We start from the raw sequence: 71,170 nt of genomic DNA on the forward strand, positions 1-71,170 counted from the left end.
TATTTCAAAATCTCCCTAAACAGAATACCTGGGGCACCAGCAAACAAAGCAAGGAGCAAAGTAGTAAACACATCTTTTTGTTTCTTTTCTTAAACATTTAAAAACCAATTACATCTCTTCATCTGTACAGTCACACGAGATCAATGCCAGGGCTCTATATATTAAAGAGACAATATAAATTACATCCATTGACACAATTTTGCATTTCTCTGCTGCTTTACAAATGGAGCTCTAGAGCTGTTAGGACACAATGAATAGTCACGTTGAGTATTTACACCAGGCTGCCTCTTGGCACCAGTTCAGACTGCCAAACGTAGCCTGTTCCCACCTCTTTTGGTGCTAGCTTGTCTCATCGTGCCCAGAGACCTCCCTGGAGAGCAGGAGGTGCCCCCAAGAGTGACACGTGTTTTGGGGCTTGTTTCTGGGAACTTCCCCCTGAGGAACGGAGGGGAAACCCATCAGGAGGTCTCCAAGTTGCAGACCAAAAGTGGTCTTGCTGTTTGTTCAGTGAGCGATGAGGTGAACCAGAGGAACATGGAGAGGAGGAGATGGGCAGCACTACGTGGTGGGGGGAGGAGAGTATCGATGGTTTTGAGGCAGGGAACAGACCTTTCGAGGCAGCTGAGGGGGGGGTTCTCTGCTGCGTCCCATCTCCTGGCTGGATTTCTAACATTGCCCCATTTCCGATTCAAGCCCAGAAGGGCTTAAGGTGCAACTGGTCTGCAATGGGGTTGCAAGTCGCGGCCCCAGGACGAGGAGCGGAGCAGAGACCTAGCAGCAAACAAATAGAGCGCGACGCTCCTGCTCCATCCCAGGGCCTGGCCGAGCCATGGGCAGGCGAGTGGGTGCAGGGCTGGAGGGAGGTGCGGATCAGGTCTCCCACTGAGCAGCCTCCCCGCTGCCAGTTTTAGGGGACCAGAGAGCAAATGGTGCGAGGAACTCATCCAACGCTGGGCAGAAGTTGCAGAAACTGCTTGAATACTGGCCAGGTTTGTCCCATTGCCATCAAGAGTCCTCGGTGGGTCCGGGCAGAGACAAGGGAGCCAGGAATAAAGCTACCAAGTGAATCAGCCCAATGAACTGGCTAAAATAGGAGATGCCCTTTGAACCACAGCAAAAGTAAGCTGAGGCTTGAGGAACGTATCCTCCTTCCACCCAGAAGATGTCTGGCACTGGTGGCTGGGCAAGCATGGGACCACTCCCCACCATTTTGGCCCCTTGCACCATCTTCTGCAACAACGGGGCTGCAGGCAGAGCGGGACATGCCTGAAAAGCGGAGCACAGCCCCAGGCAGCAGAAAGCCCAGCCCTGTTGTGCTGGCCAGGCTTGGCCCCGTCTCGCTGCTCTGCGCCCTCCTCACGGGCTCTGCTCTCCGAAGACAAAGCCGCGTTCGTGCACACCAATGTCACAGTCACCACGTGCGTTTTCGGGACCTGGGGGAGTGCTACAAGGAGGTGGGGGCTCCTCGGCACCCACGCTACTGGGAGGAGGAGGAGGAGAGGGGAAGGTGAGGAAGGTCCAGACAAGGTACAGTCCAGCAAAAACTCCTGACTGGTCCTATTGGCAGCACGCTCCTCCCAGGCAAGAGCTGGGAAGGTGGAGGACCTGGTGCCAAAGAGAGGGGCTGAGATTTGAGGACAACCCACACAGCTCTGATCTCCAACCTCCCGTTGTCCAGCACTGCCATCTCATCCCTGCTTCCCTCCTGCTCCCCTTTCCCCGCTCTCCATGGTGCAGAGGAGCAAACCTCTATAACAACCACAACCAACACTGACTCAAACACAGCAGTGCTACCCAGAGGGCGGGGGCGGTCCCCGAGGGAGCCGTGTTGCCCGGGGCCAGGTTCTGTGTCCTTTCATAGAGGTGCAGCTTGTCTTTGTTGGAGTGAAGCATCTTCACGTCCTCAAAGGCATAGTAAGCAGCCAGCATGAAGTTGACGTCTCCCGTGGTGAGGAGGTCGAAGACGCAGGACTGAAAGTAGAGGTCCTCCACGGGCAGCTTTTCCCTGCACTTGGCCGTGGCCGTTTCGTACGTGAAGGCCTCGGGAGGGGCCGGCATGCTGGGCCCCTTCCTACGAGCACGACCCTCTGTGGCCTGAGCCGAGCGGATGGTCTGGAAGTCAATCTGTTGGTTGAGCGGACAACCACGGAGGCACAGGTAGAGGCCCTGACTGTCCCGGTCCTCCACGGCGTTGACCACCTCCTCTGGCATGCGCACGGCGAAGGTGAGGTACCGGCCCACCTGCCTCACCACGATGGTGGTGCCAATGTATTTTGCCTGGATCTCGATGTGTTGGCCCGACACCTTCTCAGTGATCTTCAGGCTGTTGGCTCCGTGCTTGTCCCCACCGTTCTTGGAGCCGTCGGCAAAGGCAGCGGGGAGCTCGTCCATCTCTGCCTGGTACACTTTCTGGTCCACACACTCCTGGAAGCTCTTGAAGATGATGGTGAGCTGTGGGGGAGGAAAGAAAAGAATGGATTACAACCAGTGATGACCACCTGAGAGCATATGGCCACCACCAGGAGTGGTGTGGGAGGTGGAGGAGCTGTCTGCTCAGCCTGGCTGGGAGCGTGGCCTTCAGCTCATGGGCAGATGCTTCATCCTAGAGAATTCGCCCCAACTTCTAGGCAGCCAGACACAGGGATGAGGACACCATATACGGAGTCAAAACCTAGATGCTGGACTGAACATACCACCTGGATCTGCACTGTTATCTCCAGGCCCAGCACAGGAGCTCCCTTGTAGTGAGAGCTGGTTGGAGTATCACTACTCACAGACTTGTGGCGGCATGCCCACGCACATAGCACTGTGTTGCCTCCAGGGCCTGGCAGATGGCAGAGGAGGACGAGCCCTGACTCTCCCAGAGGTGGTGAAGCTTCTCCTCTGGCTCCCATGGCATTTACATCCCAAGGGATGGACCTCTTCCTTTCCCTGGCTGCTCCCAGACCAACAGAGTCTTCTCCTCTGAGCCCCAGAACAAGTCATGTTCCATCTCAACCACACAGACACACACGTGTTCAGCATGTTCGAGGGGGCAGGCACTTCTAGGCGTGATGTGGGTGTAGACTGAGCCCAACACAGCTCCCCACCCTTGGCTGGGCTCAAACACGGGTCCCTTGCTGAAGGAAAGACCTCATAGTGCTTGCTCTTCCCTTCCTGACCTGGCTTTGGGGGGAAGGCTTGAGGAAGAAGAGGAAGAGTAGAGTTTGCATGGTAGGAAGAGCAACTTGCTCTTCTTCCCATGCAAACTCTATGCTTCCTCTTTCACCTCTTGCAAACTCGCTCTTCCTCTTGCACCTCCTTCCATGAGGGAGAAGCAGTAAGGGGGCCACTCACCCCACATAGCCCCCATGAAAGGGCAGACTGAGACCTGGCCAGAGCAGGGCAGGGCTGGACGAGAGATGGCTCCAGCAGCTACGTGGCAGATACATCTGAGGGCTGAGTATGAAGGGAAAAACTGAGGCTCCGCAAGGATTGGGCTGAGCACAGTGGTGGCTCCCAGCACCTCTGCTCCCAGTGGTGCTGGTGAGGAGCCCAGAGCTGTCCAGAGCCCTGGCAATGTCCCCCTCTCCCACCCACTCTGCTGAGTGCCCAGATGCTCCCAGCCCCATGGCAGCCCTGCTATACCCTTCTCAACCACGTCATGAGGCACCACCGTGCCCTAGGCTTCAGGCTGTGCCACCCCTCACATGGACCTCCTGCTACCTCCTCTGGGTCCAGCGCTGCCTCTGGCTGAAGGAAGAAGGGTAGACCAGAGAACATCATGCAAAACCACGAAGAGCCCCATGGACCGAGAGGCTCCCATCCTTTCCAACAGCACATGGTCCTCTAGGAATGACCCAGTAATGCTTTCCACAGCTTGTGCTGCAGAACTCATGACTAATCCCTCCTAACCACAAGCCCGTGAGGCAGATAACAGGTGAAAAGGCTCAATTAAGATGGTGATCCTGGGATCCAGCCTAGAAATTGCAGGTCCCTGGGTCCTTAGGGATCACTTTCCTCAAGCAAGACTTCCTTCAGCAGGTTTTGATGTCTTTTGGTAGGTAAGGAGTTGAGAGCATCATTAAGTATCTTTAAGGAGGTTTATTAGGGACAGGCCAAACCCAAACTGCCAGCTCCAGCTCAGGCTAAAAAGGTCACATCCAGAGCCGAGAAGCAGTCCCCGTCCTACATGTGCTCTTCTCCTCTCGCCACATGCAGGGAGAAGCAGATCTCCCACACGTGGCAGGACAGGGCATCTTCCAAAAGCAAGAGGATGCCTCCTGCTAAGCCTCCCTTTTTTTGGCACAAAAAGTGGCCTGTTTGTTAGCTTTAGAGCTTGCGCACCACGGAACAACATGACAGTTCCTCAGCTCCAGGTCTCTCCTGAAGCTGAGGCCATGTCACACAAGTCCTGCTGTATCATGGCAGCACATTTTCACTTGGCTTTTCTCAGTGTTTGCCCTGTACATTCAGGATGTTTATTTAGGCTGTCAAAGCACCACCAGAACATACTGTGCCCCACAAAATGCCTTGACTTGGCTGCAAACCAGAGAGACAATCACGAGCCTGGGCAGAGGAGAAGGCAGTGCAAGGAGCTCAGCTCCCTCCAGGATTTTCCCTGCAAGCTGGAGCCTCCCTGGAGGGCAGTCCCAGGTTTGCTTGGACCTCGGGTGTCCCCCAAAAGGTGCCACCATCATTCCTGGTCTGGCTATTCACAGCAACCTGGAGTCCCCCAGCTGGGAGCCCTCTTAATTTGCCATCCCCGACTTTGGCCATGATTGCCCTCTGAGCTGCAGCACCTCTGCCTGCTAACCATGATGAGGCTGGACATGCTCAGGAAGAAACCCCAGGCCATTTAAGTGAAGGTGAGGACAGAGGAAGGACGGGCATCTGGTATTTAGGGCTAAAGGCTCAAATTCAGAGGAGCTCCCACCCAGTCTTACCCTCCCCAAGGAGAAGTGCAAATGGTGGAGGAGAGAGATGGTGGAAAGAAAGGCTGTTGAGAAGCACCTCTGCCCTTGCCCACCTCTGCTCACGGGGATGTCCCCAAGGCTCACCTTGCTGGTGGCGGTGGCTGTGGAGCCAGGCAGCACTGGCGTGTTGGTGACCTGGACGTTCAGGTAGTTATTGTCTATGAGCGGCCAAGCCCCTTGCACCTTGCAGGTTTGGAAAGTGTCTGTGAAAGTCCTGAGGTGGGGGTCCCCGAAGAGCCCGCAGTGGGTATAGTTGGGGGCAGCTGAGTGTTTGTGAAAGCTCTTCTCATAGTGGCAGATTTCGGGGCTGTCGGAGCGCTCCTGGCTATCCCCAGGGGGTAATGTCCGGAGGCGGGGCTGGGACGTGGGGCCATCCTTGGAGCAGTTGTGTTGCACCATGAGATCGTCTATGCCATGCACGGCGGAGTGGTAGGCCAGGTCGCCCCTGCAGGTGCGGGCGGTGCGGCGGGTGCAGTGCGCGTAGGCGCGCAGCGCCGTGCAAAATTCGGGCGCCTCCTCTGTGCCCAGGTGGTGGGAGCCCGACGTGGCCGCCCAGAACTCAGAGTTGCACTTGAGGATCTTGCATGGAGACGTCACTGTGGGAGGGGAGGAAAACACATGGCGGTCAATGCTTGCAATGCCTGTGTGTGGGACATCCCACTCTGCCCCCACCAAGAGGCTGGTGTCCTCCTCCAGCAGCCCAAACTCATGACATTGACTCTACCGCGTGATGGGGCCTGGCTCACCAGACATGACCCTCTCACATGACCCAACTCTCATGCATCAAAGCCAAAGAAACCAACAGGATCTGCCCCAATTTAAGCCAAGCACGGGAAGAGCATCCAGCCTTTAGATGAATGCTCCTGGAGGGGAAAACCAGACTGGGGAAGAATGGGATGTATTTATTAGCGGGGATAAGGCAGGATCATTAATGTGGGGGGAGATGCAATGACGTTTTTAAAGTCTTTTTAGGGTTTGATATTCAAAGTTCTGTGCTGCACGAATTACTATGAATTGTGTTCAGACCGGGCTCTACCAGGGCAAAAATCTGTCTGCCTTCCTTTTCCTCTTTCATGGGCACAGGGAAACCTAGCCCCGGCATGATCGCTGTGCCCCAGACCCATGTTGACATGCAGAGGTTAGAGCAGGATCTGTGCCATGACCAACTATGCACAGCAGAGCCAGCAGCCACCCCACCATCCTCGGGGCTGCAGCGGTGCCGGGAGCAGTGCTTGCCCGTGTCCCCGTGTCCCCAGAAAGAAGCAGGAGCCAAAAAAGCTCTTTCTTGCCTGCTGCGCACCTCTGCCCAGCCCCAAGAGCCCATTCCCCGCCACGGCTCGCTGAGAGAGAACAAGAGGTGGAGGAGAAAAACCGGCGCGGCAGGGTGCAGGGATGCCAGCCGAGCCCCGGCCTCCCCTTCGCACCCACCTTCCACTGCCCACGCGGAGGCGAAGCCAAAGGCAGCAGGGCCTTCGCCGGGCTCAGCCTGGTGCTTGCTGGCAAGGCAGAGGAAGGCAAAAAAAATTCAGATCCTGTTTTTTCCCCCTCAACATCTGCTCCCTGGGGCAGCGTGGCTTCCCTGGAGCAGACTTGAAAGCAGCTTTGCAAAAAGCACATGGCCATCACTGAACATCGCACAGACACTGCTCTGCCCGTGCCAATTTGGAGTCTTGCTGGGTGAACCCAGGCTCACACCACTTAAAATTCATGGTGTTTTCCTTCCTCTCCTCTTAATCAACCCCCTCGGAAGGCCTGGAGACAGGGTGGGCTCAGGCACAAAGGCAGCAGAAGGATGAGAAGAAAAGCCCCACCATTTCCAGATGCTTTCGTGGTGCCTCTCGCAGGCGTACACTTATATTCCTGTCTCAGGGTTTGTTTAGAAGGAGGCTGGCAAGGCATCTGTGCCAAAACCATTTCAGATTTGTTTAAAAAGAAAGTTACAAAACCCAGTATTGTTTCAGGGAAAACAGTATGTTTTAGTTTTAAACATCACAGTGCTGGAAACCTAAACATTGTTGGTGCTGGAAAATCAGAAAGGGAGACCAAGGCTATGAAACACTAAGCAGTCCAGCTTTAAGAAACAAGCCTGTCTCCTCTCCCTTTCCAAGAAGAGTGAAGTGCAAATAGGAAACGGTGACAGGCTCCTCACAGTTTTAAAATTCATGTTTAATAAACTCAGACGCTAGCAACAGCACCAAGAACCCAGGAGGTGTTTCATCTTGGCAGCATCCCATTTAAACCTGCAAGAAGCACTGTGGAAAGCCTTTAACTCATCATTGACCAGAGGTGACTTGATAACAAGCTTTTGACCTGGGACATGGGCTCACATTTCTGCTAAGCCTTCTGCATTTACAGGTCGAATTTAAAAACATTTATTATTTCATGTCCCTTTGTTTTCTGCCCCAAGAGTTTGGTTTTCCACCAAAGATACTTTGCTTATCAGTGGGCTTCTCATCACAGCCACTGGCTTGCAATGGAGCGTATTGCTCAGCGTTTCTCCTAGGTGAGAGACACGATGCAAATAATGTCTTGTTACCAGCAGCTCCCCAACGCTGCCCGCCTCGGCTCTGGAGGCTACACGTTCAAACATGGCTGTTGCAATATACAGCTAGCACAGTGCCTAAACCCAGAGGGAGCAGTAAGGGATGGTATTTAATGCAGGCAATCGCACATGGTAGCACAGTCGCAGTGACAGGAGCAAGCGAGTTTGCTGGCACGGGGAGGGAGTGCAAGCCTGAGCATTTCGGAGTGAGATGCTCGCGGTACGGGTGTGGGTTTATCAGGGTGGAAAATAAGGAAAATGCATCTCACTCCCTCTGACGAGTGACTGTGAGCATAGCTTTGCAGATCCCCCAGGAGCCTCCCAGTGGAAAGTAGTGTCAAAAAAGCATGCAGGAGGGTGAGCGGTGCCACCGTTGCCAGTTATCCCAAACAGTTGTGGCATCAGGCAATTAAAATCATTGCTCTCCTAGTAGTTATGCTAATGTACAGCTTGGGAATGCCTTGAGGTTGCACGTGGCCGAACGCACTGTCACTGCAGAGAGACTTGCCAGCACAGCCCCGGGAGGAGCTGGAGGACACGTCCCTCCCTGGCCATGCAGGACCCACACACCCCACTTCACCTGACAGCTCCTAAGGCAACGGGATGCACTGTGCAAAGCATCCCATCCAGCGAGCAGCTTGCAGAGCCCAGGCTGCTCCAGCTCTTCGGCCGCTGTGTAGATTGGAATTTTTGTTTAGTAGGAATAAAGCCGTAGCCTGTTGCTCTTTAAGGATGTGCTTCATTTGCTTGGATCAAGAGATGCAGGCGTCAGCTGTGGCAGCCTATGGACAGGGCGGGCTGCTGCAAAACAGCCCCCAGACACTCAGTGCTACACACATCCCCATGCCGAGCATCCCTTGTCGCCGCACCACCCCAGCGTCACGCGTGACTTTATAAGGTACTGAGTTAAAAAACAAAAAACCAACAAAACCAAGGACAGGGAAGCCCATCTCCTTCCTCCCTGGGCCTGAAGGGGGAGCGTTCTTCTTTAAGATGTTATCGCTCGGGTTTTGGCACCCGTCCCCTTTTCACTGTTTCGCTCAGGGCCCCATATAAGGCCAGATTTCCAAAGCCAGGTGCTGCAGAGGCAGAGGCGGTGTGCGAGCGGGGCCGCGCGCCCTCCCCGGCTGCTCACGCCTGGGCTTTCCCATAGATGCCTCCCCAACCCCACCGGTGGCCAGCGGCTTTGGCAAACCCCTCGTGCTGCTGGGGAGGGACCATGGCCGATAAAGGCCGCAGAGGCGAGCAGACACAATGCTCTCCCCCTCCCGGCAAGCACGCCTTGCCTCGTCCCCTCTGGCAGAAGCTTTGGCACAGCGGTGCAGGCTCATTTGTACCCAGGCCAAGAAACGATGTTTATTCAATTTCACATAATCTATTTTCCATCGACTCACAATGGATCTGTTTTTCAACCACAGATGACTTAGCACGGAAACAAACCCCTCTCAAGCAGGAACCCAGCACGGCTCTCCTGGGATCTGTGAGACACTCCCAGGTCTGGGTGATGCCACCACCCTTGTCCATCGCAAAGGGTCCTTCATCCTGGGGATGGGTGACTTCAACCCGTGGTAGCCCAGCCACCTCCCAACCTCCCCATCATCTTCGTCTTTCAAGGGCTTGGTGCCACTCAAACCAGGGACAAAATTTCCTTTGGGATGTTGAAACCAACAGTTTCGGAAAGTTTAAAGCCAGAAGAAATCATTAAATCACCTGGACTAAGACAGCCCCCACCACGCGCAGCCCAGTGCCCCACGTTTGTTGAGGTGTACCTCCCATGAGGACTTCTGTGGTCTGCGCGGTCTGAAAAGCCACCCCTTCCCTCAGCGGGCCATTTCAGGAGTTTATCACCTTTACAAAACCTGGGTCTTGGTTCTAAGCGGATTTTATCTGACTCCATTGTAAGAACATAAAAAGAACCAGTGATTTTCTCCAAAGCAGTAAAAGGTCCGTTAGCAACCAGTATGTTTCCCACAAGGATATTTACACACCGCAATCAAGTCACTTGTCAATCGTCTAGATAAGCTAAACGGTTTGCACTTTTAAGTTCTCACTGGAAGGTGTTTGCCCAGCACCACCATCAGACCTCCCCCCCCGCAGGCTCTTTTCCTCCAAAACCTACCAACGCGGGACACATGCTCGCCGCTCTCCCAAGGTCACCCCTTTTGCCAGGGCGTTGCACCAAGACCTGTTGTTTGGCCGTGACCTTTTCCAGAGCTCCCGGTTTGCAAAGCACCGGTCCTCCACCCTGCAAGCATCCCGTGGTCCACCTGCCCCGGCGAGCTCCCACACGCTCGGGAGCCTGGAGCATCGCACGACCCGGGTCCCACTGCTCTGCCCTCATCATTGGTACATTACATTACATGCTGTTAAATTAAGCGTTCAAACGTATTATATGCACACATCTAACTTTAACAGCCTTTTAATTATCAGTCCCCCCATTTTCCCTTCAGCTGGTGTCAGGTTACCTGGATTTCATTTACCCAAATCATGCTTTTTCAGAAAACTAGCACAAAATCAACAATTCATCTAGCAAAGAGAATTACTGGAAATTAATTTCAGTAAGCAAAAGCCAATTCTTTTAAGACTCTTCGGTGCATGTTAACCTGACCTGTTAATTTTAAAGCATTCACTGCTACGAGATGTTGTTTAATATCCTCTTGGTTACTAACAGGCTGGAAAGTATTTCATCACCCACATGTGATGCAAATACATCATCCCGCGTCTTTCCAAATATATGGACTGAAGTGTAGATGTGCAAGCCTCACACATGCAGTAAAAGGCTTTTTCGGAGAACACAGTAAAATGTAATTACCTTTGGCCTCAGATCTGAGCACCTAGACTTAGGCTCCTAAACACATATTTATTTAAGTAATCTAAATAAACATATTTATGCTGACACCTCAATAGGAAAGGCACGATTCTCAGAGGTGCTAAATACCAGCAACTTCTACCAGCTTCAAGGAGATGTGGGCTGCTAAGCTCCTGGATGGACAGCAGTGACCACCAGCACCAAAATGACCCCAAGAGTTAAAAAAAAAAAAAAAAAAATCAGATTGCTCCTCAAAAACCTGGCTGACAGGACCCCTTCCAGCAAGATTCTGGGAGTCCAAAGCAAAACCAGAGGGGATGAACGACATCAGCCTTTTGCATCCAGCCCCTCACACTGTCCCCATCCCAGTGGCGAAGTCTACGCGAGCCACCCCACGTGTCGACCATGCCGGACCCACGGCTCGGTGCCCGCCTGGGCTGCGAGGCCGACACGCATCAGCCGGTGCCTCGTCATGCCGGGGAGAGAAACGAGCCCATCGGTGCCATCCGCAGCCCTGATGGATGGGGTGGCCCGGGCAGGGGCAGCCCTCCTGCAGCCCCAAAGGGCACCGAGGGGCGAGGAAGACCCAAGGGCCGCATGACCCAAGCTTCGCATGACCCAAGCTTCACGAAAGGATTTGTGCACCATGGCAGTGCTGGGCTCTTCCAGCGACCTCCTTTGAACTGTTAATCAAGCACAATCTTGCAGAATAATAGCCTGGTTATTATTGCCTTGTTTGCATAACAAAGAGGCCCAATAAAACTGATTTGACTGTGCTCAGAGGGGGTGTGAAAGATCAGCCCTGAGAAAAGAGCTGCAGGAATGCAGCAAACTGCTCCAAAGCCTCAACCCAGGAAGAAAGACAATGCAATTTGCCATCAAGAAAAGCCCAATAGACCAATAAATTACCCATGTGCAAAGGGATTAGATCAGGTTTCAGCTGCACTGAAGTGGGGGGAGGAGGACCAGGAGGAGGGAACTGAAGGAGAAAAATAAACCTGACTCTCTTAAAGAGCTGGAGCTCATATTTTGCAAGGGCTTGCATGGGGAAGCTGGCTCGGAGGGGCCACCTTCCACGCTGGGGCCTGGGTTTTGTGCTTTCTTCCACTGGCAAAAGCAGCAGATGCATTAAATCCAGGCAAAGGACGTGCTGATAGAGTGACTCTAGATATATCTGAGAGCACACCTCAATCCATGCAGCTCCTTTAGTCCTTGTCTTGCTCAAGAGGATGCTGGGGAAAGGCTTTCTCCACTTTCTTTAAGTCAAAAGAGGGACACGGAAGGAGGTTTCTCGTTTCAACCTGTGTCAGTCACTAAAGCATCTGGAGGACCTGCCACGGCCAACTCCCTTTTGTCCTCAGCACCGAGTTCATGGTCCCCCATCTCTCCTCTCCTGGCGTCGCAGAGACACGGGGCAAGCACGGGCAGGAAAAAAGCAGAGTCATTGTCTTCACCGGCTACGGCACGAACCATTGGATGCTGCCGAAGGAGCCCTTGATCGTTCCTGTCACTTAGTCAGCTCTTTTGGCTCAGAGAGTCAGCTTACCGCTGACCCGGCATGCTTAGCAGGGATGAAAGTGTCTCTCCCCAGCCCCCCGGCCAGCGTTGCTCCTCCACGCTGACCTCGACATCCCCATGCAGGGAGAAGGGTGAGCAGACACCATCGGAGAGGGCATCAACCATGCAGCTCGTAGCCAGGGCCGTGAGCAGCTGACGATGCTGCTCTGAGAATTACTGGCAGATCTTGGGAAGTTCGGGAAGCACGATGGGCTGAAAGGAGGAACCAGCGTTTACAGCCAAAGCAGCAACAGAGTCACAGACTTTGCTCTTAAAACTTCATCCTGGATTCAGGCTTCAGCATTGCCTTTGCCACAACCGTTGAGCTTTCACCAGGTCAGAGGAAGCAGCGCCTGGTGGATGTTTCGGAGGATGCGGATTTTGCTCCGCGGACGCATAACACGAGCATGGAGGATGAGGAGGGAGGGAGGGAAGCGATCTCCTTTGCTTCTCCATCTGCAGAAGGGCGCTAACGAAGCTGGCTCCCTGCCACGGCATGCCGCAGGCTGGAAAGCGGTGCTGGAGCTGCACACCTGGGCTTTCCCAGCTGGGGAGCACCCAGCCGCTTTCACCAACAGTTCTCAAGTGCTGGTAAACCTCCTTGAGGGGAGTGGTCCATTTTACAGATGAGGATGCCGAGGATGTGAAGGGTTTCACCCAAGATGAGCCCGGTGGGAAGAGAGGTGGATTCACTCTCTCATCCTCTGCATGAAGCATCACCCTCATCTTCCTCCCCCAGCCAACACCACCCATGTCCCCATCCCTCTGAAGCAGCGGTACCCGGACAAGGCCACCTCCGCCAGCCACCCCCATCGCCGTGTGTTTCGCGTTTCCAGCAGACATCGCTCTCCCCATACTGAAGCTGTTTTCCCAGGGTGCCTTTGAAGGCACGGCTGCCACCCACCAGCGCCCGGGGGCCCCCCAGGTGTGGCAGCGGGTCCCTCGCCCTCCTCCCCCTCGCCCAGGCCGCGGCGGGGCTGGCAGGGAAACGCTTTCTGCTCACAGGTGTGGATTCCCTCTAGGAATAATCATCCCCACCGTGCTCTTGTGAAATTTCAACCCTTCAAACGCAGAGGTAAATGAGACACGAAACGAGATGGAGAAAAGCCCGGAGCACATAAATCTGGATGAGGCAAATTTATACAACTAAATGCCTGCCAAAAAATTGCGGCATCTCAATCGGAGGCGTTGGTTTGCACAGAGGGTGTGGGGTGGCAGCTGCCCGGTTGGCAGGCATCAGCCCCACGAGCCCACCAAAAACCCACGCGGGCACCCAACTGATGCTGGAGCCGCACCCGGGGACACGCAGGGATCTAGCGGATCCCTCCCGCGGGCTGGGCTCCCACCCAGCACCAGACTCGCTCCCCATCACTCACGCCCTATGGAAGCCCAATATCTGCTCCTCCTTCACAGCCACAGACCTTCAGAGGTTTATTTATTTTTAAATCCATCTGATTGCTGGCCCCCCTGGCCTCAGGTTTTAATTTTAAGAGAAAAAGTAACTTTCTAACTGGAACCCACCACCCCCAGTCGTGCTGCCCTGCACCCTCCCATCCCCAGCACAGCGATGCTCTCACAAAGAGTAAAGCCCAGAGCCAGGATCCATCCCCAAACCGTCCCGCCACATGTCCTCGTCATCTCAGAAAGGGCCGGCTGGAGTGTGTCATACAGCAAGAAAAAAAGGTAGCTTGTCTGAAAACCAAAATGCCATAGATCATTACTAGGGCTTTGGGGACCAAAGTCAACAGCTGTCCAGGAAGGAGAGGAAACCGAGGGAGGAGAAAATACTTTGGGCTCAAGCGAAGCTTGCTCCCTGCCTGACCCATAAAAACCCCATATGTGCAGGGATAGCTCTGCTTGCTGGGAATTAAATGGCCAAACTCCCCTGGATGCTCAGGCAGCGGAAAGCGGGACTCGACACCCTTCTGGTGCTCCACCCTGAAGGACTTACTGTTCTCGCATCTGCAGGGACACCAGCCTCCGGCTGCCCCGCACACCATGGCCGGGCCGTCAGACAGAGCGGCTCAGTCCGTGCCTACGAGGGCTGCGTGTGTGTAGGAGCCAGCTTGTTCTCCGCAGTAAGAGCCCGATGACTTCATCAAGGGGATGGCATCTGGTTTTGCAGTTGGCCATAATTCAATTCTCCCCCTTGCTGCAGGAATTTCAGCTGGTGAAGCAGTGATTTACTCAGCCGGGCTGCACTTGAGTGCAAAGCAATCTTGAGGCTACAATCGAACGCCCTGTTATTTTGAGAGCTCATGAACAAGGAAATAAATATCCTCTTCTTTTCATCCCAGTAGTTGCCAAGTGCAGGGTACAAAGCTTTTTAAAGGCATTTAGGGGCACTCCTCTTACAAGTGCGCTCCAGGTGCCGTGCACGGCCAGGCAGGGCCCTGCTCGCTCCTGATCTGTAGCATCAAGACAGGATTTGCCAGGACAGCCAGAAAAAGGCCAGGGCACCCCTTCGCCTGCTCCACCACAGCTGCATCTCCAAGCATCCCCCATCCTCCCTGAAAACCCTTCCCCATCACCCCAGCACACATCACTCCTGGCTTGCAGCAGCCCTGAGTTCACCCTGGCCCCCTTCAAACCACCTGGGACCCTGATGCTTTTTTGGTCCTGGGTTCCCACACTCCCCCTTATTCCAAGTTTGGTGTCTGCTCCAATGGGAACAGCAAATCAAGCCCAATCAAACTCATCCAGCTGGGCCAAACCCCCTCGTCTTTGACCTTCTTTGCTGTCCCACTAATGCTCATCCCTTGGGAGCTGTAGGACTCGGCTGGGGGGGTCCCCTGAAAGGACCGATGGGCTGAGGAGGGGCTCGCTCGGGCTGTGCACCGCCCCGCCAGAGCCTACGGTTGCTTTATGGGATGTGCCCACCAGGGAGCCAAAGGAGAGACCGCAAAACTCATTGTCAGTAGGGCCTGATCCAGGGCGGCAGCCCGGCTCCCCGGGGACAGCGGGCTGGTGCAGAGGCCGAGCACAGCCTCCAGGTTAGGAAGTTTTTCTGGCTGCCCAGCCCTGTGAGCACTTTCACGTGCACATCTGACTCGGTGCGGCTGTTTGGGCCACAAAGAAGGAAACCTCAGCTGCTGCCATTATAAACCCAAAGTCACTCAATATCCCCCCCGTTCTCAGTAACCAGGGGCCGGGAATTTCAGGATTTTTTTTGTGGAAAAAAGCAACATATCCACCCCATCTGCGTTAAAAACAAGGCGCCTCCTTCCAGACCCACAACGAGCCTTGCTGGCAATCGCAGAGAACTCCCTGTTCCAAGTACAAGACCGGCTCCGAGCGAGCAACAAAACAGGGAAGCCAAAATATTTCCAGGTTTACGTTTGAATCCCTCCCTTCTTTGCCCTGACAACATCCCGCACAGGCGCGCTCCTCCCCTGCCGCCACCTTCCCCGGCCCCCGGCCCGGCTCCCCGTTCGCAGGGCTGGGGAGGTGGTGTTTTAACAGCCTCTAAGCCCCCCTTCTCAATTTCGGCTTAATGCTGCGATCGCGTCCCTCCCTGCCGCTGAGACAAAAGCCATTTATCAACCGATCCGATACACCTCTGGTAGGGACGGATCCTGGAATCAACCGCATTGCCCGCATGGACCAAGGGCAGAAAATCCCAATATTTTTTTTTTTTTTGGAGGCAGGAGCGTATTGCAGCCAAAATAGCAAAGCTGAAGACAAACAGGGAAAGCCAAAGCAAACCAGAGTATGAGGGGGAGAGCAAAGCCTGACATCTGGGGCAAAACACCCAGTCCAAAAGGGTACAAAAGGATTTGCAAGGAAACTCGGCACAGCCCACACTGGGAAGCACGGGCGGGGGTCAGCCGAGCACCCCGGGAAATCAGGGTCCCAGTCAGGAGGGGAGAGTGCCCATGAGCATCCGACGCTGGGACTTGGCCCAAGCCCTGAGCAGGACTTCTGCCAGGGAAACTGTCAGCAGTGGCCTGCTCTGCCCAAACCTCCTTCCCCGGCTGCCCCACGCTCAGAGGTCACCCTGACCCACGCAGGGGGGACCCACGCCGGTGCCCCCAGCCCAAGGGTGCTCGACGGCGGGGAGGCAGCGGGCTGAAGCCATTGGTGTGAGGGCAACATAAGCGCCGGCGTATGTGCATTGGGGGGGTTAGGCAAATAAATAAATAGGGCAGGACTCGGCGAGGCAGCAACCTGACACGCCAAGCGCCCGCTTGGGCAGCCTCCAGCGGCCCCGCTCACCCGGGGCTCTCAGGAGGGGTGCGAAACCTCCTCGGGGCTGGGAACCTGCTGGGAACCCACAAATTCCCAGCGAGCACAGGGGAAAAAGGGGCAAAGGATATGTCAGGGAATAAATCCCCCCCTTTTTCCTACCTTCCCACCCCAAAAGCTTTCAACGAAAGCCCCCGGCGTGCTCCCAGCCCTGCGTACGGGGAGCACCGTCTCCGCCTGCGCCCCGCTCCCGCGGGCTCCGGATCGCCCCGTTCTGCCAGTTCTTTGCACCTTATTTGACTGCTGAAGGGAGAATCAAACAAAGCAGCCAGCCAGATCTCCTATCAAGTTCTTTCTTGCACCATAAATCTCACAGCCTCAACGCTTTGCAACTCAAACGCTCCGAAAAGGGCGTTAAGCAACACATGGGAGCAGCTCCAGAGTTTCCCGAAAAAAATAAAACAGGGGGTTCAGCTTCCAGCCTGCTGGGAAATCCCTTGGGAGAAGCGGGGTCCGGAGGGACACCTCAGCGCGAAGGGCAGGGCTGGAAAGGCTCGCTTTCCTGCAATGGGGCTGAGAGGGCAAAGGGGGGAGGAAGGGCATAAGGCAGTTATTTATTTATTTACTACATGTGTGTGCAAGACTGCTTCACCTACGGTTATGCAAAAGAAAGGCAGAGGTGATTTAAAAATTATTAAAAAAAAAAAAAGGGCAAGTTCTACCAAACTGAAAAGAGAAACGGGGAGATTTAAGCGTTAGGGCTTTTCTTTCTTCCTCCTGCTTTCTCTCTTTTCTTTTTTCCCCCCTTGCAAATGAAAAAAAAAAAAAAAAAAAGGAGGTAAAGAAACTGGAGAGTTTTGGAAGGAACAAATCCGCCTCTGTGGACTGGGTTTCCCCTCCCCCAACAAAAACAAGCACTCAGGGCTTGAAGGAATTTGCAGGCAGAGATCTGCCAAAAACATTGTGAAAAACTATGGGGGATTCATTGGAAACAGATGGCGTTTTCAGCTGTAATTCTGAAATTCTCTCCTTTTCTGACACAATACAAACAAACCGGGGATGGGGAGGCAGAGCCCAGCAATAGGTGCGAGCGGCCGGGGGTGCGCGGGAAGGGCCGGCGGGCGGGGGCTCGGCCGGGGGAGCCGATGCTTGCCGGACCATTTGGTTGCCATCCCGCCCTCGGACAAGCCCAACAGCTCCCGGCCCGGCCGGGGCAAATTTTCCGAAGAAATAATGGTGCTGAGCCCCCAAAAAAACAAACCCGAGGGCGAGGAAGGGGGGCGGCGGGGAGAAGGGGGAGCCCGCTCCGAGCCGCCCGCGCATCCTCCGCCGCGCTGCCCGGCCCAGGTGAGCGCCGGGGCCCGGCTCCCCGCCGCGGGGCCCTGCAGCCCCCCGACACCCGACCTTCCCGAAATCACAAAGCAACGACCCTCCTTACCCCCTCCGCAGCCTCCCTCTGGGTCTTCCCTTCCCGGGGGGCTCGGAGCGGGGACCCCCCCCTGCACTCAAGGGCAGAAATTTGGCATCTGGGGGTGCTAACGTGTGGGTGCCCCCCCTTTTCCTTCCAAGGCACAGAGCACCGCCGGGAACGGGAGAACAACGTAACCTGCCTGACGCTGTCAGCAACAACCCCCGGGATTGCTTTGATTTCGACCATCTCCTTCCTTGTGGGATGAGGCAGCGGGGAGACAAAGAAGATGAGGTCAAGGAAAAACACCCACCGCAACTGCTTGGGGGAAAGGGAATGGGGGGGGCACACACCAAAACTGAGCCCCACTTGCTTATTTTAAACATGTGGCAAACTGCTGCAAGGAGAGGGAGAGAGAAAGAGGCCCAGAGACAGGGGGAACTGAAGCAGCTATCCGAGGGCTGCGAGAAATACAGGGAAAAAATTCTTCAAAATAAAGAGGGTGTTCCTTACCTGAAGGGAAGATGCAGAGAAAGACAGGGAGGATTTGGAAAAGTCCCAGGGCTGTGGATCCTGCCCCTCTCCCCATACCCATCCATCCAGCTCGAGCTTTAACCACTATCCTCTCCCTGGAAGAAGAGTTTAAAAAGAAAAAAAAAAAAAAAAAAAAAAGGAGAAGGGAAGAGAGGAAGAGAAGAACAAAAGGGAAAAATAAATCAATCGAAAGAAAGAATTGGAAAAAAAAATAAAATCAAAAGCCCCACATGGCTCCGCGGAGCGATGCAGGGACGGGCGGCCCCAGCTCCGGGCTCCGGTGGCCTCCGCACTGAAAGATTACACAGACTTTTTCTCCTTCTCCTCCTCCTCCTCCTCCTCTCCTTCCCCTCCCATTACAAAACAGCCCAAACCATCAATCATCCCGGCTGCCTTCCAATGTCTGCATCCTCTCCCTGCGCCTCCTCCACTCCGGAGCGCGGCCGCCCGCCTCCCCGGCCATGCTGCTCCGGCGGCGTGGAAGGGGCGGAGGAACGGGCGCCCTGCACCGCAGCCATGGCAGGGAGAGGGGAAGCCAGAGGCTGGCAGCCCCGGACAAGCGGGTTATTGCTGTGGGTCGAGCCACCAAAGCCTCCCGTGCCCCGTGGGGATGGGGGCCGGGGGAGCGGGGGTCCCACGCAGGATGGGCTGCGGGAAGGGCTCTTGAGATTTTTGCCCCGTCTCCCCGCCGTCATGCATCGCAGCTCGGTTGCAATTTGGGAGAGGGGCCTCCTCCCACCCCACTGAGGTCTCAACACCAGCACGCCCTCCCTGCCTCTTTCCCTTGGGCCTAACAAGAGAGCTTTCAATTTTCCCAAAATTAAGCAATTTGGGGTAAAGGGGCCGTTGTACAGCAGCGGGGGGAAACTGAGGCAGGGAGACGCCAGGCAGCTTGCGTGGGGCAGGGATTGCGAGAGCGACGCTGCGGCCCCCGGCCTGCTGGGGCATGGCCCCCCGGCCCAAGGAGCTCCTCCACGCCGCCCCAGCCCTGCCTGCGCAGGAGGTGCGAGCGTTTCACAACCTTTCCAGGTCGTTCACCCGCACGGGCATTGGCAGCGGTGAAGTAAGCTCAGATGACTCAGAAACAGTAAGTCTCCTAGATCTCTATCATTACACCGACACTCCTCGGAGAGGGGGACGACTGTCGGGGGTCCCCGAATCCAGCTGCCAGCCCGCTGAGGACTGATGGAGAGGACTACCATGTACCTACGCTCTCTCCGGACCTCCACCACAGCCTAGTCTGCACCGCCAGCCCACGTACAGACCTGGCTGTTCACCTTTTGCTGGGGGAAAGTCTCACCAGTTGTGTCGGTACAGTTGTCCTGGGGGTCTCACTTTGTGAGCACCCTGTATAGACCCTTTGGGCAGCCCCCTGAGCAGACAGCAGTCCTGGGAGCACCCTTCCTGCTCACGGACCATGCAGATGGAGCAGCAGCTTGAAGCACACAGGCATCTGCCTGCTGGGCTTCACAATCCAGCTCTTTTCCACCTCCTGCGATGCCACAGCATGAGGACTGAGCAGGTTGGATCTGCAGCCCCACCATCCCAGGGGTCTGCTCCGCCGGGCAAAGGGCTAGGCCAGGAGGGAGGCAACCCCTTAACAGCCCACTTGGATCTATTTAAAATTTCTCTTGAAGGGTATTTTAGCCACCGTGAACTAAGACAACTTCACTTCTGCATGAGAGTGCCCACGGGTGTAATGTGCTTTAATTAATATGCTTTAACTTCCCTGTTTTAGACCATTAGCCCTCCTTTGATTGCGTGCCCCCTTGCCATCCTAATGTTTCATCTTCTTGCTCTTGGGGATCTTATACAAAGAATAAAAGGATGCTGGTTGCTTTACACAACCCTTCTCCCACCTCTGTAAATGCCCTTTAACAACGGGTCTTTCCTCCTGAAGCTTGGTATAGGCCTGGGATGCCCCTAGATTTTGCTTCTAGTTGTCCTTGGAAACCCCCTTTTCTTCCACCTCACAAACAGCCTTAAGGATGCTTTTTGGAGTGATGGTAGCTTAAAGTCTCCAGTAAGAGTTCGTGATCTCCTCCCTGTTGCAGATTGAATCTGTGATTCAGCTACAACAAATATCCCACGGAAGGTGAGGCAGAGGAGATGGCAGTAAATATCCAAGAAGCAAAGACATCAATTTATACCTATGTACTTCTCCTTGGGGGGGTTGAGCCCCGCTGCCTCCAAATGAAGGAGGAGCTTCACTGGGGCTCTATCCAGGCTGCAACAGGAATTAAAATGCTGAAGCTTTTCCATCTGGGACCCAGATGGGATCCAAAAATCCTGAGGCCTTGCCTGCTTGACTGGAGATCTGTCTTGGTCCTGATCCTCCTACAGCTGCACTCAGATGATGTCCACTAAAGTCAGAAGGAGCTCTGTGTGCAGAAGAGCTGCCAGACCGGGCTGAGCTGGGCAGGAGATGAAAGCTGGCAGGCCGGATCCAGACCTGTAGCAAAGGCAGTGTGGGAGGAACGCCTACTCGAAGCACCTCTTTGTGGGGGATGTCAAACAGGGGCAAGTATGTCCAAACCCTGCCAGCTGCTGCTACCACCCAAGAAGAAATGCCTGCTGATGGGATGTGTGGGCAGCTGGAGCTGGAAGGGGCCTGGGGGGGGGGGGAAGAAGAGGGTCCATGAGCTGGGAAGAGCCCAGGCAGGGAGGAGAGAACCAGGGGATGGGGTTTCAGATCCCAAATCTCTTCCTCTTGCTCTCACCCTGCCCTCTTGCAATGCAATCTTTGCTTTTATTTCAATCTGAAAAACATCACTTCTGCTGTTATCCTGGCTGATGACATCTAGCATGATCTATTTATTTTTAACTCAAAAAAACATCTGAATTATGAACTTTTAAAATCCAGCTGGGCTGGTTTGATTGTTTGACCTAAAGAACCACTTTGGTATTGCCGTTTTGTGGCAAACTGACACACTGCAGCGATAGACTGGAATCCAGTTTGAAGCATTATTTTTAAAGTAAGACCCTTGTTGGAACTTCTGCCCTTGCTGTAGAGAAAACTGTGCTGCCATAAAGCAATGGTCCGATGCCCCTGACTCCAGTTTGTAAAAATCTCTCCTTGATTTTGCTCAGTTGCATCATGCATTGCAAATGGGATTGCTGTTTTTGGCACCGATCAAAGCAGCGGATTTTGCTGGAGAAAACAACAGATGTGTCCAAACCCTAACTGCAGAGCAGGAAAAGGCCCCAAATAAGGTGTGTTTCTGAAAGCCTGCTCCCCCTTCCATGTTTTTTGAATAACCTTCACCCTTCTGATTAGCTGAATCAAAGATCTGGACTTTAAATCATCTACTGAAATGCAGGTTATGTGAAATTCGGATCTCTGCCTTGCTTAATGGGGATATCTAGGCTTGGAAACGTAGAGTGACTGTGTTTTTCCATGCTTCTTTATTTCTTGAAGCCCAGCCGGGGCTCCCCGTTTAGGCAGCGCCGAGCCCAATGCTCTTTGCAAACAGTATGTGGGAAACCACCCACCGCTAAAATGCAAACACCTCTGAGGCACAGCGGAGTTACGCTCTGCAGCGGCTCAGCTCCGGGGGCAAAGGCACCGCCGTGGTCACACACGCAGTGATTCTCGTGTTTGGTGTCATTACGGAGGGGTGACATGCAAATCACAGCCGGGGTTAGCCGATAGCGTTCTCCGAGGTATTTGCAGGATGAGCAGGAGGATTCCCAATTCCCAGGGGAAACTCAGCTAGGATCACTCCTCTGAACGTCACTTTTCCCTGCCCTGTGTCACACTGTGCATGGCTGTGGGCTTCTGCGGGGCTGAATGAACGTGTCTAATTTGAACCCTAGGGTTTACAGATGATACCTCCCCTTACAGCCTTCCTAATGGAATTATTCACTACCTGTAATTATATGGCTAAAATAGTAAACATGGGTATTTCTGAGGACTGTAACTAGTAGTTAGAGGGATGGATCTCAGGGCTCCTGGTCTGCTCCTGACTCTCCCATGAACTTTCTGCATGGCCACTCTTCCTGCAAGCATCTCCGCACAGCTTCAGCACGTGCCTTTCCCTGCTCTGCCTCAGGACAAGGCGTTCAACGAACGCTGCTCGTGGCCTGGCTGGGATCAGCCGCGATTGCCCGTGCAGGAAGGTAATCCTGAAGTGTTCTGCAATGGTACGTGTTTGGGGTGAGCCGCAAAAAGCAAATCGCTCCCCAAAGGAGGAAGAAAGAAAGTTTGGAGTGGAACCCCCCAAACTGTCGTCTGGGGAGGTTTGACAACTCATTCCAACATGGTCGTGGAAGTAAAATCAAACACCTGTGCTCGGAACAGTTCCCTTATTAAAGAAAAAAACTCTGAAAAAGAAGAAAACCAAAAAAACGCTCCTTCATCTTTCTGCAGTAACAGCCACACCTCTCATGTTTGCAATACTGGAAAACACTGCACTTCATTTTAAAGACCCTCCTTTTACTCATCACTCAATTTTTTTATCATGTTACAGTTTCCCTGGCTGACAGCATGAACAAATGCTCTCCCTGAGCCGTGCACCTCGAAGCTGCCAAAATACGCATCTAAGCCCCCTTCCCTACTGACCTGTAGGGTTACTAACCTACTAACCCTACTAACACCACTTGGTAAAGCAGCTGACAGGGAAAGTGTCCCACCAAGGTCTCGCTAGTGCCCTGCCCTGAACTGTCACAGTAACCGAACGGGGCAGGCGGAGGGGACGGCACGGAGCTGGGCTCTGAAGATCAACCCGCTCCCGCGTAGCAAGGTGCAGAGAGCAGTTTGCTGGTTTAGCTAATCCACCTCCCCGCAGCTGCCCCTGTGAGCATTAGACTCTCCAATCTGGCTGTGTAAAAAGAGACCAGTGGGTTGAAAGTGGAATAAAATATACCTTTCTAACACCAATAAATGGAATAGTACTAATGCTTTGTTGACCTGCATCTTTGCATCCATGGATTAACTGATGAACTGAAGTTGCTGTGGGTATCTATCTCTGGTGTGGGCTCTCTCTTCGAAATGCCTGCTCCAAGCTCACAGCCACAAAAGTCACCTCTAAACGCTCGCAACCAGCCAGGCTGGACGAGGGGAAGGGAAGATGGTGGAAAACTTCCAGTCTCACCCATGACAGAAAGCAAAACAAGCAGGGATATTTTCAGGCAAACAGAGTTCATCACGTCAACTTTTTTTGACTGGTGGCATTCATTCGTGTCTCTCCCTTCCCCTTGCTTGCAAAGCCCTGTGGGGTGAGGCCTGACTCCTACACGTGGGACCGTGTAACCACCCCTTGTTCGGCAGTGTTTGGAGGGCTGGCTGCAATTCACCATCTGTGTATTTAGTTCCCTGCGGGGAGCTGGTCTTCCTGGCCCAGTCTCCTCTTTGGGGTAAATATCAAGCAATCTCTCTTTCGTGTATCTTCACATCTGGGCTCCCCCTCTAAAAAAGAATAAAAGGTGGGCTGGGAGGTTCCCAAGAGCAAGTTCGAATGGCCAAATGTCAGCTCAGCAGAAAAGATGGATAAATCTGAACTGCCAAAAAATAAACAGCACAGAAGAATCGCAGAGAACTGCGTGTTTATCAGCGGAGACAGAAACCAGTCTGTGTAACGGGACAGTCGTTCTCTGCTGCTTTTCAAAGCTACTCATATCTTGAGAAGGTGCAAACACAGCTCCCTAATTCCCCCCCCCCCCGGCTAAGGGACAGGTCAGCTAAGGACATCTCCTGGATCTCATTTAAAGGTGGGAGATGGCATCGAGTGTTTGCAAATCTACATCGTCTACCCCTTTGAGAAAGGGGTGTTTGAAGGAGCCTATGGCAAAAGCTCTGTGAAACCCAGTCACCTTTCCCAGGTCTTCTGTCTATTCCTGACAGCAATGGCCAGAAATACAACCCACCGCAGGACGCCTTTCCTGCGCTCTCGGTCATGAAACAGTAAGTGAGCGTCATCAGCTGATTTAAAACTTTTTCCTGAATATCTGAGAAAGAGACATTCCTTCTTATGGGGGGGAACCCAAACAACTTTAATCCAGCACCTCTATAGGTGTTTCGGCAAATGAAACTGGGAGGTTTTGTGGAGGGAAAGCAGTTTGGAGGTGGCACTGGGCATCCTTCCGCATGTGCCCGGCTCAGGGCTGGGCTGGAGCTGGAGCTGGGGCTGGGATGGGGCTGGAGCTGGAGCTGGGCTGGAGCTGGGGCTGGAGCTGGGCTGGAGCTGGGGCTGGGATGGGGCTGGAGTTGGAGCTGGGCTGGAGCTGGGGCTGGGATGGGGCTGGAGCTGGGCTGGAGCTGGGACTGGGCTGGGGCTGGGGCTGGAGCTGGAGCTGGGGCTGGGATGGGGCTTGAGCTGGAGCTAGGCTGGAGCTGGGGCTGGGTTGGGGCTGGAGCTGGGCTGGAACTGGGGCTGGAGCTGGAGCAGAGGCTGGGTTGGGGCTGGGGCTGGAGCAGGGGCTGCGGCTGCAGCTGGAGCAGGGGCTGGGTTGGGGTTGGGGCTGGGGCTGGAGCAGGGCTGGGGCTGGAGCAGGGGCTGGGGCTGGGGCTGGAGCAGGGCTGGGGCTGGAGCAGGGGCTGGGGCCGGGGCCGGGGCCGGGGCCCCGCTGGGTGGTGCTGTTATCCCTGCGCCGCCTGCAAAAGTATCCAGTTTATAAAATAAATGCAACCCAACGCCGCCTTAAACCACATGACATAACAGCAGCTTGCGAGCTCCCATTAAAATCTCAATTTGGGGAAATTGATTCTACCTCTGAGCAATTGCGATGCAATTACTCCAACAGGCAGCAATCAAGAATCACATCAAAACAACACCAAACTTTCATCTCCTGCCTTGCAACCACCACCACAACAAAAAGCACCTGTCTTGCAAACACAGCCCGGTTTCCTTAAATGTATCTAATATTTAGGAAGGGCAACGTGCAGGTCCCAAGAGTGGAAGCCAGCCTCGACAGGGGCTGCTCCGGCTGGTGCCTCTGTCCTCACTGGGGGCTATATTCTCCCCCTCCAGCTCCTGGCTGAGGTTATGGGCTATTTACGGACCCAGTCCATCAGGAGCCAAGTCTCCCCCGGCCAGCCATGCTCCAGCTGCCCATCCTTTCCCTGCGCACAGATGTGGCCGTCCCTGCCCATGTCCCACATCTGTCCAGCTGTCACCCCCCCCCCCCCCCCCCCCCTTCTTTCCCTCGGAGCTTGCAACCACCCCAGCGCTTTGCAACCACGGGAGTTAAGGGAAAGCTTTGTGTCTCTGCAAACGAAGCGCTCCGGTCTCGATGATCACGATCAGCCCCGTGATGAGCTATCCAACGGAAAGGGGAAAATACCGGGGAGGGTATTTTCAGTTCTCATCAGTGGGCTGCAAGGAATTATTCGATTGATTTAGCCCAGCAGGGTACATTTTTAGTGGCAACCATCAGAAGGGAGGATAAATGAATAACCGCATGCACGCCGGGCCAGTATCAAGCCAGACAGAGGGAGCGAGCTGGGCAGAGAAAATGGGAAGAATCGAGGTTTCTTATCAAAACGGCTCGGGAGGGAGGAGGCAGCCGGGGACGGGGAGCGCCAGCCTCAACAGGTCCCGCGGAGGAAGGGCCATGCAGGGAGCCGGGGGCAGCAGACGGCGGGGGGGCCCGCAGCCCCCCGCCCCCGCTTACCTTAGCGGCCGCATCGGCCTCTCCAGCCCGCCGCGGGGGTCGCTCCAGGGAGCGGCGGCTTTTTTTTTTTTTTTTTTCCAGGAGGGGAAGATAAAACAAAAATAAAACTCAATAAAATAAATGAAATGAAATAAAATGAAATGAAATAAAATAAAACAAAATAAATAAAATAGGAAGAACGCGGAGGGCAGAAGTGGCGGTGGCGGGGGGAAGGCCGGCCGCAGGGCGCAGGCAGCCCCCCCTGCCCTGCGCAGGGCAGCCCCGGCGGGGAGCAGCGCGGCCTCGCTCAGCGGGACGCGGGGAGCCGCATCGCCCTCCCGGAGCATGTGAGAGGCAGCCGAGGAGATAGAGCCAGATAGGGAGGTCCCCTCCCTCCTTCCTCCCGCCCTCCTTCCCTCCGCACACGCTGAGCAGCGTCGTTAGCATGCAGCGGCGGAGGGAGGGCAGGCGCAGCCCCCGGCCAGGCGGAGGGGGAGCTGGGGGGTCCCCGCTGCGCCCCCCCCCAGCCCCGGCACCCCCTCTCCCTGTGCTGGCAGCCAGGGCAGGGGGAGGCGAAGGGGGGCTGGCAGGGTACAGCCCCTCCCGGAGGGGTGGGGATGCTCCACCTGCAGCGGGAGGACACGGAGGGGAAGGGGGCTTGGGGGGGCCCCCCCTCCCCAGCGACTGGGGCGTGTATAGGCGCTGAGAGCATCTTTGCGTTGGCGGGGGATTGTGGCAAGGGTTGGGAGCGGGAAGAGGACCCCCTGGCAAGCCTGTGTTCATGCAGTGGGGAAGGGATGGGGACCCCAGGCTGCCCTAACAGCCCCTCGGTGTAGCCCCCCCACCCCAGCTGCCCCGGCACCCAGCATTGCAGGGAGTTGGGCAGTGTGGCAGCCCCCCCTCCAGCCTCCCCCACCATCGGGGTGAGTCTGGGGCGAGCACCCCGTCTCTCACAGAGGCCTGGGAGGACCGATTTTGGCACGCGTGGATACCAGGGTGCCTGCTTTTCTGCCGCTGTGATGGGAAAGCTCTGGGTGCAAGGCTGTGCCAGCCAGAGTGTCAGACACACAATTAATTACTGCAGCCCCAGAGCCACAAACGTGCTAAATACGTTGTCGCCGTAGTGCGTGGATAATAGCAGCCCTTTGCAAAGTGTTTCCTTCTCCCCTTTTTTTTTTTTCAGCGCAAGAGACAACAATTGCAGAGAGCACACAGCAGCTCTCGGCTGCTTGATTAAGTCAGCAGCGAAGAGAAAATGTGCCTGTACAGCTCAGGCTTAAGGAGGGATTTGAGTGTGCGTTAGGTACAAATTAGAAAATGGATGTGATTTAATCACAACAAATCTAAACAGCCCTGCTACAGAAACCCTGCCATCAAAGAGGTCTTTTTCTTAAATGTGGATACTATGGGTGTATAGTCCTGACAAAAGAACAACGTGTTTAGGGATGAATTATTAAAGCAAGAACAGAGAAAAGACTGGGGAAAGCCTGATGTGTACCAGATAAGTTATCAGCTATAGAAGGAACGGCTTCCTTCCGTAATAATTATTTGCAAATCAGTTCACAGCTCTGAATGCTGTGGTGTCTGGATACTATAGTACAGACAGAGCTGCTTCTGTCAGGACTGGGACGCTGCACAGGCAGGAAAGCAGGCACAAACCCTGCCTGGGAGAAGGTAAACTGCTGGTTCAGAGAAGCCCAAGTGAATGCAGCAGACAAAGGGGAGGGGGGAGAAGTGATCGCAAGCCCAGGCCTTCCTGCAGGTGTGCACAGTGGGTCGGGCTCGAGTCGCCGGCTGTAAAAAACCGTACGCTGGAGCATTACTAATCTGAGCTCTTGGGGACTGTGCCACCACTGGGTGTGGGGGGGGATTGCCACCGCAAACACATCAGTTTGGTTGTGCTGTGGAAGGGCTTCCCTGAGAAGACAAAGCCCAAGACAGAAGAAATGCTAATGCACGGGGCGCTGGGAGTGCCTTGGTAACAGTGGCAGAGCATCGCGGCAGCAGCAAATTGGTGCTGAGCCTGGTTCCTGTTGGGAACCGGGAGCCCCGAATCAGGGAGGCTCCCAGCAAAGCACAGCTGCGCTCGCGGGAACTCTCAGAAGTCTCCGCTGGCCACTTCCCCCAGCTCTTATCAGTGTGCCGTTAATCTTTGGCATCGCAACAGGAGTTGGCACCTTCAGTTCCAAGGGCAAGGTGCATGGCTTTGACCTTGCCATTTCCGCCATGAACACCCAGCAAAGTGTAGAGCATAGGTGTAATGGCACCCCTCCGCGGGCACTCTTCTGCATGAGCTTCGCCCCTGGGGTGAGAGCAACACCCAGCTAACAGGGCATTACCGTAGATCCAGCAGATAACTGCGGATCATGGGAGAAGAGAAGGACTCAATGGAGAATGGACTATTGGCCTTTTAGATAGGCTCCAAGAGCAATGGTGTAAATTTGCTCTCGGTGTGTAAAGTGCAGCCAGCTGAGAATTAAATCCAGAATATTCAGATTTCCCTTTTCTTTACTTGTCCTGGCAATCCCCAATTTAGTGCCTGTGACCAGTTTCACCTACTTGTACTGAAGACGAATTTGCCCCTCTCCCTGCATAGGGACCTGCTTGGCCACAAAACAAAGCAAATAGTGCCAGTACACTTTGTCCTTCCCGAAATGATTAAGACAACACAACTGAGCAGGCAGTTAAAGGAGGAGCTTGGCCATGGGAGAAGGGGGATGGTAGTGCAAGATCCATCAGCAGCAGGCAGGTGGCTGTCCTGAGGAGCAGGAGGGTTCAGGTGACCTGGGCAATGTTGATGGGCTGGGGCATGTGGCAGCAATCACTTCACAGCTCACTGAAGCTGATGGAAGTCATCTTCAAGGGTTTGTGGGCATCACCAGGTTGAGATGCAGGGCAAAGAGATAGTATGAGACACACAAGCTTTTAATTTGCCATTTTCATCCATGTACAAGAGTTACCTAAACCTATTATTTTGAAGGCATTTTCCATGCTGCAGCTATCTTCCTTGACCTCTAAAAGATCTGGCTGATCCTGATCTCAAGATGAAAGATTGCCACCTCACGGGTCGTGAACACCCGTCTGTGAGATTAGGCTCTAAATTATTAATACAATCAATGACTACCTCTTTTCATCCTAGAAGAGGCACAAAGGAAAGCTATGGGGGCCCTGAAAGGGAGGGAGGGAAGATTCTCCAGCAAGGGGGGAGAAGTCACCAGTGGAAACTGGTTTTCTTTGGGTGGAAACGCCTCCTGTGTCTGTTTTATTTTGGAGGCAGGAACAATGGCACCATTCAGGAGGTGACGACCCAGCAGCGTTGGTAGGGCTGATGGTGGCACTGAGAAACCCCCCCGTGGGGACCGTGTGTCTGGGGAAGGACATCCTTCCTTCCAGCCCCTTTCCTGTATTCAGTGCATCGTGGGCTAAACCAAAACGGGGTCCCCAAAAGCCTAAGCTGCAGAGCTAAAGGATGTGGAGCCATCAAGGAGAGGAAGGGCTGGGGAGCGGAGAGATGTGTTTATCCTTCCAGTGCCACAAAGCTACCGACATCGACGCTATGTTACCCACGCAAGGAGGTGCGACCTGACACCCAGGCAGATGACGGAGCCTGGGTTTCGTGGGCTGCTTTTAGCTCTGTATGGGGTTTCTTCACCATGGGGAGGACATGTATGTCTCCAGACTGGAGCCTGGCAGTGAACCAGTGTGGGGTGGACTGCAAGGCTGTGCATTTGCTGGCTGGAGCGTGGTCGCCTTTCCTTTCCCCTCTCCCCTGTGAATGCCTCAGTGTGGAGGTGCTCTCAACATGTGCTGTTGGGTCTCTGTTCTGATCTTTACGCTTCTCCCTGGCTAGGGCCTGACCTACCTATTTGGGGCATTTCAGTGAAATTTGTTCCTTTCTGCTCCTTTCCTTGTTGCACTTGGGAGGAAGGTGCCATGGGTCCATCCTGATCACGGACCAGGGAAAAGGCACAACTCCCCAATTCTGAGCCCCATGTAGAAAATTAAGCCAACTGGAAACCAAAAATAAAATACTATCTTCACTCCATTTTTCAAGAGGTTAAAAAAAAAAAAAAAAGCTATTGTGCTAATAGAGCTATTCTTTCTGCGTAGATAATGCAAAGCATTGCTGTGGAGCTGGCCAAAATGTCTGAGAAACATTTTTTTCCTCATTTTCATTAAAGTTCATATCAACATTGCAAATAAGATAAGAAAAGAAGTGTACAGTTACAATTATGTAGTGCTTTGTGATCGCAAACAGATTCTGTAATCCCTACTCAGGGGGTTTAGAGCTGAATTTAGCTTATTTCAGAACATAAAGTTGAGCTCAGCCAAGACTGCTCTCCTACTCTGTATGATCCTCATCCGCGCTCTGGTCACACGAGAGACCCGTGGCAAGCCAGGCTGCGCAGCCAAGCAAAATCTCACAGATGCTTCAGCTGCCCTGGCTGGGGACCAAGCCTCCTTGTTTCCTATGCAGCTATTTATTAATATTCTTCTATTACTTTTAAAGTGACACTTGCTTTAAGCATCAAAACCTGATATCAGTTCAACTGCAGCCTGAGGAGTAAATGCGCAGCATGGCTACTGAGAAACACCAGAAGTCCTTTCTGTTGCCAGGTATTGCTAGAGAAAATACTTAAGCCTTGGTTCAACAGAAAATTTATAATTCTGCCACGCCAGGGGTTCACTGCTGCTGAAAAGCTGCATGTGGGCACATCACTTGTCTGCCAGAGTCACTGGTGGAAAATGTGAAGATCCAGCAAAGATACTGTGGAAAAGGCTGTTGAGCTTCACATCTCTAGGTACAAACCTATCAGCAGCTGCAGCCAAGGAGCCCTCCTCACCATGGCTAAGAGTGAGCATTTATGGGCTCTGACCTGGTCAGTGGTGCCCTATCCTGAGCGGGGCTGCGGCCCATGGGCAAAGGCAGGATCTGGAGCAGGTGGAAACATTCCTCCTCCCTCACCTGTGCTTCTAAACCATCTGACCTCAAGGTATTTGCAGCAGGCACGGGAGTAATCCCTTGGGTTCAGCGTGGCCATCCCATGTTTAAATTTAGGCACGAGTTGGAATACCTGGTTGAGTGGGGGGCTCAGTGTAACATTTATAGTAGAGCAGCCCCTGTCAGTTATACGGACTCAATGGAGCGATGCAATCCACAGGAAACATTAAATTCAGTGCCAGGCTTCACACAGATAAAGCTATAGAGACAGAGAGATGGACAGGAGTCAAGTGCATCTGGGCTTCTGGGGAGCAACCCCAGCTGCTCATGGCTTCTGCTGTCATTCCTCGACTTTACATCACAAGATGGAAAGAGCAAAGGATATAAGGTCAGTGGCAAGAGGATGCTCCCGCAGCAAAAATAGTCCCTCAGTGTGGTACAGAGCTCTACCTCCATTTCCAGGCAGCTGTTAGATTAGAGAAACATTTTTATACCATTATATCTCCTAGAGCAATCTGCAAAGAGTAGCTTGGGGAGGCATTTGGTTTTTATGTGAATTTAGGTTGCAGTTTGCAAAAGTGCTTCGCTCCTAAAATGCTGATTAGGTTTCCTGTAGATTGGTGCATTAGTGGCAAGTCTGGCTAGAGGTCCATAAAATGTCACCTGCCAAGCAGTTTGGAGAACCTAAGCCTCCCTAGATAATTCAGTCCCATTCGGTGCCTCATGCAAGACACCAGCCTATGTAGTCTTCATTTCAGAAGGCTGCATCTGAAGAGAGAGTGTTGGAGAAAAATTAAATTCAGTTGGAAAATTCAGTTAAGGATTTTTGTCTTGTTCTGGAGAAATGGTGTTGAGTTCAGTCTCAGTCACTTCCAGAGTTGGTGACTTAAATCTAGAAATAGAGAGTAATGGAGGTTGGAGCTCCAAAAACCAAAGGAGTTGCATGGAGGAGTTCAGACCCAGCAAAATGGTGTGAGGATGCTGAAGAAGCATTAAACAATTAATACTGCTGGGTGAAGGCATCTAAGACCCTTCTCCTCCAAAGCAGCTTTTTTCAGTCTGCGTGCAGCCCACCCCGGCAGAGAGGTTAGCCCAGCATCCCCACCCCTGCCAGCCCAGCACGGAGCCCCACCATGCACGGCTGCCATGTCTCCCTCCCCGGGACCAGCCACCCTCCCCTCGCTGTTGCCTGTGGCTCGTTATCGCTCGCTGCTCCGCTCCAGTGCCTCCTTGCCAGGGGAATACAAATTGGGCAACACTGAAGCATATGGAGGGGAAGAATGCTCAGCTGTGGATTTCGGGATGGGTATTATACAAACCCAGCCACCAGCACATCACCTTTTCAAAGGCTTCAAATCCTCTACAAATTGCTTCTGAATGACAATGGGAATTTCTCGCCCTTCACAAAGCCCCCCATATTAGCATCTTTATTGGAATAAACTGGCTAATTTCTCCAGTTGGAGAGCTGGTCTGGAGAATCCCTAATTCCAATTAGATGGATATTCATCAGCACCCCAATGCTTACGGGGCAGCAGGGGAGGCTGCTGTCTGGTCCAGTGAGTGGCTCGCCACCTGCCCAAGTCCAGATCAGAGACAAAGAGAAAGGGAGCACTCAGTCCCTGGGGCCAGCAGCAAAGCAGGACATCGCAGGGACTGAGGGGTCCTTTTAATCCTCAATTTGTTCTTTGTGGCATTTGGTAATTCCCAGGCACAGGGTGGGGAGGCTGAACCTGCGCTTGCAGGAATAAGGATAAATCTATGCCCTTCACTATCATTCAGGTCCTTGTATCACAAATATACCTGTGGCTAAGCCAGGCTGACTGAGTGCAGCTGGACTGAAACACACATGAACTAGAAGGAGATATAGTCTGTCTGTCTATCCATCCTGAACAATTGTATGGCAGTTTGTCATTAGGTTCAGCATTTATCTCGTAAAATGGTTAATGGGATTTCTCCAAACCAAGGGCCGATGCCTTCCAGTTGACAGTGTTGCAAAGATGAAATTTCTTCTTTGTTGCTAGTGATAAATTCCATAAAGAAAAAGGAAAAAAGAAGAGAAAAGCCAAACTCCATAAATATAAATATCCCAAATCTAAAACTTGATGATCATGCAAGTAAGCAGAGCTCATTTCTCACTATGGATTGAAAATGTGAAGACTTGGGAGGGCTTTTCTTAGATGCATGCTCCCTGGAGCAGGGTTTGTTTGGGCGTTCACAGTGCAGCACTGGCCTGGCCCATAGCTGGGGTAGCTCAGGACTGTCCCAGCACTGTCCCCACAAATAACCCCGAGCTATAGCCCCGGTAGCAGCCATGCCATAGTAACTGCAGGGTTATCAGAGGGAGCAAGGAGAATAGGCGGTGTGCCTTATTGCCTATAGCAGGTATCATTCATCTCTGATCTGTTTGGCCAGAAGTGGCTCAGATCAGTCAGATTCAGTGGCTCTGGCTGTCAGCAGGACAATATTTCCCCTTTGTTTTTATGCTAAACTCTTGGATGTAACCCATGGGGCATGGTTGTCCAGGAGCACAGAAGTCTCCATGGTGTCACTTGGCGGGGACAGGTCCTTTGGATTTTATTATCTTACAAGGTCAGATGCGGTGGAGGAATTCTGAAAATGTCTCATCTCTGTGCTGAACAAACACAGCCTGAAGGCAGAGTAGGGCTAGTTTTGACACCGTCTGCCTAATCGTCAGAACAGTGAAAGCCCCCCCAGATGTGCGACATCAGAGACAAAGCTGGTGACTTCAGGGTCGTTATAAATGCTCTGTCTCTCCCCGTGTGCTGTGTACCAGGTGAAGCAGCCAGCCCATGGCAGGCTGCTGTCTCCATGCTTCCCCCATCAATAAATATTGGCTCAGCCTCTCCCCGTGGTGTTGCCTGAGAGCAGCTCACTGCCCTTCGTGCAGAGCACCAACCACCCGGCGTGACAAGCCCATTCCTGACCTCCCTCCTACCTCCTCCAAGGGTTAATGGAAACAGGAGATGGGCTGCCAAAATACCAGTAAACACGGCTCAGCTGCTGGTGGGGGAGAGGGTCAAAGGACAAAAATGAGGACAAGTCTGTACGCAGCCCCGGCGGCTGCTGCTGCCACCTGCCCCAGCCCCAGGATGGAAATTGCTGCTTGACTCTTCCCTTCCTCCCATTGAAGGTGTCACTCTTTCTCTAGACTGTGCTTATTTGGGCTAAAAAATGGTTCATTGTATTTGTTAGAGGGTTTCTTCTCCCCTAGACAAGTGGCTCATGAAGTGCAAGTTGTCCATCAGTGCTCATGGATGCAAGATGTCTTCTTCTGGGTTTTTTTCTGAGATGAAGGCACAAGGGTTCCTGCTGAGGAGGAGATTTGACCCCTCATGTGCAGAGCCATGTATGTTTGCTGTCCATAACCCAAGCTGCCAGGCCACCTTCCTGCCCAGTGCGACATACATTACACAGGCAGCTCCTGGAGTTTGAACCATGGTGCTGCATGCTTTGCGATCATGAATGAGCCCTGCTGTGGACTTACGGTGGACAAACTATATTTGAGAATTGCTTCACCAACCACTGATAGGCAGCCACTGCTGGGCTGGGATGTGGGAGCCCTGATAAGACTATAGGCTTTTCTGTCCCTTGCACATGCTCCTATCCCAAGTATCAACCATCTTTCAGCAGTGCTCTGGTGATGGGATTAACGTGCATTAGGAGTTTTTGTTCTCATCTCTCCCAGGGAGGATCAAATGCAGTGAAATATCTCATTTTGCTGGTTGCTTTTTGAAAAATGTGTGGTATGCGTTAATGTTAGAAAGGCAAGGTCAAAGGAACAGGACCATAGGACACGGTTGGAAAAACCCTTTTAGGACATGGAGTTTGGGCCATGTTATCGTAGTCCTATTTGCACTGTTTTAAAAGTAGTGCAGTTGTTTATCCTCAGCACATGTGCTGCAAGGCTGTTCCTACATCACAACTGTTTTCTGTGAAGAAATGTGGAAGAAAAACTGTGGGTCTTGTGTCACTTGTCCTTCAACAAAAGACCAAACCCTGCACCAACACAGCGCGAGCTCTGTCTCCTGCACCCACAGGCATTATCTTTCCTGGAGAGGTTTCCACTCTACCCAAGGAACACAAGTTGTTGCTGATATTTATTCCAGAGTTTTACATTGGCCATTTAGGCTGGAGGAACATGAACTTGAGTTTGATCAGTGTTTCAGCAGAAATCAGCGCTGAATGGAGAGCAACTTCAGTTTGTAGGAGACAACTGTGGGATGGTTTAGGAAGGATCTTAAGAGTATCATCACATCCAGCTGAAAGAAGCATCAGTGCGGGCAAGTTTAAACACCAAAAGCCATTTAGCTGTTATGAATATATGAAGTACATCATTGCCACTGGCATCAGATTAAAAGGGCTGTTAACTAAGCCCTTTGATGGACAGAGGGTCCCATGTGACATCCCTACCAACTACCTCCTGCACACTTGGATTCCCCACTGATCTGTGACCCATTTCTCTTATGGGGCCGATGCCCCCAGCCTGACTCGCTTGAGCTCAGAGTCATCTCAGCCTGAAACTGTTCCTCGTGTGGAGGCAGAAGTGGTTTTAGGTCAACTTCTTGGGGATAATTTATGCTATGGTACTTCTAGTTTGGTACGTATAGTACGGAGAGCCCTGGAGGAGTCCCCTTGTAATGGTGCCTCACATATTGCTTTTCTTGGCTTTTCCCCTTCCTGGATTGCAGTGGTGCTGGGGTGGATCAGTGTCCAAAGAGTGTTGCACGTTCCTTCAAGCAGATGTGACACTTAGCAGTGACTAGAGGTGACCGCCAAGTGCATCTGGGTCATGCACCTGCCGTATGGCTTGAAGAGAGTCCCACACTGAATGGTGCAAATGGGAGGGTTATAAACCCTTTCAGGAAACAGATTTACTCAGACAGGAGTTGTTTTGCAAGCAATGGAGTGAAATTAGTGGTAACAATGGCAGAAACACTGTTTTTGTGGTGAAGAAAACATTGTGTGGACGATGCCAATACAGCTTGACCAGCTTCCTGCGAGACTCTTTGAGCAGTTTGTTTCGCTTTGGCTGTTGGCACCATCTCCCAGACATACTCTGTTCGCTAGTGATTTTAGCTGAGTTTTCAAAAGCCAGACCTCCAAACTCAGTGTTGTTGCTGAATCAGAGGTGGATTTGCCAGAAATGCCTGGACTCCAACCTGACTGTGAGCTCTTTCCAAACTGTCCTGGACCAGAGCTGATGTCCCACCCAAGTCAGCAACCATAGATGGAAGGAGGATGGCAATGGATGAAGTGCCATGGTGGTATTGGATGGTGTCTTGGCTGCCAGGCTGGGGTGGGAAGGCGCAGATTATGTTTTATGAGGGATGAGTCTTCTCTCCCTGTGTCATGAATGTTGTTGGCTCCAGCTCCCTCATGCTGAAAGTTTTAAAGGTCTGATTGCACACTGGATACTTGGCAGGTACCCCAGGGCATGAACATTTGGGCAGACCCTTCTTCAGCACCTCTTAAAGCAGTGATGCACTTTGTATGTCTTTTGTGCTCTTCATGCTCACAGAGCTTCAACTACACTGTGGGATTAAAATTAATTAGGGGATGAAATGAAGGAGCTAAAATGAGAGGCTGGTATTGTGGGGATGGAGTACAGTCCCCCCAAAACCCTAAAGGCAGATGAGGCAATGGAGGGAAACTGCTCACAGCAGCATTTGTCAGGACGCTGTGATTAGCAGCCATGACTCTGCTCGTGGGAGATTGCCATTTACAAAGTTAATAATGCACAGGCAGGAGGGAGCAGGGAACCAAAAGCTGGATTTTTCAACTGTTAGTTATCAAGGTCACATTGCATTTATGTTGGATTTTCCTCCTGTTGTGCTTTAATTTCATTACAGTTGTGTTTGTTAGGGTATAGTTGGTATGAGCACGGATGAGCACTGAGAGAATTTCCCCTGCAGAACACGCTCTTTTTCCAAACAGGCAGTTCATGCATTGCTTGTTCATAGCAGCATATTTCTGGAAGACAAGCAATTTTCTTCCCTTTAAAAGGAGTTGGGGAAAAAGGACCATCATTTCCAGGCAGAAATTTTTCTGAGGAGGATATTTTTGTGCCTGGCTAAGGAGAGACATGAAAAGGTCAAAGAAAATTAAAATCACATGCTCAGAACATTTCAGGGCAGGTGTTTTTCCTAAGCCAGAATTCAGTCTTTGGAGGGTGTATCCCAGGGTTACGCTCCTCCTAACATTTCACCTGTTGCACTAGTACTGGAGGGTGAATGATTTCATAACCCTAGGCAGCCTGGTTTCCCTGGACCCAACTCAATAACTTTGCTTTAAACTCATTGCAATTTTTGCAGCTAGAATGAAGCCTCAGACAAGTGCTCCGGTCTGGCTGCTCATCACTGCATTTCACTTGGCATGTAGGCTACGGATGAGGAATGCACAGAATTTCCTTTTCCACCCTGTCAGATCCTCTGTCTTGAGCCTGGCCCAGCCCCAAGAGCACAACGGATGCAGCTGGAGAAGGGCAGGTCCAATCTTGCTGCTAAGCTCCAGTGACACTTAACCTCCTCTGCTGTGTGATCAGCCAGCAGCTGGAGGTGGATGCTAATAAGTGGTCGAGCATCAGCTGCTGCCTGTTGAAATGGGTTGTTTGTGAAGGAAGAGGAGTTTATTTCCCAGGCTGGAGGAGGTGATGGAGTCTAGGGCTCTTGTGGGAGAAGGAGGAGGTGGCCTTGAATCTGAATGAAGGTGGTTTCCTGATTTTGTGTCTTGATTTCTCCATTGGTGTTGGCCTACTTGAGCAGGTAATGGGATTGTAGGCTTTCCCTCTGCCTGCTAAAGACTGCTGCCAGCAGTCTTGTCCTAGTGTGAAAACTGACTGCAACTAATTGTAATTTCTGAGTGCCAGCAGTAGGTGGGAATCAATAGGGAGCTTTGAGCTATCAAATAATGAGACCAGTTAATCCCTTGCTTTGCTCTAGGAAAGGCATTAGGGAGGAACGTTAGCTCTTGGGGGTAAACTGTCTTCTCAGTGACACCTATGCTCTGGGAGACAACAAGGCTTTCCCACAGGTCTGTTAGCTTGGCCTTGGTTGCAATAGGAGCTGTAAACATAGGATCAAATTCTGTCTTATCTCATCCCTAAAAATTATTTTTCTTGGCCTGGAATGGAACACTATCTGGCTTCTTTCCTAAAGCAGCTGTACAGCAAAGATGGGATTGAATGAACCTCTTTTCCTTCAGCTTAGGAACAACTCAAGATGGGTAGAAAACTGCTATTGCATCACTGATACAGAAATAACTATAATTCACACCATGCACAAAGATACCAGAGTCTGATTGCCAACAGCAATGGCTGTACTGGTCAAAACTATTGCATCAGGAAAGCAAGTTTTATCCCAAGGATGCTGCTAAGAAATAAAGATGAGGGTTTGATTTTGTTTGTTTGGGGTTTTTTTTTGGTGGAATCATCCCAGCAAACAGTGTATAAATTGCTGGAAGAAAGTCAGACTTCAAAAGGCATTAGAAAATATTCCTCTTCCTCCTCAGATTATAGATTTCCTTTATTGGAAGAACAGTGCCTTGGAAACAGCCTGTAATGAAATTTGCTGTTTAATTAGTCTTCATTTTATTTATGTATTTAATTTTGCTGGAATGGTTAAAGACTAGTCTGGTTGAGGGAATTTCCTTTTTTTTGCTTCTGTGCATTTCCTTATCTTAAAATTTTTAGGACTGTCAAACGTTCTCTTCTGATTTTGCTAGGAGGTCTTCCTTAGCTGTGTAGAGGCAGGTTTGCCTAATAATGTTTATTAACTTAATCAAAATATTAACAAAGACATCTTTTAAACAAAGTGCTGGCTAGGCACTGGAATGAAATAACTGTTAACAAAACCTGTGAGTTTAAACTAGAAGGGAACTTTCCTCAATCATTCAGCTTTGTGTTCCTAATGGTGTCATTATTTTGCTATTCAGTAACCATATAGAGCTCAATTCTCACTTGAATTTTTCACATCAAAAATCAAAGAGAAATCAAAAGTGATTTTTGGAGAGAAGTTTTTCAGGCTTCTCTCTCCAGCAAAAAGGAATCTAATCTTAATTCTCCTACATATTGCTGGCTCTGGCCTCTTGGCCAATTATGTTGGGTTCGATTTAGTTTAACCCAACGCAATCATCAGGTCATGGTGACTCTGAAAACATTTTTTTTTTTTTAAACTATTTTGTTCTTGTCTCTTCCCCCCAGTTGCTATAAAGCAAAAGGCTTCAGTTGTCTTTTCTCCAGAGAGATCAGCAGCAGCATGCGGAACAAGTGCTGCGCTAATGGAATCTTGTCTTGGTTTAATCTAAGCAGGGATTTCAGTTAAACTCTGTTTGTTCAGTGACCCCTCCAGCACAGAAGTGCCCTGGGGATGGCTCAGGCTATGGGACAGTCCTGGAGGAATTGAGTCTGGGGGCTGAACCCAAGCGATGGTATCCTAGTGCTGGTGTTATCCCCAGCTCCTGATGCTTTGCTGGCTATGACAGGGATAGAGTGGATGGGAAAACGTATCTCTGGTCTCCTCTGTATCACCAGGAATAGCTTTGTAATGTGAACAGCCACCACAGCGATGCCTTGTTGCACTTCTCACCGTGCTGGGGATGCTGAGCAGGTGATGGGGGGAGGAAGGACGCTGTTCTGCTTGGGCTGCCATCCTGCTGCTTGGCAGAGCATCCCCGGGACCCTGAGCAGCTCACACAGGTTGTGCATGCCGTACCATCTCATCTGCAGCAGGCAGGTAAGAGCACAGCCCCGCCTTATCAGTGCACGGTGTGGAAAATTCCCTCCCAGACTCTGAAGCATATTACAATGATGCAGGATGTACAAAATGGACAGCATTTGAAGTGTTTCCTTATAGGATAATCAGAGGAAGTCATTGTATTAAATATCCATTTGTGTCATTAGCCTTTTATTTGGTGCTTTGTCCAGACATCCTGTTTGCTTCCCCTTTGAAGTAATGAATATATTTCCTGTGTGCCGGGTCCGATCCAAAGCTTCCATGTAAAATCATAGAATCGTTAAGGTTGGAAAAGACCCTTAAGATCATTGACTCCAACCGTTAACCTATCACTGCCAAGTCCACCACTAAACCATGTCCTCAAGCACCACGTCTACCCGTCTTTTAAATACCTTCAGGAATTAAGGCACTGAGCTGAGATCGAGTGTGTACTCGGGTGGGGAAATACATGTCCAGACTCACCTTGTCTGAAAAGTCTTGGGATAAACCTAGAGCAGTGTTTATTGGTTGCCCTTAAAACCATATTCCTTGGGCTACCCTGTCCAGAGGAGGTTATAACTATCTGCTTCCCATGGTAGAGGGGAGAAGCTTCTGGCATTTGAGACCTCACACTACTGTGGTGGGACATTACAGCAATATTATTGTTATCCTGACTGGTTCAGAGATCTGGTCCAGCTCCCAGGGTGCACAGAGCAAATGCTGAACCATAATTCCTTCTATTAGGAGGTATCAGGTGCAAAGAATTGGGACCTCTCTGTCTTTAAAGGTGGGAAGTGGCAAAGCTGCTCCACATCCCTCTCCCTTCCTCCTCCCAGTTGCCACTGGGAAGGCTCCCACTGCCTTTCGTGCAGGAGGGAGCAGTGTCCAGCTACTTGTTTGCAGTAATTGCTTCATATTTGCTACCTTAGTCATCCTCAGGGGTTGAACCTGGGATCTCCACAGCTAGCAGCAAAAGCTGCTGTTTCTAAATCTGTATCTGGGAAAAGAGATGAAGGCTTTGTATATAGGGCCTGGAGGTGGAGGCATGACATATGCTAATGAGTAGATTATAGCCACATCCAAGGTACATATTAAATACCACGAGAAATGCTATGCCAGCATGTGGGATCCTGCCCCGAGAAACAGCTGGAGGAGCTGCATAACCCCTTCAAATGCTTCTTCACCCTAGACTGCAGTGGGGAGGGCAAGAGAGAGGGTAACCAACTAATTGTGTCTATCAAACAAGTGCTAGCCTCTCTTGCTGCCAGGTTGGGAAGGGTTAATCAGGGAAGCACAGCCCCTAAGGACCAGGACTGTTGTTCCATGCAGATTGGCTTGTTCTTGTTTCTTTTATTGATCGCAATCACTCAGAGCTGTGCCTGTAACAAACTGCCTTAAATCATTGCAATCATAATAAGCACACCTTGGTAAATAATGCATGAGATGTCCGTAAGCCTATATTCATTAGAAGGAAGGTGCATATAAAGCATGGTAATCATCTGGGCTTGAGTGGGGGCTTGGCCAGTTGGATTGAGATGTAGTAGCTGCTGGGGATCAGCCCTGAACTGAGCTGGGTTTCAGGCAGGCTCCCCAGCCCCTCAAGATGTTGGAAATATAGACAGGCTCCTTTTCATGTTCATGAATTTTGCACGAGATGTTTAAAATGCCTGCAAGGTTCACAGCATAATACAGGTTGGGCGGAAGTGGGCTTGTGGCAAGTCTCCAAATAGCATAATAGCAGGGCATCACAATTAATAGTATTTAATATATCTTAATGACAACAAAACACATAGCGGGTAACAAGTTTTTCTGTGAAAGCCTCATAGCCAAGTTAATGGTCTGGATATTAGAGGCCTTTGTTTTAAAATGCAAATTAAAAATGCTTAGTTTTCCATTTGTCTTGAGGAGCAGAGTGGTGTTGAAGTGTGGAGCTTCTTTGGCAACTTTGTCTGCTCAGGCTGGGGGTTGGTGTAGTCTGTGGCCAGACCCCACAGCAGGGCAGGCTCAGGTGCTGTAGCCTTCATTAGAAGGTTCCCAGGGCAAATTGCAGAGAAAATTAGTTAGGCGGTAATTTTCACCTCCCTTTCATCCTAGGGAGATGATTATTAGTATTTTTTTCTGTTTTGTTAAATGACAGTGATAAGGACAGTTTGGCTTTTGTATGGTTAGAAGAGATGGAAGCAGAGGCAGAAACATTCCTGGCTATATCAGACAGCTGCGGATGGTGATGGGTCATTTCACTCCATTATGGTTTCTGGCAAGTGAGTATTAAAGGGTGTGTGAGGGCATCGTTTCTCAGCAATGACTTCATTTGGCTGTCTAAACAAACAGCCGTTCCTCACCAGGTGCAAAGGGCCTTGTATTTGTTTTTTCCTCCATGAAGGGAAAAGAAATACCTAAAGTGAAAATAGCACCAGTGGATTGTATCTGCTTGACAGCCGTGGTGGTCTCTGCCTCCCTCAAAACAGCGGTGACGTGAGCCACGGCAGGGAAAACTCACTCATTTGTGCTCAGCCCCAGTGGGGTGCCTTCATGGCCAGATGAGTGGGTTCAAAAGCCTGGACCCTCAAACTCGCAGACCTTCTGTTCACACTGGTCAGCTCGAGGTTGTCCGTATCCCACATGCAGGTCTGCTGAGTAGTACCCACAGTGGGTGGAGTGAGTAAGGTCTGAGCTTGCACAGGGCATGGAGGTCTTGTAGGGGTGGTTGCTAAGCCCCTGGAGGTATGTGCTGGAGGGAGGGCTAAACCTCTGGTGTGCTTGGTCTGTCTGAGATTGACTGGGTCTTACTAAAACACAAGTGTGGGAACTGATCTTGTGGATGATGGCTGTGTCTGGCCTCGAGAATAGGTCAAGAGACAAACCTGGGTGGTAACTCAATTACGCAGCCCGCTTCTAGCTGTCCTCCTGCACTCCATCCCTCACTGGTGCAGCTACTTGCATCTGAATGCCTGCCTTCGCCCTGCATCAAACCTCAGTGATCCTGCTTTTCTTGAAGTCAGGAAGCAGAAAACTTGGAAGTGCCGGGAAGTCTGCTGTCCCTGGAAGATGTCCTCTTTGAGAGTGCCAGGGGATCAGCTGGTTTGGAAGAGCATCTCAGCTTCACTTCTTTCTGAACCAAACCAGAGCATTTTATAGATGCAAGCAATTTAAACTTAGTTCAGATCCCTAAGTAGGCCACATCTTAGATAAATTTAAAACCCCAGCTCTCCTGTTGGCAGCCACATCCTAAACTTTCATTAAACTGCTCTACCTTCTTCTCTAAAGCTGTATTTTTGTCCCTGATACTCTTCCTGGAAGGCTGTTGCAGAAACTCACAGCTGGTGGTTACGGTTAAATATAAGGAAGAATAATAAAACTTTTCCTCTCTAAAAATACATTTCTGAGTGTCAAGCTCAGTCTTATCTCCAGGAACTGTCTGAAGAGCTTGAGATGATTTCTGGGTCCTGTTTTTTTTCCAGAATCAATTCTTTTTGCTTCTTTCTAGTGTAATTAAAGAAATAAATCCCCCAACAGCTCAGCTCCACACAGAGCAGAGCCCCCCAAAGAAAAGTGATGATCCTAGCTATTTTACAGTTAAACTATAATTTTTTTCTGTACTTTTAGCTGCATCATCTGTCACAGAAGCAGAATGACAAAAAGAGAAAGGGTCAGTAAATTTTAAGCTGGTCCAGTTAGACTAGAGAAGAAGGATCAGCTAAGCTGAGGGAAAGCGGATAAATGGGGAAACGTTACCTATCCTGCCTTCACCGTCACACTGCGCTGTCTTGGATGCTGCTTGCCTTTGCAATGCTCACAAGAGATGTGGCAATTTGTAGCCATGAAACTGTCAGTCCTGGAATGTCCCCTGGAAGTGGAGCCCCAGTATGGGCATCCTGTGCAGGGGCATGAGTGCTGGAGCGGAGTGTGGTGTGTAACACATCTCTGCTGGCCTGGCTGCTGAGGGAGGCAGCTTTAGCCTGCAGATGGTGGTTAGAGGCCATCAGACTTGCTTTCTTTGGTAACCTGAGCCAGGATTTGAGCTGAGGCCTCCAAAGGTGAAAGGCTAATACGCTCGCCTCCCTCCCTGCCACTGAGCCCCCTTTGCTTTGTTAAGGCGATGCGCTAACTTTGGGAAATCACTCCTGCAACCCATAAATGATGAATGAAATGAGAAAGCCCTGCTTGGTGCGCAGGGATAATGTGCTGGCTGCTGGGCTGTTTGCTCTGTGATATTCAGCAAACAGGCTGCAAAGAAAGCTCAGCAAGATCCTGGACAAAAGGAGAGGACAATCAACTGAAAAACTCACTGGGTTCAATTATGGTCTGGAATTTAATCCCAGTAGGTTTGGTAGGGCTTCCCCCGCCAACCATTTGTCCCCCAGGCAAAACCCATCTTGCAAGTAGGTTTCTCTGAGGTCTCAGGACAGCATGCAGAGGTATTAGGCTCATAAAGGGTTTCTTATTCACAGAAAGCTCTGTAGACACCAGAGAAGCTTGTACAGATTACTTCTGGGTGAAGCCATAATGCTGGAAGTGAAAGGGGCTGGGATGTTCTTGTGGCTGGGAAATCCAGGCTGCAAAGAAGAGAGGGGTGGTTAAAGCCCATAAATAGTTCTCAACTAATGAAATTGCTGGGTGGGGAAAAGGGGAAAATAGCTCCTTTTTAAAGCAGATGAAGCAAACATGCCTCCCAACATATTTTCTGCTCATAAAACTCAGTCTGGGTTTCTAGGTAACTAGTGGAGGTACCCCAGGGAGAAGTTTCTAAGGGTTTCCCACAGTTGCTAGATTTGAATAACCAAATGGAAGTGCTGAATATCAACCTTATCTTGTACAGAGTGTGGCTTACCCCATCCCACCTCTCTTGAGGTTCACTTGTGTATGAAGCAAACTTGAAAGCCTGGGGGTCCTTCACATTGGGAGACCCACTGTTAGGATCCAACATTCACCAAGTGCAAGACTAAGAGTGACCATTATTATACAATCTAGTCCAATCTCCTGGCTACCTCTGCTTAAATCCCAGTTTTGCTCTCTATGTCTGATTGCAATCCTGGATTTCTGGGGCTGCCCATCCCCTTGCAGAGCCATCTTCCTTAGATGGCGTGTTCACCTGCTGGATGGGGATTCAGAGGCTGATGGGCATTCATAAGGTACTGATGCTCCTCCAGATCTTGCTGTTTCTTTATTTTGTTTTATTTCTAAGCAGCTGTTACTTTCTGGAGCTCAAATTCTCTGCTGGTCTCAGGCTCACCTTCAGCTCTGCCTATGGCCTTGCTGTACTTTGTAATGAGGTAGTGAGTTGGATTAGGTATTAAAGGCACAGAGAGGTTTAGGTGTTGGGATGGATTTTTTTCCTTGCTTTGCTCGCAGGATCAGGCTGTGCCTGCAAACGGTGGGGGGTTAAGCAAGGAAAAGGGCTCCTTCTTCCTTCCACTGTGAGGGATGGAGCTGGGAGTGAGCACGGGTCCTGTTAAAATTATTCTGAATTCTTTTTCCCTGACACTTTAAGATAGTTAGGTTTGCCCTAATTATTACTGCACTGGAAATAAGCATTTGGATCCCAGTGAAGCCTTGACGTGAGCAGAGGCATTACAATGAAGTCAAACTGGGTGAACATTTGGTTTATATGGGGCTTTTTCCATACTGGCTCCCTGTCTTTACTGGGATTCAGACCAGTTAATCCAGCGTGTGAATGATTATCTGGTACAATGCTGTAGTCCAAAACAATATAGGGCTCTTGCCAGTTGTAAACTGAATCTCGAGTCCAGGAAAGCCTTAAATGGCAAAGCAGGGAATCCAGGTGGGTTAAATGCACTAGTGCTGTTTTGTGTGCAAGGACAACTTACATCTGGGTAACAAACTTTATGTGTTAGTTGCTGCTGTTAAAAAGCAGCTGTAGAGAAAGTAAACAGCCAGCTAATCATCCCTGCAATATAAGTGGGCCTCAGGATGGAGAAGATGCAGATACTTTTCCTGTTTGCAGCCAGTGCTGTGGTGAGCAGGCAGGGATGCTGAAGAGATCATTTACTGCTGTGATTGAATTTAATATTACTCATATGTCCATGCAAACTGGTAGCCACACACATGAAGGTGCAGGGCAGTGCCTGTATCTTTCCCACTGTGTGGAGGAAGGCGAGCTGCTGATGTGTGTGGAAAGGATAAGTTCAGAGGATGGAAACAGCACGTGCCTGCTTCCAGAGGGTCAAAACTGCACAGGCTGAATACGGCTGCGATGAAATCTGGTGATAAGTGGGTGTCTTTCTGCAGATGCAGAGGTCAGGTGTGACTGTCTGCAAAGGCTGAGAAAACTCTCAGCATTTCAGGATTAATTAACACAAGCTGCCAATCTCTGCAAACACAAGCTGCTCTTGTGTTTGCAGAGTAGAAGGAGCTGTAAATGAAACACAACAAACTGTGTGGCTGACAAGTGAAGAGAAGTGATCAAAGTCTGGAAAATATTGTCCTGTGAACTAGTTTCAGACCAATCTTGTTAGCCCCGGGACTAGCCAGTCCCTGCTGCTGGCAGAGATGTTGGGCAATCCCACCAGTTGCTTTTGCCTTTGCAATGTGCCATTTGCTGTAGCTGTTCTCCTTGTCCCTGCTCCCAGTTGTTATGTCCTAATGGCCAATTTCTGCTTCCCGACATGGCTGTCCTTGTCCCTGCTCCCAGCCAACCTGTCCTACCATGCCAGGCTGGCCTTCATTGTACAGGGTCCCCCCCCAAAAAATTTGCAGGATGGTCCAGTGTGACTGAGCCTGTCTCTGACCTCGCTCTTGCTTTGGTACACCTCCCCTGTCTCTAGTTTCTTCCCTCTTGGCATCCCTGAGCATCCCTCTAGCCCAGGCTTGCAGTTTAGTACAATCTCAGACTTCTCTGTTTCCTAATATCTGCTCCAAAACCAGTTCTAGCTGGGCTCTAACCACTTAGGCTACCTGCATTCTTTTCTAGCTTAACTGATACTTTGAAGCCCACAGGAGCTGGTAATGTCTGTTCAGGGGTTTAGCAGAGGCTGACTTGTGCTGTGAGGAGAGGACTATATGTTCTGTACCTCCCTTGTGCCCTGAAGCCATTGTTTTATCTTCAGATCTATTTTATTCCCTCCACTAGACACTCTTTGGGAGGACAGATATAAATTAAAAGCAAATTATGCAACCTGATACCATCAGTCAACAGACACCTATCTCTGCCCACATATCCTGAATAAATGAAACCACCATCATATCTGACTACAGACTATGGAAAAGCTGGGGGGGGGGGGGTTTGAAGGTCAAAACACTATGACACTGTATCCATCATGCATTTGGGCAGATTTCAAATAGTGCTGCATCAAGCAACTGCCTTTCCCTTCGCAGTTGTGCTTGGAAACGCTGCAGTTTCAGGTGACAGCTATTGGATCAAAAAGCAGGAGCAGTGGCACAAAATTCCCTTTGGAGGAAAGATGGATGATACGTGTTTCTGCTCACTGTACTGAGTACCTGATGCAGTCTGGGATCTGCTTCCCGTTACAGGGAATATTCTCTCCTGTAGCCACTGCTGCAGGTGCACAGACCTTTGGAGAGTGCTGACAGCAAGGCGAGGAGGTCTGGATGACGGGGTGCAGGATATCCACTCCTCCCTTATTGCGGGAAGGGCGTGCACAATGCCACTTTTCTTTGCATTGACACCAGGTATGTAACCCTCTGGCTCCCCAGGAGCTCAGCTCCACCCATGCTGGAATTCAGAGTTGGTTGCATCTCATTTCCAATCACCTTTTGACCAGTGAGAGATCTGGTGTCTCTGGATCCGTCCAACACCGTGCACTCCAACCACCCCCTCCTCCCAGCTGCAGTTCACCATCACCTGTGTAAATGTGGCTCCCCGTTAAGTCCATGCTTGCAGAGCTTTAAAAGGCTCCAGACACTGAAACCCGACTGCTCGGGGCTGTACTACAACCAGCTGGGTGCTGTTTATTGCCCCAAAAGCTTTCTCTAATTGCAGGAGCTAGCGAGGCAGCGCTGACCAAAGGGCTTGGCTGCAGGCTCCTGTTTCATCGGAGGCGGCTGAGCGCAGCAGTTATTCTCTCCTGCTTTCTTCCACGTGAGGATTTTGTGTCTCAGGATGAGATACAGGTCTGGCTGCTCAGTGTGAGCTCTCAAAGCTTGCATGAGAGCCCACGTCCCTCCCTTCCTCCCTGCCTGCCTTTTCCTTGCGGGCGGTGTGGAGCTAATGCCACTCTGATGCGAGGGATGCTCCAGCTGGTGTCCGTAACAAGAGATCCCCATCTTGTGCTTCTGTCCTGTTCTTTACAGAGCTGAGGAGAATTACATTTTCCTCTGAAAACCCCGCTGTCCCTCTGGAGGAGGATGAGGCCAGGCCAGGCCTGTCCTGAAGCTGAATGCTCTCCCATGGTGGAAGGTGAGGCATAAAATTAGGCAACCGGGGGAGCTAAAGAAAGATGAGAGTGAGCTCAGGGGTTCAGCCTGAGGGTCCTGGGGAGCAGAGCCCTTAAAACAGGTCTCCTTGGGGCAGGGACAGCCTCCTGCATGGGCTGCCCTCCATCTGTACCTGCTAAGCTTCTCTGTTCCCAATTTGGTTGGTTATGCACAGAGAAGCCGTCTTTGTAGCATGTCACCATTTCTGGAGACGGCATTCCCTTCCTCATGTTTGCTTCTATGGCCGTGCAGTAGGAGCAGGAGGGTATTTCTTCTGCTTGGTTGAGAAGAGCATCCAACTACTGTCTCCTTCATGTGGCCGAAGAGTGCTGATGGATGCAGTGGGTGAGAAATGCCCAGATTTTCTTTAAATCACCAAATTCTCTGCTCTCAGTGACATCCAGATAGCACTGCAGTAGCTGTCTGTGCGACTTTGAGGCACCTTCCAACCAGAGTTCAGACCTGTTGCATTTCAAGGTTGGCTGGATAACCTTTCCGGTGACAAGCTCAGCCCACAAATAAGGTTTGAAGGATATTGCTGCATTTCCCAAGAGCACCCAGCTTTTGAAATGCCGTATCCCCTGGTATTAGGAGTTCTGGAAGCTGAAGTCAGCCAGAAGATCAGTATCTTTAACCGTATCATGAGGACTTCTTTTGGGAAAAGGCATCTGTATAACGAATTGTCATAGGTGCATGAATGAAGTGTTGAAAATCAGCTGAGGGGCAAAGTGTATGGGGGAGGGTGTGTCTCTGGGTGTGCTGAAAGGAAATGTTATCTCCAAATTGCTCATGAAAAACTTCATTTTAATGTCCTGATTCAGATCCTGTTTATTCCAGTGCAATCAGGAGTAGCTCCCCTGAAGCAAAGCCCGTGCCCGGCGATACGGCAGTGCCAGCCAGCAGGGTTGCAGCAGGAGGAACGTGAGTCAAGCCCCATGTCTTGGACTCTTCGTTGTTTTGGAGCACACAGCAGTTTTAACTCGACCTCAAGAAAAGCCTCATTTGAGGGAATTTCTCTGTCAATATTGAATATAACCCCCAGCTGTTGATTCTTTGGTCTACCTGGCTTTGGCCATCAGCTAGTCAGTCCTGGGTCTGCTGTTCTTGGGATCCAGCAACGCTGCTTTGGCAGATTTTCGAGGCAGTTCACGAGCAGTCATTCAAACGCTGTTCAAAACCCTCATCTAATAAGCTAGTAGCAAAGCAGCTTCCAGAGCTGTACTCTATTCCAGCAACTCCCTTTGCCAGCTAGAAATTACACTATTTTCCAATTTCATTATTACCTCTGTTTTTTATTATAGCATCATTAGAGTGAGAAAACTGGAAAGGAAGTGGGGATTGTATAATGCAGGAAATAGTGAATTAATACCTCTACCATATGATGGAACGGTGCAGAGCTGCGACAGCATCAGGAAAATATAGAGCAAATAAAGATCACGCTGGCTAGATGAAGACGAGACTTCTCTACTCGCTCTGAGGAGTATTAACTTGCAAAAAGATTTATTTATCAGAAATGCAAGATCTGCATTTTCTTTTTGCATGTACATGTGCCTGCTTGTGAATAAAGCCATCACAGGGATATGGAATATGGGGAAAAAAAAAAAAAAAGCTTTTATGGTACATAGATGGGCTTTAACACATCAGCAAAAGAAAGCTGATTTATTGCCTGAGAAGTCTTGTCAGGGCATTTTAAGGAAGGGGCTATGTACGATGATAACAAAGAATTGTCTATTCCTTACCATGTGGTTGTCCAGTGCTAAATCCTGAGAAGTGTTTATTAGCTCTTGAGCATTTATAACTACCAGCTTCAGTGGGCTGGGGTCTGAATAGGAAAGTGCAGCTCATGACAGCCAGGAATGTGGAGGGGTTTGTCTTTTTATTCTGAAAGGGTAGGCAGCAGTAAATAGTGAAAAACACCTTTTTTTTTTTTTTTTTCTTTTCTTCCCCCCCGCCACTTTCCAAATGACATCTATATTTTCAGGCTCACTGACCTTACACTGACATACACAAATCAGACAAATAACCCGTTATTTACTGTGCATCCTAAAATTTCTGGCAGAGCATGGAAATTCAGTCGTTATAATACATGGAAATGACATTGCTCGCAGTTTCTGTGGATGCTCATATAAAAGCCTTCGTAAAATGTATCCCTTAAAAACCCATTTTGTTTGTTGTAACACCAGAAAGTAATTAAATACGGGTATGTATCATTTTTATTTTGACACTGTCTTTTGAGAAGTTAAGTGATTAGTTAGGCTAAACAACTCTGCAGCAGAAACTGCATGTATCCGTTATGCGGTTGTCAGATCTCAACAAATGTGCTTTTAATAACAGCTTGTTATTCAGTTCTCTGGGTTGCGAGTAGTTGCAGGTTTTAGAAACAACTTCTTATTTATATATCTTCTGATCATTTTGAACGCCTGACAGCACCGCAATAAGGATGCCTCTTAGCCGAGTAAATGCCTTCAAAGGAGCTGCAGGCAAACCAATAGCGAAGGGGAAAGCACAAATATCGGTTGGAAAGCATCAATGGGCAGGGAACTATGAATTTTAAAGTATAAAATCCGGATTATACATTTCTAGAGCCTCTTGAAGCTTTAAACTCTTTACAGCCTGTTGAGAGCAGAATGATCTCTGACTTCCTGCGAGGAGGCCAGCGCCAGGGTGGAGAGATGCAGCTGCTTCACCGGCGCGGAGCAGCTGGACAGGGCTGGAAGGGCCACGAAGAAGCGTTTTGCACCACCTGAAAATGCAAGGAGGAGGTGGAAGGAAGCTGGTCGCGGTGACCTAACCTGCCATGAGTCCCTGGAAAGGTAACAGCCCTTGGGCACTTTCCTGCTGCGACTGTAGACATCAGTGCAGCAGGCTGGGGCGACCCCCAGCAATGCTCTGCAGGTCCAAGAGTTATGTAGGAAAATTATGGGATGTGAAATAAAATACTAGGCGATCGATGAAAAACATACATTTATTGAGATGTAACAGTCAATTGCATGGCTGTTAAACAGCTATAACTATGTATTAAATAATCAGTTCAGCTGGTATTTATTTAATATAATCGTAGCCTATTAAACCTGAATTAAGTACAGAGTTAAGTGTCTTTGGGACACACAGCTGAAAATGGTGCCAGGAACATTTTATGTTGCCTGAAACCCTTTGCGGAAAACTCCCACAAACACAGGCTTTGCAAAACTGTCCTTCGCTTGACAGGGGAAACAATATGAGATTTTTCATTTTGACCTGAACTGCGGCAGAGTTATCTAGCAACTTTTACCGAGACTTAATATAGATGCATAATTTCTGTAGATCAAAAATACTTGACTGACTTTTTGGAACTGTTCCTTTACAGATTTTTGTACGGTTTATTTTGCTTTACTTGCACATCTTTGCTCCCCTGATTGCCTGATACTTATGCAGTTATTCACACCAGCACAAAGTGAGTCCAAAGTAAATGTAAAATGCTGCTAAATCAACACGGAATTTGCTCTGACCTGGCTGGGCTTACAGATGGGAGATGTGAATAAGGAGCAACTCTCACTCTGGAAATGGGAGGTGGGAGGACCCAAGGGCATGTATAGTCCTCAACTCCCAACAACTTCTCACTTTCTTTCTACCAGCTCGTGGAGGTTTGTGCCCTGGCTCACGGGCATGGGCCATCGGTGTGGTTGACTCGATGTGTGTTCAAGTGCTGCTCTGAAGGGTACTGGTGCCAAACACCTTGGAGCTAGCGCACGCTAATACCTGGGATGAAACTCGTATCTGTTACGTGGTGAAATTGCTGCCATTGATGTTCTGGGTTTGTGTCAAAGTAGTTCTATTTTTGCTTACTTTATGCCCCTTCTTTCTCCTTTTTAGTGACAAATGAAACCAAGCAAAGACTCTTGTCTTTCAAAATAAATATCCAGACTGAATGCCACATAAACTGCATATGGTGTGCATTATAGATTTATTTTCATGAGAGCTTGCAAAGAAAAGCTGCTGAAGTCGGGGCAGACCCTCACTTATTCGCCCTCAGTGCCAGGGCTGTCTGTGGTATTTTACGTGCAGATTATTTGCATTTCTTTTACTGGGCTTTATGCCTTTCCCCAGCTTCCTGAGCCGATATGTCGTTTCACCCTTCCTGGGGTGTGGGAGTGCTGTGGAGAGCCGATGGCAATTTATTGTCCCCATCAGAGATGACTCCCCCGATAGTGGAAAATACAAGTGGAGAGGAGGTGAGTGAACCCACGCGGGGTGTGATCCTGCCTCCCAAAGTCTCTCCCGTCGTGCAGCGGGGGCAGAAACAAGACGGGATTGCACTAACTGGGCAAATCCCTGTTCCTGTGGAACCTGAATGCCTCTGTGTAATGAATGCTGCCGCTGCCATCCCCGTTCCCCTCCCTCCGGCTAATTAGCCCATGTTTAACACCCAGACAAAACCCTGCTGCACCTGCACTGCCTTGGGAAGCACAATGCCGAGGCAGCCAACAAAGCGGCATGGCAGGGACCCCAATGCACTGAAAGCCCTGCCATCCCTTGCAAGCACTACTTTGAAAAAGGATGATAGAAAAGGAGGAAGAAAAAAAAAAAAGAGGAGGAGGAGATTCACTTGCTTGGACTTTTTCACTATTGGAGAGAATGGGTGAAAGCCCCACAAAAGCGGCTTAATAAAGAGGAGAGGGAGAACAAGGCGAGAGGGGAAGTGCAGGGCAGGCTGAAAGGAAGGAGGGCTTTCCAGGTTGTATTGTCCCCTTCGCCCTCCAGAGATCCTTAGTCAATGTCTCAAAAGCTGTCGATGACATCAAGTTGATTGGTTTTGCTGCAGCCATTAAAAGTAGCGGCTGGAGAATCGATGCGGCCATCTTCCGCGCAGGACCCACTTGTTAGGAGGACAAAATGAGTCTCATTCATGGGCGCTACAAAGGGGCAAGCTCTGCTTTGATGTGGTGATGGATGGCCCCTTCACCTGTTTCTTCCTTTGGGAGGAACTGTGCGATGCATTTTCATCCGGCGATCTGGCCAAGTTCTTCCTAGAAGTAACTGCAGTTCAGCAATAGGTGAAATTATTCATTATTTAAAGAAATACCAAAAAGTCTTTAATGAGAAGAATGCACATAATTTTCTACCTCCCATCCAAAAAGAGTAGCATTATTCTTCCCTGCACTATACACATATGGAAGGAAACCTTATGTAGAACCTGTGGTTTTTTACAGCCATGTTGGATGACAATTTGGCTCACTTTCAGGACGTGACTTTTACAAGATGCTTCTGCTTTGCCATGTATAGAGGTTAAGTCTCGGATATGCCATGCAGGGGGATTCAGGCTCCCATGCTGATCGCTCGGCAGTTGATGTAGGCAGCCTCAGGAGAGAGCAAAGTGGGGTTCATTGCTTACAGTCACCTGCAAGATGACCTGAATTGCTATGATTCTGTGTGTGATAGATAAGCTGTGCTACAGGAGGGAAACCAGAAACAGGATGGTTAAATGACTTTCCTGAGATTGCTGAAAGAGTAAGTGTTGAGGATGGCTATAGACCTCAGGAGATTCTTATTTCCAGGCCATTGTGGCTATATCTTTAGTCATCTTTTCTTGTTATTTGTACAGGATGGAAAAAGTGGAGCCCATGAAGCCCAGTCAAGATCACAGGTCTGTTGTGCAAGGTGCTGTATTTCTCCTTGCCTGAGTTAGCGCTCCCTGATTCATAATTTGGTGCAAAATTCCTGAGAGAGATCTTACTGGAAAGAGTCTGTTCCCTGTGAACGAGCTCTCTAACTTAATGATTCACTGTTGTTTGTGCTTAGGAGGTCTGGGACACCCCAAGCACATCCACCTCACTTTCACAGCATCCCTAGGAACACCAAGGCATCACAGACATGGGTGGGTTGTCTGTGACTGACCACTCGCAGAGCAATGCCCATGTTGGTGGGATGTCTGGCATCTGGGACTGCAGGACAAACGGTCAATTAGGAGAATGCTCATAAAAGCAGTAGTAACAGTCATTACAGGCTTCAGGCATGACATGGTTGATCTCGAAACATGAGCAGAATACATTCAGGCTTAAATAGGAGAGTGATCAGAAGGTCAGTCCCGACAAGAATCCCTAGGAGTCTAATATGCTGGACATAAATTAGTATCATCAGTTCAAACACTTCAAAAATTGGAAGTAAATTACTTCAGACACTGAAGACAGATGGTATCTGTGCGCCAGGCAGAGCCAGAAAGCCCATCTCTCAGGGCAACGCCAGTTCCTCCCTCTCCCGTGAGCTGGACAGCAGCAGTGAGATGATGGGACTATATCTTGATGCTGATGTGAATTCCCTGAACCTCCTGGAACAGCAAATGAGAGAAGGGGAAAAGAAAGTGATTTGTGCCTAGGAATGGATGATTTTTCTGGAAGTACTGCTTCAGTTTTATCCAGAACATGAGCAGCAGAGAGAAAAACTACTTCACTAACCCAGTCTCCTGCTGCGTCCTCCTACAGTGATATAAATATGGCTGGAAAATGTCTGAACTGTTTATTACTTTGAAGTCAAATGTGCACCGGTTATTTTCAGAAACATGGGAGAAGAAATGCTTTCTGGCTGGCTTTGAGTTGCTAGGTCATCTGACAAATTTCCCTTTCCCTGTCCCCCTGCTTTTATATACATATGGAAATGCAGACCTGGATATTTTAATGTATATATTAAAACTAGACGAAACGTTGGTGTGCTGTTTGGAGATGTGTGGCATAGAAATAAATCACTGAGGAGAGCAAGGAAGGAACATGTGCTGCTCCCTGGCAGCTTTGGTTTGCTCAGGGCTGCACAACCGAGCAAGACACAGCTCCTGAACAAACAGGCAGGTGGATGCAGATCAAACCCTGTGGGCAAAAAGACCATCCACCATTTTCCTGTGGGTTTGACAGGGGATTTAAAGTGTGCTTAGGGAGTAGCTGGAGGGGGTCCAGCACAATGCTGACAGCTTCAAGTGGGGAGAGGGCTCGTGGCAAGGAGAGGGGAGAGGAGGGCTGGTTTCTCCCTTCCCCAGGGCTACGTGGTTGAACAGGGGCTGCAGCCTTGGGGACCCTGCGGAGGAGGCTGCTATGGAAGTGGTGGAGGAGAGGACATAGAGGACAACTGGGCCAGCTCCCTGCCTTGCCCAACTGCGTGAAAAGTGCCCCAGGACATCAGCTCCAAACAGCCAACCAAAGGGAATCAAGACTTTAAAGAAAGCACAAGGTTAAAGATTATCAAGCTCTTTTGTTTCCTGTGTGTTGGGTTGCTATTATTTGCTTTCTGACCCTTATGATTAGATAAAACAAAAAAAGCCCTTGAAAAGGTGACTTAGATCTACCCAGGGCCATGAAACGTGGAGGTGCTGTTCTCACAAACAATGAGATACACATAGCACATAGCAGAAGGCACCAGGGACTGATCCCCCACCTGATGCCACCAAGAGCAAGCTAGCTCTGCTTGGGGGAACGCCACGCTTTCCAAATCTCTGCCTTTTCCTCAGAAAGCTGGTGTCATCCTGTCTGTGACATGGGGGCAAGGCTAATTGCATCACTTGAATGCTAGGAGAACCAGCTATGTGCAAAGCTCCCTGAGAACATGGCCTGCTCATTACACTCATTATCATTATCCGTGCCTTTCCAGACACGCGATGGATGGACAACCACATGGCCTCGAGAGGGTTTTGTGCCCAGACCTGTGCACTGATAGAGAGGAGAGATGTAATGGGGGAGGAGGGCAGGGCCTGGGGTTGTCTTAATTGAGTGTTAATGGGTCCCAACTGGGAGACAGGCTCAGCTGGGTGCCAATTACCCTAATTGATAAGAAGCTCTGATTGGATCCTTGGAGGAAGCTTGTTCCTCACTGAACTTACTAAAGGGAGGCTGGAAAAGGAAATAGCTCTTGCTTAAAAGGGGGAAGGTTTTGGTTATTGATTTTTTTTTTGTTGTTGTTGTCATTATGATTTGGAAATTTGCTATGAAGCCAAAGTGGAAGGACTGAAAAACAAAACAAAATGAAGAAAGCTGCGTGTGGTGGGGAATGAGGCTGCAGTGGAGCAAACAAAAATGCTTAGAAGAAAGTTTCCCAGGGCAGGTAGGAGAAGGGAGCCTTGGCAGGGCTTCCTGATGGCTGTCTACTTGTTCAGCTACTTGTAGAAAGCTGCATCTTTCTGTTTCTGCTGTGGTGCTTCCCCAGCAAGTGAGCAGGACTGGGAGGGGAGTGTGTGGAAGCTACAGGCAGTAGGGAAGGTGGTGTTATGACCCTGGCTCCCTCCTTGCTTGGTCGCAGCTGCAAGATGCAGAGCTGTTTGTACGGCTTGCAGGGGCTGGTGCGTGCTGGAAGGTAGGGTCCCCAGAGGCCTGCAGTAAGATATGGCTCATCTATATGTTAGGATAAGGACGCCTATTTGAGCTTGGGATAGCTTTGTACTTGCTGCTGTATGAAGTATCGGGCTCTGTGCCAGTGTTGTGTGGAGAAATGGGGTCAGGGGAGAGCAGCTTTTTTTTCTATATGTCTGAGCATGCTGGCAATACTGATGTGAATGACAGGTTTTGCCTTAAAATAAAATTATTTCCTTCCTCCTGGGACCTGGTTATTACAGTTGTTGCTCACAGTCAGAACAGATGAGTCCAAAGGAAATAAGAACTTCTGGTTGTCTTTGAGTCTGTCAGAGTTAATCCTTTGCAAATAAGAAGGAAACTGAGGCATGGAGAGGTTGTGCACCAAATGCAAACCAGCGAGTCTAAATTAGCTCCGTTCTGCCAGATAAATCAAGACACAAACACATCTGGTGGTGGAGACTCTTTGCTGTTTATTTTGCTTTTGTTTTGCTGAAAAGACTAGAAATTTTTCCTTTGCCAAATTAATCCATGGCCCTGACTTTCTATTGAGAAATGGTACCTTTGGTGTCTCAGAGCCCTTAAAATTCTTCACACAAAGGGTTTTCCTTTCCTGTAGGAGGAAGGAGTGCAGCAGGCATTGTACAGCCTTGCTGCAGTGCCAGGCACTGGTAATAACCTCATTAGAGGATCCCCTCTTCCTCTCTCTTTTCCTCTCTCGGACCATAAAGCACTTGCAGATGTGAAGGCAGCTTCCAAGCATGGCTCACCTGCTCCTTGCGGTGCTTGGTCTTGATGCAGCTCCAGGGAGCTCTTTAGAAAGCCCTTGTAAAAGTATCAAAGGGATGATTGTATGTTTTTGTTAGGGTGGATGTGTTGCCTCTGATTCGGTTTTCTGGCCCAGGCTTTGTTGCATTGTTAAAGCTTTATTCTTCTATGAGCAGCTAAGGTACCTGGGCAGACCAAAGGTCTAGTTTGCTCAGCACCCAGCCTCTGAGGCTGTATTTTCATAATTATTGGTATTGGCTTTGTGCATTGGGCCAGTCAGTGACACATCTGATCTGGATTACCTGTTGGCAGGTACAGAACTTGCACTGGTTTTACACTTTTATGCTGAGGAGGTAGGCATGTAGCAAGTCAGATGATATTTAGTGTAACACAGACACCTAATCTGTCAGGATTAATCCACCAGTGTTTTTGGAGCTGGAATAATGAGGCTTTATTGGAATGGTACTCTGTGCCATTTTTTGTCATGCCTTTGAGCTATAACTGGGGCAACAAATGCTGGGCTTGATGCATTTTTTTGAATCACAGCCTTAGATGGTCAATATTAAATGCTTTGGGAAAGAGGATCAGAAGGGGGTAAGTAAGGAGTGATTCTTCTCATACTGATCTCTCAGATGCTGTTAACCAAACAAGACTGGCCATAACCATATGAATTTTATCTGCCTCTGCCGGTGAAAAAGGAAAAGTACAACAGAGACATCAAGGAAACCAGCACACTCTCATCCCTGAGTGTGTACTGCTGACTTATCAGCTTTTAAATTGCTGACAAATGACAAGCTCCTGTAATGATCCAGTTCAGAGGGTACCTTCTTGGAGAAACACAGGGATGCTTCTGGCAGGGTCATTACTGGAAGTCGTTAATCACTGATTTGATATTCAAAGCTGATGGTGAAGTCAAAACAGGTCAGCATGCTAATGGTCATCAGTGGTGGCAACGACCAATTTCCACAGAATTATTGTCAGTGCAAGCAGCAATAAGCAGCTCAGAAAAAGCAATCTTTTATTTTTTAATGGGAGCCAGTATGGGGTGGGCTGTAGGGGCAGAATGAACCGCTGCCTGACAGGAGGCAGATTTGCTTCTAATTGGGAGAGGCGAGCAGTCAGGAGAGATGCAGCTGTAACTCCAGGGGCAAGCAACATTTCCCAGCTGAGACCATCTGCTGTCATTTTCGACTGAGAAATTAAACAAGGTAATGCTTCTGGTTAGCACGAGGGAGCTGGCGTGCATCATGGGTGAGCATCGGTTGGGGGGTGATCTGTCCTAGTGAGTGGAGGGCTGTCCTTCCTCGACTGCCTGCTCCAGTGTGGGAGCTGGGCAGAGCTCTGAGTTGCCCAGTTTAAAGGTGGAAAATAAATGCTGGGAGCTCTCGAAGTCATTGCTTAGTCCTTGTCTGGGAGCACGCTGTTAAGGAAGACTACAAAATGCCCTTTTGTATCCAGTACCACTGTTTTCTGGTAGCCCTAAAGACACTCAGGAACAACTAAGGCAGGTTCATGGTGTGTTTTCACCAGTCCCACGCAGTGGTATGGACGTACCATCTGGAGCCCAGCTGGCATGAACTGTTGGTTTGCTAACATGGGCAATTTGCTGTGGACCCTCTTGTTTGTGTCCAGTAGTTTCCTGCTCTGTTAAAGCATCTGAGTCAGTTTTCCATAAATGTGAATTTAGAAGTATTTTGATATTTAGTTTTATTTTTTAAACACCTTGGTGAGAAGATTTCCCTCAAACATTTTCATTTGCTTTTTTTGAAAGAGAAATGAGAGCACTGATTCTCACTGGGAGCCAGAAGCGGTGATGCCCAGTTATGGTTCAAAGCAGTGAGAGGTTCTCCAGCCTGCACTTATTCCTGCACTCGTGGGTGAGGAGCTGCTGTGCTGATGGCTGTGCAAAATCAGAACAAAAAGACTGTCCCTACCCTATAAAACTCCATCCTGTTATCTCAGACATTTTTCTTTGGGAAAGAAAGATTCCAGCATCATGTTAGGGATTACTCATTACTCTGAATTATTGACTCAGGGTATGTGAAGCTGAGACATCTTGAAATTATTTCTCTACAAAAGCATATGCGGTGTGAGAACAATACCTCTGGAAATGGAGAAAGCAGGACAACAAGCGCTGTTTGATCATGCTGACCTTTGCCAAAGGCGGGTTTCCATCTGGGGATGAGGCAGGAGCTTCATCACCCTTCTCTTCTCTGCCCCTGTGCTCAAGTGGCTTTTAGCTGGTGCAAGTTTTACTGAAATGGACACACATGTACTAGGAATTGGACTTGAGACCAGCAATTAATTTCACATAATACCTTTGTTGTCCCTGACTTGGACCAGATTTGAACTAGTGACCTGGAGATGAAAGTCACCATAGTCCCTTAATAGTCCCCCTGAGGCGGGCAGGCAGCCTTCTTGCTGGCTGTGCTAAAAAACCATGGCCAGGCTATTTCCCTGCCTCCCTCAAGTTTAACCCTCTCCCATCCCCCTTCCTTTTCCCCACCTCCTCCAGCTCTCCTTTGCCTGCTGGGCATGACCAGGATAAAAGGAAGAGCAATGAGAGCCATATGCAGAGCCTTTTAACCCCTCTGTAATGGCCTGTGGTGAATCTGGCCGGGGGTGAGTGGGGTGGGGTGAGTTGTGCATGTCCCAGGGTCCTCTGGGTTGCTTGAGTTTCCAGACACATCTTTGAGAAGGGACTTCATCAGGTGGAAATGTATTTGCTGGAAAAGAAATGGGAGTGTTCAGGAGTAGAACACCTGTAACTGGCATCCAGGTGTAGAGCACAAGGCTCTCCCTGTTTCCTCCCATTCCTCATTTGATGCTCATCCCGTCTTTACCCTGCTCTAGTCCCCTGCATCTCCCCATGTGGAGGCAATGGCTTGTGGGATGGGTTGGAGAGCAAATTCCCAGCATCTATGTGTTGCAAGTCTGAGCTCAAACACAAGGAATTACGCTTTCCCATAACCCTATCTTTAATTCTCTTCCTAATGTAGACTAGGAAGACCCCTCTGGCCTTGCATCTTTCAGACAAGATGCAAGGTCATCCACTTTCCTGCCCTCCATGTTGCTGAGCCACAAACCTGGAACTCCAGAAGCCAGTATAATACTGACATGCCCTCAGATGGGGAGGTAAATTGAGTGTGGTTGGGTTTCACTCTTTAGCCAGGAGGTTTATAGCTGAAGCTATCTTGCCTGGAGGACCTTCAAAAATAGTGCTTGCCATGTATTTCTAAAAGGGGATTAGCCAAATCTGAACGTATTCCTGAACAGCTCCAACTGAACAGAGCAGGCAGGGAGTGCCTGTTTGCATGTCTCTTACCTTGACTTGTCTTTGGCCTGTCTCCCTGCCCGCTCTTGATGTCCCAGGGCTCCTTGTCTGACCCTGACTTTGCAGGGGAAAGGCAGGAGCGTGATACCCTAACTGAAATCCAGGCTGGGTAAGGAGTGAATGGAGACTGTTCCCATCTGATGGCCAAGCAATGCGCACCCTTGTGAATTATCAGTACCTGCCATCCTGTTCCCACTGATGTCCAGGCCTCCTCTGGGATGAGAAGTAACCCCTCAGCACTGGTGAGTGGTCTTGCTTCCACTTGCAACAGAGGTGCCATGTTTTGGGCTGCATCCTCACCAGTGAGAGCTGGATCTGCTAAGTGCCAAGTCTTGTAGCTGTGGTTGCGTGGTGGGGAGGTGGGGTTCTCCAAGGTATGTTTTATGAAGCCTAAAATCCATGTGAGAGGAAGGAAAAGTGAACTACATCTTAGGAAAATATCTCATTTTGGTGCTACCCAGAAAGTGTCTTGCTGTGGTCTGGTGAACAAGAAGTGACAGGCGTGCTTTGGCAGCAGAAGGCGGCAGTGAGGTTTGTGCTGCAGAAAACTCCCACCCTGGAATGCAAAAGATTTTATGGGCACTAATAAATTAAACCTCATGTGTTGCCTCTAAAAATGCAGTGGTAATGAACCAGCTTGAAATTACAGATAAGGGGAGCGGAGCAGAGAGTAATGTGCTCATTTCTCTGAGGTTGCAGGACCATCCAGCAGTATGGGTGGGGTGATACCTAGGAGCCCATCTCTCCTGCACAGTGGCCTTTCCTTCAGGCTCTTGCTCCTCGTCATAACACACCCAAATATTCTCTTCCAAAATCCTCCCTCTGATTTTCATCTAGCAGTACATGGGGTACTTTAGTTGTCTTTAACAGGTTCCTCAGAAAAAGAAGCTTATTGTCTTTATCCTGGCGTTCTCTATCCAGAGGAATGCCTCTCCACTGGAAAAAAAGTTCTGGAAATTAGAAAAATGCTGAAAACTCCATATGTCCTGCTCTGTCTGTTCTCCAGAGCTGTGGCTGCTCAGCAATCCCCCATCGAGGGCTGGCTGCCAGATTAGTGACATGAGTTCGTTAGGAAGGGGAACACGTTTCTGCAGGTCCCATGCTGAGGAGTGTGCAGGCAGGCGGGAGCTCTGCAAGGCCTTCCACGTCTCCCCACCAGCTGACACGGAAACAGGAGAGGCACCCTTTCCCTAGCTAATTTTCTTTTTTCCTCAGTCCTCTCCCTCTTTCACAGATGTCTTAAGGACCTTAAAAAGTCTCTTGCATGTGGGCTCTTGGCACTGACGAAGCAGAAGCTGCCTGCAGGCAGAATAACCCCCTCTTGGACAGCTGGATGAAGACATCACTCATCAAGCATCAGCCCTCTCCAGGTAACAAATCTCTTGCTTCTGCTTTGCAGGAATGTCTGCACTCACACGCTCGCACCTGAGGCTGTCAGCCTTCAAAGCCCCTTCTGCCCCACACCCCCTGCTCTCCCGGGCTGACCCCCTCCCTGCTCCCGCAGGAGGAGGGAGGGTGCACACACGTGCTGGTTTGGGGTTTGGCCCCGTGCAGCCTGAGCGGGCTCCAGTCCCAGCCAAGCACCTCCCAGCTGTCAGGGCGGTGAGGAAATCTCAGCGCAGGGCAAAAGGGAATCGGGTCCTGTAGGAAGGGAACGAACTTCCACTTCCATGCTGGAAGGGGTTATTAGGATCCAGCACTACCCTCCTCTCCGAGCTGCTCTGCAGGGTCCCTGCAAACCCCTTCTCCTTCCTGCCTCCTTCCATCCACCCAACATGGCTGCTCCACTTAGCCCCCATTGCTACCTGTGCCTTCTAATCTTCCCTACTATATAATAGTAATGAACGCTTTACCCTAATCTTTTTTTCCCCTGGGAGTCACAAAGTGAAATGGGAGAGCACGAGAAAGGATTTACGTGAATGTGAAGGACATTAGTTCAGGAGGTTGCTCCTGGTCAGTGAATTAGTGTCCCTTAGTGTCTTGCCACAGGGAGGTGATGAGATGACAACTCGGTCATCCTGCTGTCATGCAAGAGAAAAAATGAAAGGGTGTTCAGCAGCAAGAGTGAGGGCTGGCGGTCCTGAGAGGGACCATGCCCGCCTTATGTTGCGGAACAACAGGAGAAGGGACCAGCTATGAAGGCTGTGACTGAGCTGTCTGTTCAGAAACAGGTTTGGACTTCAGGTCCATGTCCAGTGAATTTTGGCTAGTCTGCTCCATCCAGAGACCGGGCAAGAAGGTTGTATTCCCCTTGTGTAATAACACGAAGTGCAGTAACAAGGAGTATATTTTGCCTTAGAAATTGTGTTGCAGTAGATTAGATGATTGACTTGTTAAGCTCTCTGGCTGTCAGTAGGGTTTTCACTTTGCATGTTGTCGAAAGCGAAATTTTCAAGTACTGTATCTGTGCTGTATCAAGTATTGTGTGCTGTGCTGTACCTGGGGAATGGGGTCTTTGAAGCACTATTACATTTTTTTGCTAGAGAAGCCTCTCCTTGGAACAACAGGAAATATTTCTGCAGTCCTTACCATGTGTCCCAAAGCATGAATTGCCTCTAGCACATGGGGAGGGTGCTGAAAATAGCAGCCTGCAGACCTTCCTTGGAAAAAAAAAAAAAAAAAATTAAATGGACACATGGTAGGCACCAGGAGAGAGGCAGTGATGGAGCCCTTCCAGGGAAAACAACCCTCCATTCTGGGTCACGGAGTAAACACAGATGTCTTGAATTGTAAGTAGCTGGAGGGAGCAGAGCCATCGCGTGGTTTGCAGAGAGGGTTTGCCTTGCGGGCAGGCCTGCCGGGATGTTGGCCGCAGTGTGAGACAGCAGAGCCCGACTTGGAAATTAGCTCTGGAGATGGCACGGCAGCCCTGCATGGGGCTCGCCAATCATTTTGGCCCCTCAGCTGCCCAGGAGCAGGTCCCAGGTTGGCTTTCATCCTGTCCTGCAGTCTGAGAGCTCTCTGCTTCCACTTTTGCCTCCCTGCTTACTGCACAGAGAATAGTTTTGATTTTTGGCTTGAACTTTTGGTAGGGGCAGGGAATATCTGGTGCAGAAAAAAAGCAAGCAACTTGGCCAAAGTCATGCCTCATACATGTTTTTATCAGAGTGAAGAATCAAGACTTAATATCCCATATATCACTGGAAAATCCCACCTTTTCTCACTGCCTTAAACTCTGAGAAAGAGGACCCTTAAAATAAATCAGACTCATTGTGGGTGAGAATTGGGAATGTGCCCTGAGAGGGGAACAGAGAGGAGCTATCCTTCCCAGACAAACCTGGGTCCTGCCACTGGGCTAACCTCTGCTGCAGGAAAAATTGTTTCTATTTCAGTTCCTTAGATATGAAAAATAAAAGGAAGGAAAAAACCAACAATGATTTAAAAAAAATGAAGCAGTGACAAATAGCTGATTCACTTCTGGGTGAGCAGTCAGGGAGGAGCACCGTGATGGGGTAAGTGCATGGCAGCCGTCCTCCCTCCTGTGCTCTTGTGAGCTCCCAGCCCTGAGGGCTTGGCCGGCCAAAGACTGTCCAGTGCTTTTCACCAGTTCTCCATTCATATTGCTTTCATCCTTTGTAATGACTGAAAAAGAAGGGAAAATAAAACTTGAAAAATAAAGGTGAGAGATATTACAAGGCCATCATCCTTTTGTTAAGCATGTACTTGGAGATATCTTAGCAAGGTTTCCTTTTGAAGCTCAATTTGACTGTATTTCTTATGGAAGGGAAACAAGAGTTGCAGCTGCAAAAGTGCTGTGCAATGAGACATGGAGCAGCTCAGCTCACTGCAGCAGAAAGGGACCTGGATTCTGACCTCGCTGGGGCTGCAGGCAGTTGCAGGAGGAATAAAAAATAAATCTGGGCTTACTGCCATGAATAATATGATGTCTTTACATCCTGACCTAATTGTATTAATTCTTCATGGCAAATATCATATGGAAGTGACTGTTTAGTACCTAGCAATGAGAGTAGTATTGGCCATCTGGTGCTCTTGGCTTGGAAGAAAAAAAAAAATCCAGATGAAAGAAAACTGAAAAACATAAGTCTTTCAAATAATGAATTAGCCGGATTCATTACATTTCAGTTCCGATTTGACTCTACTGACACTTGCGTATGGGCAGGGCGTGGGGCGCTTGCATGGCTGTATCTAGGAGGAAAGTGACCCCTCCAAGCTCACAATGTGCAGAGAATTGGGGTTATTTTGCAAGTAAGACTCCATAAGAAACAGTGGTGTCAGCTCTGTTTTACCTGACTTACTGGCAGGTTTCCCTTTGTTCTGGGCAACCCCATGTTAAGTTTCTATGAGTCCTTACCCAGGTAGTGCAGCTTGTTTGTAGGCAAAATTAAAGTCAATCTCTTTTTCCTTCCATGAGTTAAAGCAGGCCGGGAAACTGATCTTTTTCTTATGTCTTACCTAAGCTTGGAAAAAGCATCTGAGCCTGGTCTGGCGAGGCGGTCATATAAATCCTTTCCATTATACTCTGCTCACATCTGGCTGCACAGTGACAGGCAGCTCAGAGACAAAAGACCCGTCTGTGCTTTTGCTCTTGGTTTTTTTTTTTCTTTTTAATTCCCCGCAGTCCTGGGAAAAGGTGGTATGACAGAATGACACTCTGCATTGACCTGAGGAACGCTGCAGCTTCTCTTGGGGTTTGACAGCAAAAAATTTCCCATGAGATCTACCAAGGCTGAGGGTCCTCTTCTGAGACATGCACACTTGCTAAGTGAGATTTGGCTTCAGATGCTAAGATATTGGGACTTTTGCTGAAGAATTTTTGTTGTTGTTGTTGGAAGTAGCCAGGAGCAGCCCAGCTTGGTTTGGAAAACAGGGTGGGAAGCTTGAAATGAGTACTGGAGGGCTGCAGGGGGATGACAAAGTGGCTGGGTTCCTTGGATGGGTGGGGAGAGCGGTCAGGGAACCTGGGTTTGAGTCAGTGGTTTCCATCTGTGTAAGGGTTGGCCAGAGGTGAGCTTGAGCTTGCTCATCAGCCAAATGTCCTTGCTGGACTGGCCACTCGTGAAAGACCTGGGTGTGCCAGAAGTTTGCTGTGCTCTGCAGCGCTTCCTCCTGGAAGGTTTTGGGGAAAAAGATTTCATTTATTTTTGTTACCAGGGACTTTCCTGCACTGCACCTGTGAGCTAGAAACAAGTGAGTAGCAGCAAGTTTTTGGATGGTAGGGTGCTGGAACGGGTGGTGGAAAGGGGATGAGACCTCTTTGCTGAGACTGTAGAGACCATCTCTGTATGCTTGCACCCCAGAGCTCAGCTAATCCCATGCTAAATCTCTGGAATCAAGGAGGCCTTGAAGGCAACAAAAAGTGGTGGATAAATTTCTCAAGCAATTGAATCTGAAATATTATTCAAGGAGAGCTCATAAAGCTTCACTTGAACAACGTATGCTGCTATAGACTAGGTTGAGGTTCAAATGTACAGCCTATTACTCCTGTGGTTTTGGCTGTTGGTCAGACAACACATCCCCTGTGTTGGGATGCTGCAACGTTGGTGCAGTGGTCTGCAAGTTCAGTGCCACTGTTGTGATGCTGCTAAGGAGGGAATAGGCCAAAGCAGGCATGCTGTGAGGGCTGGTTCTTGCCTCCTGAGGGGGTGATGTGTGGAGTGTTTCTACTGTGAGGCATCAAGATGGATGGTTTCGGGCAGTCCATTTCTGTTTTACCTAAAAAGTCACCATAATAAGCATTATGAAGAATCACTGCAAATTGCTGCTGAGTTGAAGAAGGCAAACACTTAGGGAAACACCTTTCCTCCCTTCCGCAGACTCAGCTTCAGTCCCCACCTCTCCTCCCCCCTCCCTAGTCTCACCTCCCTGTGTCTTTGCAGCAGCAGCACGTGCTCCCCTGAGTGGCTGCAGTTTTGGGGAGCAATGGGTTGTCTTCCATGGGTTTAAGAGTGATTGGGAAGAGGCAGTGTTTGGCCCGGAGTGGTTCACAGCCTCCCCACACACAGGACACCCTGCAGCCCCAAACCCGGCTGTTCATGCCTGATACAGCATCGCATGTGAGCATCATCATCAGCCACAGGCTGAAGGAGTTATCTCTGATAACAAAACTGCTCTTCTGACAAAGAAGCAGGGCCCTGGATGTTCACAGAGAAGCAGAAATGTGAAGTTACCCACTGAGCAAGAGTAGCACTGTGAACCGGCATGAGAACCCTGATCCCTTAGTCCCAGGTATGGTTATAGGGAGGAGCTGAGTGTCTTTGTCTTTATGCCCTGTTTACTACATGCCTAATCAACTCTGGCTTTGCTTTTAATTTAAGCCTGCCCTTATCTTCCCTCCTCCCCAATAATTAATGATCAACACCATAATCCAGCCTGATTGCTCGACAGACCAGGAGTGCTCTATAACCAAGGCCTTTTTAACAGGCTCCTTATTAAGTGTGCTTGCTAGGTAAACAAGCTGGGGGGAGCTTGCTGTGGAGCAATATATTTCCAAACCACTCCAGAGTTGCCAAAGCTGTGGACCAAAGTATGTGTGTTCAGAGCCATGAGAGAGAGTCATTTGTCACTGGCTTTACTGACAGATGCTCTTAATTGTCCACACCTTTCTCTGAAGGATGAGTCATGGTTGCACTGGGAGAGCAGCAAGGGTTTTTCTTCCTTTGGTTTCAGAATAACTGTGAGTGGTAGATATATATGGTTTAGGTTATGGCTTATATGGTTTAGGGCAAAAAGCCCTAAATTTGTGATATTCACAGAGGAGCCAGGTTCCCAGGACACAGCTATTGCCTTGCATCCCCTGTTTAAGTGGGTGCTGGAGGATCCAGCCTGATGATGTTGCAGGATGAAGGCTTATGTGCTGTGGGCTGTAACTGCGCAAACATCTTCCTGTCTTCCCAGTCCTGCTCCACCTTGACTAGATGAGGTCTTTCCCTGGATTTATTTCCCTTAGGATTATAATGATGGATTTCAGACTTCTACTGTAGATATTAAGCTGGTTCCAGGGAAGTAGTTCATGGCTCTGGCTGCTGATGGTTGCAGTGAGCTGGGGTGTGGTGACCCCAGCATGTCTCTTGCTTGGACTGTAGGTTTTGTTCTTCTCAAAGGTGCAGGGCTGCTGCTGAAAATCCTGCTGTTGAGTGCTGAAAGGCAGCAATCAGGCTGTGGGCAGCTAAGCTGGAGTAAGACTTTCCTATTTATTTTACTTAAAGATGCAAACAACAATCAGGCGGGAACCACTTTTGATCGTTCACAAAATCCGTCTGGGTTTTGAACCAGTGACCTGCAGGTCAAAGGCTTCATGCCCTCTTCGGTCCCCAGAGAATCAAGTCTATTGTTGTCCACGAACTGCAGGTACAGCCTGGCTTTCAGCAACTGCTTGCTTTTGAAGCCAAGTATGCAGCTTCTGAGTTTCCCCTCATTGTCACAGTTCAGCTTTTCACACTGTATTTTCATTTCACAAGGCTAACGAAGTGGGATGGGAACCAGCAAGCCACGCAGCCTCTGATGGGCCAGAGCCGGGCTGCTTCATCCCTCACCTTCTTTCCAAATCACTGTGGCTTGGGTAAAGTCCTGCCTAATGGTAGATCTGATCAACCCACCATCTCCTGCAGCCTGTCTTGGAGATCATCTTGTGAAATATATATCACAGGCTCTCCCCACCCCCTGCCAACCTGTTTCTTGTGTAGCTCCTATATATGAACCTGTGATTTCATGCCCCAGGGAGGCATCTTTGCGATAACATGCCCCAAGGCGGATGGTACATTGAGGTCAAACTTGATGTTATGCCATTTTTTGGATGGACGGTGTGATGTAATGAGCAGTGAGCTGTTGTCTCTGCAGTGCTGCTTTTAATGACAGTGCACACTAAGGATAAACATTTTGCTTTAGGATCACTCCATTTCCCAGGGAAGTGCTTCTCCCTTTTTGTTTTCTCCTATGGACTGCTGATATTTGTTCATTACTAATCTAAAAATAAACAGCATCTTGCTTGAAAGCAAGCCTTTGCCAGCTGATTATGGGAAACCTAAAATATACTGAACTCTGATTCATCAGGGCATGATAAGATTTGATCCTTTTAGAACTGGTATGTGGATGACTGCTTTATAAATAATAATATCATGTGATTAATATGAAACATAAATTATAATTAATAACAACATTCCACGGGGTGGGAAGTGTCCAGCCAGACAGCTTTCCCACCCCAGCCCCATCTGAAACAACACGTCTGTGGCAATAAAGTAAGTGTTAAAAGTACACCTGGCATGGCACAGCGTATAATAAGTGCTACAGAATGAGTCACAAATAAAAAAAAACAAGCTTCCATTGATGAAAAAATTAGGAGAAAGATAATCAGCAAGTGACATTGGCTGCAACTGACGGCACTGTGCAAATATGCATAATTATGCAAGCAATTTGCTTAGCATTGATGGTATCTGTTATGAGGTAAAAACATCCTGGTGCACTGTGGGAAGGTTCACGCAAATTACAACAGGGCCGGTGCTTGCTAACTTGATTTAGAGCTTCACTGAACTATAGATAGTCCCTGCAACTGCCTAGCCTCTGGGGAACTAGAATGGTTTCTGCTACCTGCATTTTCCACGTGTTTGCTACGGCTGTGACCAAGGCAGAGATAACTCCCACCTCCAGGGATCAGCAGACTAAGCAAATATATACTTGCATTTATTTGATTTAAAAAAAAAAAAAACCCAAACCCAAAACACCTTATACCAACCCTAATATATGTTTATTCATTTGTTCCTGTGTTAGCAGGACCCAAATGCATTGTTTTCAAAATATTCTTGCTTCTCTCCAGCAGTTTTACTGCTTCCAAATATGTTCTGTGCCCCAGCTCAGCAGTAGGTAGTTATTTAAAACAATACATTTCTCTTATGTACAGGGCTTTCTCAGAGGTCTTGGCTTGTTCAGACTTTAACTAGGCTTTTGCATGCAAATTTAATGTGTCATTGCGGCATACTTAGGAATAATTAATATAGAGGGGTTACTTGTAAATTAGTACTAGGGACAGATTTGTGAACCCAACCCCAGCAGTGTTTTTCCTTTAAACGCTCGAGCTGATGACAGGTTTGATGTGAGAGTGTCAAGTGACGTTTACTAGCCAGGAGTATTTATATTTTGGATGTGTGTGGTGGGAGATTTTTTTTTCCCCTCACTTTTTTCTGTTCCCAAATTTTGCAGCTGTGCTTTGATTTACATGAAGCGGACAAAGTTGCAAGTTTACAGTGTTCCAGTTCCTTCCCTCATTAGAAACCAGAATGGCCATTCCAGCAACCCCCCGGGAAGGGGGCTGCGATATTTTACGTACAATATGAAGGCAGCTGAACTTATCTTATGAAGAGTTGGCTAAGATATGGTGGATATAGAAGTATCTGCTATAGCATGAAGCTTTTCTCTGTTAAACATGTCACAGAAGGCTGTAAATACTTTCACGGTGCAAGAGCCAGCTCTTTTGCTGCCCAGAAAAGCTGGCTGACTCCTTATTAACTGCAGTACCCTTCTGAAAAAAAGTTAAAAAATTGGGAATTTTTTGTTATATGTATTAAAAAAAAAAGTTGGAAAGCTGCAAATTCTCTCTTAAAAGCTTGGAGGGGAGGGAAGCCCTCCTGCTTCAGGATGCACACTGGCTTGTTACAGAAGGGGATTGGGAACAAACCTCCCCTGAAACAGCTGGGGCCGATCCCCATCGGAGTCAGGATGCAGGACCAGATGGTCAGATCTCCTTTGACAATTCTATTTTTTATTTACATGAAAACACACTTTTAGTTGGGAAAAAAAATTGTAACCAGTTCTGCTGTAAACAAATGTAATGAAAATGTAGTCCATATTCTGAGAAGTTCACTGCCTGTCTGACAGTCGTATCACTAGGAATATCAAACAAGGAGCAAGCAGATCAAGAAGGGAAAGCATCAGCTCTTCTTCTGGCTTTCAGGGACCAGCAGAAATACAGAGAAAAATTGCTGGTAGTTGATATATCGACCTGTTTTCATTATAACTTCAGTGTTTCTTTCAGCTGAAAGAGAAGATATGATATGTCTTGATTAAATGAAATGTCATCTGAGTGTTGAATTAATTACATAGAACATGGGCAAGGACTTGGTATTGTATTCATTTGGCTGCTCTGGAGAAAACATCAATAGGCTGTTTGCGAATGATAACTTCATACTCTGTCATCTTCTATGTAGGGATCTCGCAGCTCTTTACAAACACTGATTTATTAAGCTCGGTAGAGGTAGGAAAGCATTAAAATCTCCCTTTTGTACAAGCTAGAGTAGCACTAAGAAAACTTTCAGGCTTTTCTTCTGCAGTTCAAAGGCAATGGGAGTTCGATACGCAAAGGTGTATAGGACTGGACCATAAATAAACCACTAAAAGCCTTTCTGGTGCCTCAGTCCTACTGAGTTGCACAGGACTGGCAGAAGAGCTGGTAAGAGAAGACCAGATTTCCATGGTTTTCAGTACTGAAGTTTTTAAATGAGTATTAAGTCATTCTCTGCCTGATGGTTTATTAAGAACCAGCCACAGCCAGGGTTTGGCAAAGATCAAGATCATTTTTACAAGCCCAGGTTGACTTAAGTGAGTTGTCATGTACTGCTTTCTGGGAAAAGGCAATTATAACTCAGGAGGTTCTTATTTGAAAATTATTTTGGCAGATGCATTCTTTTTTAATGTATTTATGCATGCTAAAGTAATACTGAAGATAAGGTGATGGGAAAGGTGAATCAAAGCAAAAGCCTGCTTGAGTGGGGTCATGTTTTGTTTCAGAGATGTGTTCAAAGCAAATTTGAAGATATTCTCTGGATTTGCCACCACATTTAATAGGTCATTGAGGGCTTGAGGACGGGCTGAATCCGACTCCTAGAACTTTGTAAAAGTGCTTGAAACCTGCCTTTTTGAAAGACCCCATGGGCAGAGATACAAAGACTGATCTACCCACAACATCTCAGCCCTGATTTGGGTTATATCAGGGGCAAGGCAGGATAATAGTGCGGGTTCACTGCCTGCTCAACCCTTCACCTTCTCATAAAGATGGCTAAGGCAGATTCTGTCATGTATCTAAGCGCAGAGCCCTCCCCAGCCAGGTAGCGTACATAAATAGCAGGAATCATTACTGGCAATCGTTGTGTGAGATTTTACAGTGCAGA

The 71,170-nt window shown here is 49.6% G+C and overlaps 1 protein-coding gene across 1 annotated transcript; it reads right to left on the reverse strand.

The window, feature by feature from the left end:
- Positions 1-1,749: 1,749 nt before the first annotated feature.
- On the reverse strand, positions 1,750-25,927 carry RGMA (repulsive guidance molecule BMP co-receptor a; the record flags this gene model as incomplete). Its single annotated transcript, XM_082322667.1, has 4 exons — positions 1,750-2,451; positions 5,040-5,551; positions 17,970-18,085; positions 25,602-25,927. The coding sequence occupies 4 exons, from the start codon at positions 25,925-25,927 to the stop codon at positions 1,750-1,752; spliced, it is 1,656 nt and encodes a 551-aa protein (XP_082178793.1).
- Between the last annotated feature and the right edge of the window lie 45,243 nt (positions 25,928-71,170).

The sequence above is a fragment of the Platalea leucorodia genome (genome assembly GCF_965183815.1).
Source record: "Platalea leucorodia genome assembly, chromosome: 9".
NCBI lineage: Eukaryota > Metazoa > Chordata > Aves > Pelecaniformes > Threskiornithidae > Platalea > Platalea leucorodia.